This window comes from Coptis chinensis, chromosome 3 (genome assembly GCF_015680905.1).
Source record: "Coptis chinensis isolate HL-2020 chromosome 3, ASM1568090v1, whole genome shotgun sequence".
Lineage (NCBI taxonomy): Eukaryota > Viridiplantae > Streptophyta > Magnoliopsida > Ranunculales > Ranunculaceae > Coptis > Coptis chinensis.
In genome coordinates this window covers 96,551,767-96,622,296 of record NC_141458.1, presented here as the reverse complement: position 1 = coordinate 96,622,296, position 70,530 = coordinate 96,551,767, and the positions used below count along the sequence as shown (strand labels likewise).

The window sequence follows — 70,530 nt, the reverse complement described above, 5'->3', positions numbered from 1 at the left end:
AACAAATGCATATTATACATATCTATATCCTAACAGATGCCTTAATTACACGTATTTCTATGCCCCCAAACAAGAAGCATGCTTTGTCCTCAAAGCATTTAAATAAAGAGGGTAGAAAAATACCATGGAAATGCGTAAAATTCTGGAACATCTGCAAAACAAGGTTAGAACATACTAATATAGGAAATAAAAAAAAAGACGCGAATCAGATAAGAGTTCCACCCATTATGGGGTTAATGTAATTAAATTGCTTGGGACATAAGCGCATACACTAACTGAAACTAAAAACTTACCTCCACTCCAAATTTTAATCGCCATCCTCCTATTCTATAAAGAAGTGAGGTTCCTTTGCATCTTGCCATGCCATTATAATTTGCCAAGCTTGCGCCATTTATCATCTACGGATCCTAACCTTGTTAAAGCCACTTGGTCGGATGGGGTGTAAGGTGCAACCTCGATGAGGTTGTATCCTCCACCCTTGCCAAGTCATTGCACGGAAAAGATCGAATAATAGAATTGGTGGGTCTCACAATGTCGACCCAACCCAAATCCGTGAAACGCACAAAAAACAGGAAATAAATATAGTATAATACGGCAAACTAATATAGGCATAAGAAGATACTTATGCCTCATGCTATGGGCTTGTGCTAAACTAGACATTAAGGTCTTAGGAAGGTCATATAGCAGCGTTCCTCGCCTAAAGCAAGGAAAACATCGCAAAGTGGCATCATTCGCAGAAGAAAAATGCCACTCCCCTAATATGTTTAGCATGATAAAGAACATTACCGTATCACATTAAGGGACAAGCTACCAAGGGCTACGTTATATGTCCCTTGGTCCTCTACACGGAAAATGCCGACCCATAAGCCTCATGCAAAAAGTCATAAGTGTAGACATGCATATTATCTACCCAATAGCATCATGGGTCTTGTATTTCAAAGGCATGGCAAGTCCAAGAACAAATGCTAGCAAGAACCATAAGCGGTTCCCGCCCTCACGTGTGTGATCACCTCGCAAACCAAGCACCATAAGTAGTGCTTTGAAACAAATCTTTGAAAGACTGTTCGGTATTATTGTAGGAGATGTCATCTCAAAACTATGCTCTGAACAATTTGGAAATCACCCGAACAACCCGCGAAAACCGGAAATTTCCGGTCTATGGAAGTCGGTGGCGCCGAAAGCGCTTTGTACAAAAAATTCTGAAAAATGTGTAGGGCGCTGAAAAAATTCCAGAGGCGCGCGGCCCGAGGAGGTGCTGATTTGTGAAAATGGTGAAGAACAACGGGAAACGTGGGAGTGAAAGGTGAGAGATGGAAGTTAGGTGTAGTGTGGGTTGTGAGTGTAGAATGAATGAAGTTTTTATAGGTTTTGAATTGTTAAAACGAATCGGTAGGTTGCCAAAAAAGCTTTAAGGCAATTTCGAAACAATAAAATTTCGAACCCAAAACGGAAACAACTCATATTCTTGATTCTATAACAACCCTAATATCTTTTATACTGGATTTAGACTAGTAACTTCTAAACTCTCTTAGATTTCATCATACCACCACATCTAATCATAGGTATGCCAATTACGACAATATTCTCAACCTTCACTCCAAAACAAACTCTAAAATGGAGGATCTTCTACAAATCATGATAGAATAAATAATACCACCCCCAAACAATTCGGAAGGTGGGATTAACAATAAAATCCATGCACAATTTGAAAAGAACAAAGATTATATTAAAATTGAAATTCAAACAACATTTAACTACCAAATTCAAAGTTAACTACGAATTTAACAACGTAACATCCTATCTACTAAAAAAATAATAAAAGACAACATCAAAACAACAAATAAAGAGAAATTTAGCTACTCTTAAAGGGAGCGAGGTGGGGATAAGAATAGGAAGTTTAGTGATCAAGCATGGAAAAACCAAACACCCCACCCCAAACAAATTTTTGAAAACAGGTTTGTAAAAATTTGTTTTAAAACGGGGTCTTTTAAAGTCGATTCCCTAGACTTAAAGTGATATATATGTATTTACATGCAGTTTCCATATATCAATAATCTAAAAGTTGTGGGTCTTTCCACAAATAATTAACATGGAATGCACCATCAAAAACAGAATTAAGCACCAAGATTTCCTATGACGCAGCTTAGTGGAATGAGAGTAAAGCCTTATAGATCTAAAACCTAATCGAAAGCATACGGTTTCTTCTTTGTCCTCCCCCACGGCGGGGATGCCAAGTAAATGAACGCGGAGAAAATTGATGGTTGTGGAAGATAATGGGATGTGGATAATTTTGAGAAGGAAAAATGGAAAAAATGAAAAAGTGTCGGTGGCTTTGTCCTTGGGTGTTACTTCTTCACTAGTTGGTTTTAGATAGTTATGAAGCATAGGAGAAACGCCAAGGTCAAGTACAAACTCAATGGTTCTTTGAAAAGGTAGAGGGCAGGGGACATGTGTGATGGAAGGTGAATGAGTGACATGAGGATGTGAGGTGGGTGAATGGTGTTCAACTAGTGTTCTTAGGTCTATATCATCGAGGCCTTGAGATATGCAAGATATTCCTCAATAGGTGGGTAAGAAGAATCACCGGGATAGAGGGCTTAAAAATTCTTCTTCCGTCATGGCGTCAAGAGATGAATGGATGTCAATAGGAGAGAACTCGCGAGGCAAAGAAGGGTTGCAAAAGAGTCGAAGAAATCCTCCTTGATGTTATCTACGCCTAGGGAGTAGAAATTGTGATCCTTGTCTTCTTCCATAAGAGGGGTATCTACTAGTGTGGGGACTAAAGTGTCACCGCGACTAATATGAGGTACAAAACTCTCAATGGACTTCACTTACCCTTCTACAGGGCAAACCTAGTTGTCCCCCGTGTTTTGTTTAAACATGTTAACTTCTACGAAAGATTTCCAAAAGTAAAGAGTCATTGAGCCATCCCGATAATTAATTTGGGCATTGGCGGTTGCCAAGAAAGGGCCCCTAAGATGATAGAAATGGAATCATGAGCAACTTCGTGTCAAGAATAACAAAGTTGGTCGGATAGTAAAAATCCTCAACTTTAACGAGAATATTTTCAACTACACCCTTGGGATACTTAATAGAACGATCGGGCTAACCGCAAAGTCATTTTGGTTGGTTGAAGTTTTGTTAGACCTAGTTGTTTATATAAATAAAAAGGGAGTAAGTTAACACTTCCCCCCGTGTCTAATAAAGCAGGTTGTTATGAAGGTATCACCTAAGGTGCATTGTACTGATGGGATCGACCGTGGTCCTTGTACTTAACAATTCCGTTATGTTCGGATAAAGAGGATATTGTTCGCCAAGAATGCTTAAAGTGGGGTATGTTGGTTTTCCTCTTCTTGGTGCACAACTCTTTTAGAAACTTAAGCGTGTCCGTAGACTTTTTATAGCTTCTAGAAAAGGTAGGTTTATAGTCAAATTTTTAAACACTTCCCTAATCTCATCAAAATTCTCGTCCTTTTTAAACACAACTATTCTTTGGGGATATGGTGCTTTATCACTATTTTTAGCAGAAGGGATAAAAGTTTTATTAGTCTTTGCTTTATCTCTAGCCGTTTTCCAACTAGGTGTCCATCTTGGAACCTCTACAGGTGTAGGGTCTTCACTTTCTATTATTGGGTCTTGTAATGCTTTCCCTTTTGGTTGTGGTTTAACTGGTACTTCTACAGTTGTAGGGTCTTCAGTTTCTATTATAGTATTTGGTATGACATTATTTTTAGTTTGCGGGTAATCTTTAGGCATAGTCACTTGGTTATCAACTACTGCCCTGAACGGGTAGTGATCACCATAGGTCCCCTCTGGTTTATATTACCATTACAAGAAATATCTTGCTTTATTTCAAAGCGGTGTTTGTTGACTTAGGATTAGGCATCGCTTGACTTGGAAACACGCCAGGTTTGGTTATTATTTTGGTTAGAAGACATGTCAATAACCTTTTGGCACAAAGACCGCATCATTTGCATCGTTTGTTTTATCATATTAGAGTTTTGATCATGCCGATCTTTCATCAAGTTGAGTTTTGTTGCATAATTTGATTTTGTTTCTCCAACAAGGTCACTACTACTTTGTCCGTAGATGGTTGTATTGGAATTAAAAGCTTGTTGGCGTTCATGTCTTGATGTTGATAGTTCGGGTTATGGGTACTAAACCTCTATTCCGGTCACCTAAGTTCCCTTGTCCTTGATGTTGAAGTTAACCGGTTGAAGTGTGATGGTTGTGGTGGTGTTTGTGCATAGACAAGAGGACAGGATAATAAAGTCGGAATGCTCAAGACTACAAATGCATATTACAACGAGTAGAGTTAATGTTCATGACTAGAGTGGGTTGTTGTTGAACGTAGATGGCATCTACCTTTTAGTGAGGGCATCGATAAGAGTTTTAAGCTTCGGGATCATGTTTAACCTCAAGAGAAGAAGGAGAGGAGCGGGAGGAATCGTTTCCTCCCCAATTGTTGTTTTTCTTAGATTGATCTTCTAAGAATTTATAAGCCTCCAAGGCTCCTTTACTAAGAAAGCTACCCCCAGTCATGATATCTAGAACCTCCTTATGATAATGTGAAAGCCCCTTGAAGAAAGAACGAACAAGCGTGTCTTTCGCAAGATTATGATGCGGGCATTCAATGAGAAGATCAGTGAAACAATTCCAGGCCTCTGAAAAGGATTCATGAGGATTCTGGTTGAAGAAATGAATCTTGTGAAGCATTTCATATGTCTTTAGTGGTGGGTAAAATTGTTCCATGAACAATTGAACAAGTTGAGCCCATGAGTCCACGAGTTTGGCGTTTGGGGCGAACCAAGACGCCGCCTTTGTCGGCTAGTGGGTGAAAGGAAACACCCTAACTTTAACTTGATCCGAACTTACGCTAGGATGATGGAATGTAGTGAGAACTTGGTCTATCCTACGATGTGTTGGTAAGGCTTCTCGTGGTCTAAACCATGAAAACCGTAACAAGTTAAATATATTAGGGGGGATTCAAAATCCCCACTAGGTCTACAAAAGAACGATGCACCCACTTAGGGCCATCGTTTAGGGCTTTATAAAAATGAGAGAGAGGAGTCTCTTGTTCTTTAGCCATTGATGCAAGTGTAGTGTGTGAAATTCTAGATAGGCGTGTTGTATTTATTTCTATGAAAAACAAGCCCGATTATACTAGAATTAAAACTCCTCCGGCGTAAGAGGCGAGGAGTGGAAGAAGGAGTACCAAATGCCTCCTTGCTACGTGTTTGAATAGCGTCTTGTATACGCGATCTCAGTGTATTTAACAAGTTAGAAACACTGAGTAACTTGAAGACATAAAAATTTGCATTTACCTATGAAAATTGGGCTGTTCACACTGAATTTTCCCTTGAGGGCGCGAGTGCCCTCTGTTTGGGCGCGGTCGCGCTCGGTTTGGGCGCGGGTCGCACTCCAGAGTTTTCAAGTTTTAGGCCTTTTATCGTACTCCAAAAAATCTGAAATTTTTACAGTAATTTTCTAAGACGTCTATCAAGTAGCCTGTAAAATTTCAGATCAATCGGAGATGTGAAAGTCCCTCTACAGCCCTTCAAATTTTGCGAAACGGTTTTCGGACACAATACAAACAACCGAATGGTTAACCCATCAAAACAAATCCAAAAATTGCCAAATTTTTACTGGAGACTCCTGACAGATTCTAATTGTTCTTGTAAAAAATTTAGAGCAATTGGAGTTATACAACCTCTCCTTATTGGCTGGTGTTCCAGATATTAAGTGTTTGCAACACTGCAGAAACACACTGGAAACACTCTACTATTTAGGAGGTCAAAACAAATAAAAAACTCATCAAATTTTTACTACAAACTACTAACTTAGGATAGATACTCCTGTAAAAATTATAGAATTTTTAGAACTCCCTAAGTAACCTTACTCGTCTGTTTTTCAAGAACATACGGTGTAAAAACTGAAATGCAGCACCGTAAAGATCGTATTTTTTTCACAAGGTAAACCAACTTTGAAAAATCTGAAAATATTCCAGTAAATCAACAACACATTAAATATTATGTATGAAAATTTTTAGAATTTTCGAAAATTTAGAAATATCTTCACCGCAGTGTTTTTCTCTGTGAATCCAGAGCCCCTATGCCCTAAAACAAAGGAACAGTTCCGAAAATTCAAGAAACAAGAATGAAAAAAAAATAAAAGGGTGGGTGGGTAGAGAATGGGGATTGCCCCTGGATTCAAGCAATTGAATTCTTGTCATGAACGAGATTAAGATGGCTGCGGCACCATTTGATAACCGTAAAAACAATAAAACACTAATATTAATGTTAACAACACTAATACGTAATCCTACCGTTCTTACGTTTAAATCAATTCTTCTTACTCTCAAGTCATAATCATGTAATATAATGAGTAAGGATTCGTTCCACTCTTAAACCCTCAAGACTTAAATTGAATTCAACTAATCAAACCCAAAAAGGAACAATGGTGAGAGTAATGATTTGATATGAATTTTCTATTCTACCATTCCCAACAATTGAATCTAAACAAGACATAATATAAAGATTTGAACTTTATTTGCTTAAACTCAATTTGAAACTACTCATGCAATAATTGAATTAAACTAATAATGACAAATAAGTAAATCTAAGGATTTAAGCTAATAAATAAATGAAAATGAAACTAGATTATGGAGAACTAATTAACTTTATTTATCTAATAGAACAATAAGAACAAGATATGATTGAATGAATAACAACTATTTTATTTATCTAATGAATGATATTCAATGATTTAAATAACTAAGCTAAAACAAAGAATGAAACTAATTAATGGAATGAAAACTAAGTAATTAACTAATCTAGATCTAACTTTTTCTAACCCTAAACTCCATTAACATTAGCTTCCTAACCTAACTGTCATTAACAAAGAGTCAAGCTTTTGTTTTTATACTTCCAGATCCAAAAATCATGCATGGGCTTGGAGCCATGTTTTGGGCCGGAAAATCGGGCCCAAAACCCAATTTCTTTAGTCTAAAATGGGCTCTTCAGCTGCAGTTGACTTCAACAGATGTTTCGTCCATTTCTGCTCCTCTGATTGGGCCAAGGCTTGAACCATTGGAAAGCTCTTTTCGAGCCGGTCGTTTTGACATAAGCTACTCCCAATTCCGAGATCTGAGTCCAACGATACGGCCTTCGGAAGTTCTGCTGACTTGTGCACTATTTCTGCCCGTGTTGACTTTTCAGCTTTTGACCGGGCTTTACAAAGGCTTTGTCTCCTTGAATCTTGGCTTTTATTCACAGAAGTCCTTAGCAACCGACCTTTGCTCCTTTATCTCGCTAAAGTGGCACATTTCTGCACATAATAGACTTTGAAGCCCGAAATGCATAAAACACGTGTCGCGATTAACTCTTAATTATTACTCACATAATTGGTCTAAAAGTATGATTGTTAAGGGGTTAAAACTACAGTTTTGGGCTCTTATCATCTTACGCCTAGTAGTGCACAACTCCTTAAGAAACTTTCGTGGTTCGGTAGCTTTTTATAGCTTCGAGAAAAGGAAGGTTTATCGTTAGATTTTGAAAACGCGTTCTAATCTCCTCAAAGTTAGTATCCCCGGTTAGCATGGCTAATTTCCTCGAGGAACGGTGGTTTCGCTTTATATTTAGCGTATGGCTCGACTTGATGTGTAACCTTGGCTTTTCGTTTCTTAGGTTGTGGTTTAACCGGTACCTCTACAAATGTAGGTTCTTCATTTCTATTTCGCATCTAGTTCGATATCCAGGTGTAGGAGTATTGATGGGGTAACTATAGGCATAGTTACTTTGTTATCAACCACTCTTCCGTAAGCGGAGTGGTGATGACATTTAGCTTCACCTACGGTTGTAGTTTACGTACTAGTATTATCGCTTACCTCAAAAGGCCGTGTTTTGCCGCTCTAGGGTTGGGTATCGCTTGGCCCGGAAACATGCCTTTTGGTTGGTGGAGCTTTCTCTTGGGCTAATTGTTGGTTTAAATTATTAACGGATTGTAGAATGTGTTGGTTAGATTGAGCCATGGTTTGAAAAAGTTGTTGGCTCACTTGTATGAAGGTGTCAAGACGATCCGGTTGTGTGGGTGTAGTAGTCACGGTGGTGTGACTGAACTATCTCGCGTTGATTATTTATGGGCGGATTGTGATAGTTATTATTTACCTGAACGATACCTCTATTAGCATTATAATTATTATAACTACATTGACCTTGTGCTTAACTTTGTCGAGGTTGCACTTGGTTGTTATAATTATTATAATTACCGATCCCGCCCTTGTTGTGGTGGAGCTTGGTTATAACCGTCGTTGGCTAACATATTGATTATTGTACCACAATAGGTGTGACTTGTTGGTTATTTCTCCAACCGAAGTTGGGATTTTGTCTCCAAAGGGGCTTAGGTTCACTATTAATGGAACAAGAATGTTCATAGGCTATAGGGACGGTAGAGTCGGGATGCTTCGGGACTCCAACAGAACTACATGGATTTGAATTTACATTCATGACGGGGATAGGCTTTTGTTGTACGAAAATGGCCTCTACCTTTTTGTGAGGGATTCAATTAGAGTTTTAAGCTCGGGATCTGATTTAACCTCAAACATACCGGTAGCCTTTAACTGTTGAAGAAGAACTAGCGAGAGGGAGAGTAATCGCCACTACCCCCAATTATTATTACGCTTTACCGATCTTCCAAAATTTATATGCCTCGAGGCTCCTTTACTTAGGAAACTACCCCATTCATTATGTCTAGGACTTCTTTATGGTGGTGTAGAAGTCCTTTGAAAAAGGCAATCAACTAACGTGTCTTTTGCTAGGTGATGGTGTGGACATTCTATAAGGAGATCGGTGAAACGATTCCAAGCCTCCGAAAATGATTCATGAGGGATTACGTCGAAAAGAAGTGAATCTTGGAAAGCATTTCATCCGTCTTTAGGGGTAGGTAAAAATGTTCCATAAACAAATGAACAAGTTTGGCCCACGAGTCCCACAAATTAGGGCGCTTGGCGGTTAACCAAGACGCGCCTTTATCGGTGGCGGTGAAAGGGAATACCCTCAATTTAATTTGTTCCGCACCAACCGTCCGGATGGTGGAATGTTATGAAGGACTTGTTCAATCCTACGCGATAATGTCGATAAGGTTTTTCATGGTCTAAACCATGAAAAAGGGTAACAAATTAAATATATTTGGGGGGGATGCGGAAATCCCCCAATCGGTCCGCTAGAACGATGCAAGATTTAGGGCTATCGCCGAGGCTTTATAAAAGTCGAGAGAGAGGAGTCTCTTTCTTCATCCATAATATCGGGTGGTGTATGTGAAATAGTAGCTAGAGGTGTAGTGGGTGGGAAACTAGATAGACTTGTTTGTTGGCGTTGCCGTGTAATTACGTTAGTTGTTTTTCTTCGACCAGACCTTAATCTCATGCAAGACTAAGTCGAACTTAACTAAACATGCAACACTCCAAACAATTCGATATACTAGTAGAAACCTCTAACCGGAGATCGCGAGGTGTGGAAGAAAGGAATACCTGATTAGTCCTTGCTTAAACTTTATGAAAAGCGTCTTGTTTACTCGTGTTCGGTGTAAATAACAAGTTAGAACAACTCAAAAAACTTAAAAATCGAAGTTTGAAACAAACCTGTTGAAATCCGGGATTTTTGGCTTAGGGCGCAGGTGCGCTCACATAGGGCGCGGTCGCGCTCCTTGTTCCAATGATTTAGCGCGGGTCGCGCTCGGTATGAGGGCGGGTCACGCCAGAAATGTTCCGCACTATAGGCAGTGCGCCTCCTTATAAGCGAGTCGCGACTCGGTGTAATTTTGTCGCGGAATTTTTCGACGCTGAAACGGATAACCACAGTATGAATCAAACAAGGGTGGGTGGGTTTAATGGGACTTAAAAATGACTAATTCTACTATGAAAACAATGCTAAAGTGCAACTAAGATGGCAGCGGCGCCATTTGATAAAATGTAAAATGAATAGTTTTCCCTACGAAATGAACGATGAACTCAAAACGTAAGTAAACTAAAACTTTCTACGTGTCTATTTTTTATCAAAGTTTCTACTCTCGAATCTATCGAAATAGAGTGGAGTAACAAATTCGTTCTACTCCTAGTGCTCTAGTATGGAATGTTTTCTAATCTAATTAGTCAGTTTTAAGCCTAATGAGAGCTTTACGAAGGGTGTTATACTACGATACAATATGAAATTGATTATTTGAATTTAAACTACGAATGCTATGGAAATATGATTGTTTTTGAATCTAGATAAAGGATTAGAGGGGAATTGAATCCACCTCGAATCCAACTTGATAACCTAGCATAGATTCTTGTATCTCGATTCTTACGTTCTTACGGCAAGAATTTCGAGTTCTAATCCCTAGTGTTCATGGCATTTCTACCAAATACTAACTAGCATGTGAGGTCGCCCACCCATTCTCATGGCGAATCACGACCTTTTAGAGTGGAATAGATTCTAGAACGCTTCTACACTAAACCACTAAGTTTTCATCAAAGCTTCATCAACCCCTTTAATGGAGGTTTTAGCCTTGAGTCATCAACCTATCATTTCCCATTGAATTATAACTACACATCATATTAAAATTCTAACTTAACTAATTTAACTAACCATGCTTCAATCTACTTAAACTACGAAATGATAATCAACAAGAATTAAAACTAGATCTAATAGATTGAAATAACAAAAATCGAAATGACAAGAATAATAACTATTTTATTTATCTAATGAATGATATTCAATGATTCAAGAAATTAATCTAAAATAAGAAATGAAATTCTAAAACTAAGTTCTAAAACTCATTAATGGAGGCTAACTAATCTAATTCTAATCTAGGTCTAACTATCTACCATTAACAAAGAGTGAAGCTTTGGTTTTTATACATTCAGATCCAAAAATCGTGCATGGGCTTGGAGCCATGTTTTGGGCCAGAGAATCAGGCCCAAAACCCAATTCTTTCAGTCCAAAAAGGCCTCTTCAGCTACAGTTGGCTTCAACAGACTTTTCGTCCACTTTTGCTCATCTGATTGGATCAAGGCTTAGACCATTGGAAAGCTCTTTCCGAGCCGGTCGTTTTGACATAAGGTAGGCCCCATTCCGAGGTATGAGTCCAAAGATACGGCCTTCGGAAGTTCTGCTGACTTGTGTGCTGTTTCTGCCCGCGTTGACTTTTCAGCTTTTGACCGGGCTTTAGAAGGGCTTTATCTTCTTGAATCTTGGCCTTTAATCATGGAACTCCTTAGTAACCGACCCTTGCTCCTTTATCTCACTAAAGTGGCACATTTCTGCACATAATGGACTTTGAAGCCTGAAATGCATAAAAATACGTAATCAGTGTTAACCCTTAATTATTATTCACATAATTGGTCTAAAAGTATGATTATTAAGGGGTTAAAACTATAGTTTTGGGCTCTTATCAGCTGTCAAGTATTTGGCTGTCAGAGTTTTAGCTTCAAGAGATACCCTGTCAGAGTTTGAGTTTTTGGGGTTTCAGAGTTTGTTAGGCATAGATGCATAAAGTATCACCGAAACTTCAAGAGACTGTCAGAGTTTGAGTTTTTTGGGACTGTTGAAGTTTGTTAGGCATAGATACATAGAGTATCACCGAAACTTCAAGAGACTGTCAAAGTTTGAGTTTTTTGGGACTGTCAGAGTTTGTGCTTCAAAATTGGTTCTGTCAAAGTTTTTTTCACAGCCTAAATACATCTCCAAATTGCCCTGTCAGAGTTTGTGCTTCAAAATTGGTTCTGTCAGAGTTTTTTTCACAGCCCAAACACATCTCCAAATAAAAATTTCTTATACAACCCAACCATATCCAGTATCATCACAAGAAAGCAGGTGGAATGAGATACAACCCAACCATATCCAATATCATCACAAGAAGGCATTGCATACATGAGGATTACGCTGGCTCAAGACAAGATAATCAATAGAGAAGGCATGTCATACTCTTGGAAGTAATACTCCACAAAACACTAGAAACTTCCTTTGGAACTATTCAAGCTTCAGTGGAACGAACCAAAGTGTAATGATTATCATCAAAATTTATTAAAATCATTAAGCAATCTGTCAAGGAACCAACACCAAGAGTCTTTGTTCTCACTCTCCACTTGTGCCCATGCAATATGGAACATCTGGTTGTTCCCATCCTTTCCTACTGCAGTTAGAAGCTCACCCTTGACAAATCCCTTCAAAAAACAACCATCTAGACCTAATACAGGTCTACATCCTTCCAACTAACCATTCTTCAAACTATGAAAACAAACATACATCCTCTGAAAATGACCTATTGGTAGTGGTGCATCCACTTCCATCTGTACTGGGTTAGGTCTATCAACCTCTATTTTCATTGTACTACCTGGATTAGACCTTAAGATTTCATGTGCATAGTCAGACACCTTGGCATAATGAAGCTTTAAACCCTTGTCAACACCACCTAAAACTTTCCTCTTGGCTCTCAAACATTGTGTTGTAGTTACTTCTAATGCAAATTCATTCAAGATTTTAGCCTTAAAGTCTGCAAGCTTCCAGGTTGGATTAGCAAGTATCTTATTGTAATACCTCTTAAGTAAAACTTAGAATTCCCCATTTTAACACTGTAGTTTCTACCACACCTGTGTACCTTTCTCAATGTCTTGATCTGAAAAGTTGATGAATCTTGCATATAGCTTGCATACAACCTCCATGGACACTTTGGAGCACAAAGAGCTAGAAGTTGTGTTAACCTATTCTTCTTATACCAAATGGATAAACCATTTGCAACTGAAAGTAGTTACTCAAACACTCCTTCAACTGTTGAGGAGAGGTAAACTTCAATGACTTCGTGCACAAATGTAAACATGTCCTGTTGATGATTGTAAATAGGGTAATTAGTTCTTGGTTCTCCTTATTGACAACATGAGTGTCACACTCATAATCTGATTCCCTGACTCGAGGAGTGTCATAATCATCACTATCAAAGATATACTCATATCATAACCATCATTAACATCATAAATAGGTACATCCACAGCTTCATTATGTGGGCTAGTCATTAGTTCAAGAGGTGGTTTGGTCATTGGTTCGGTAGTGGATCAAGAGGTGGTTCGTAAGGTGGTTCTCAGAGTCGTTTGTTTACCTTTTTTTGAAGCCAACTTCTCACCTTCCTCTATGCATTTGATACCCTAACCTCTATCAATTCTTCATCATCGCTGGGCAAATTCTAAACTTCTAACTTCACCGATGTCATCAACACCCCCTTTCCTCTTCAAACTCATCTACAACCTCAAACTCTTCATGGATAACATACACTTCAATGCTTCCATACACAAAGACTTTGGTTTAACATTTCAAAATAGATATTTCATTGCCGATTATTTTAAGACCATCTACTAGAGACAACCCAGGATAATGATAACATAGCTTCCAATAATTGTAGTTGAGTATATAACCCAATTGAGCAAGCTTAGCATGAAGATCATCCAAGTTCATAGCAGCAGGATCAAGACCATAGTACACTTGCTTATACCCAGCTTCATAATGCAATATTGGCTCCCAAAAGAACAAACCACCATGGTGTAATACTAAGTTGAACTTGTCCACTATATATATAAAAAAAAAATAGTCAATAAATTATTACATTATAATAAAAGTATATGAGAATCAATATACAATTTCAATCCAAATTTCAACCTGAATATACAATTACAATTTCAATTTCAATTTCAATATACAATACAAATCCCAAAATTTTCGACCTAAATAAACATACACAAAAGAGAAGGGAATAACTTTGATTAAAAAAATCACTTACTAAGACAAAAGAGGGATGAAGCTTTACTATCTGTTTTTTGTTCAACACTTTACTCTCTTTACTCTCTGTGTTTTTCGATTTTTTTGGGTAATTTTTTTTTTTCGGTCTGTTCGTAAGTAATTGGGTTATTAAGGCACTAATTAGAGAAACTTAAGTCACATGATTAGAGAAACCCAGGTCTCCGTTAGAGAAATTTGACAGATTTGGATGGAAAATGGACAGGAGGTACTAAATTACACAAAATTAAAAGTTCATGATACTAATAGGCGAGAAACAAAGTTCAGGTACCATATAGAAAAAAAAAAGTGAAAGTTCGTGGTACTAAATAGTAATAAACTATTGATCGTAAAGATGTTATGTGTTGTATTGTAAATAAATCAATTATATATAAGTTAGAGGTTGGTGGATGAATAATGATATAGTTTCAAATAAACCTACCAAGTTTGCAATATATATATATACTAGCTTGTAGGCCCGTGCATACACACCTACTCTTTTGAAAACATTTATATTTTTTTTAGAAAATTGGGACTACCCTCGCTAACCTGTTTTAATTTTCTAACAAATTGTTTTAAATTAAGTTTTAAAAACCCGTTTTTTCAATTGGGAGAGAGATTCTGTTTTAATAGGAGAATAATTCTCGTTTTAATTAGATACGCTAGATTTTCGCTTAATTTTCAATAGGATTCTCATTTTAATAAGAGAATGATTCCCGCTTTAATTAAAAGTGTTAGAATTTATTTTAATAGAAGAAGAATTCTCGTTATAATAGGAGAGAAATTCCTGTTTTAATAGGATATGACGTGGAATTTTAATATAGCTCGAAAAATACCCTTGTGGGAGCTTATAATATATATATATATATATAAACAAAATAAGAAAGACATACACAAACCTGATTTTTAGTAGAATCGCCCTAGTAATAAACTATATAAACTACAATGTTAATATTGCAATTTGCTTCAATTCTAAGACAAATTATACAAACAATACGATGTTTAAGATCATTGTATTGTTTATCGAAATCATAATTATCCTCGTCTTCTTTACTTTTCTTCTTCTCAATCACTCTATCAATTAGTTTCAACCACATATCTCTCTCTCCTTATACAAGTTTTGAGACCCACGTGATTTTGTTAGATAGGTGGGTGGTTAGAGAAAAATAATAATAAAAAAAAAAAGAAAAAGAAAAAAAAAAAAAAAAAAAGAAAAAAACAACAACAACAACAACATGGAGAAGGATTTTGTATAGTTGGCTGGGTGGGGGTCAAAGAAAAACAAAAGAAAAATGTGCGAAGAATATATATATTATATTCTAGTCTCTACATGTTAATTTCAATTCCATAAGGCAAACATGTTTTTTAGTGACAAAGCTTTTATCAACGTTTTTTTAGGTTAATAAATCTACCTCTCACTACAACAAAAGGGTTCTTTTGCAACGCACTCTTTTGCCACGCCCAAAAATCGTTGGTAAAAGTTATCTATTGCCACGCTAATGCACGTCCCTAATAGTTTGCTGTTCTTTTTGTCCCCATCTAACTTCCAGTTACTTATTGCAATGCCTCTTACACGGCAATTACATGTAATTAAATATTTGGTAAGATAATAAATAATTTTTTTGAGGAAATTCATTTTTAGGTCGCCATTAACGCTGCTACTGTAGAGACTAATCAGTTGCAACACCTCTATCGTTGTAAGAAGTTTTTATGTGAATTTAGATTTTATTTGCTCCACCTCTCGCTGCCATCCTTACACTACGGTTCTTTCAAGTACTTTTATGGGAGCGGGATATTCTTTTTTAACAAATTTATTTCGACGGGCCCCCGTATTTCATTATCCACTCAAACTAAAAAATGGAAAACCCTAAATATTGGAAAACCCATTTTACTACCATCGAATCTTCTTCCTCTGTTTCCTCCAAATAAAAAAAATAAAAGGTATGCTTCTCTCTAGCTTTTCTCTCTTTTGATTGAAATTTGCTTCCGACTTTTGGTTTATTATCGAGAAAAAAAAAAAAACTTTGGTTTGTTCCCACTTCACTTAATTTTTAGATTAGAATTCGGGTATCCTCCACCATGTCAAAACCTTGACTTTTGCATAATTCGCCACCACCGCCAAAAGCCGATGTAAGCTTCAACTTTTGTATAATCCACCATCATCCCCATTAATCCTTTTTCTCATTTCAAAGTTTAATTGATCTTCTCATTCCAAAGCTAACTAATTCTCTCTGTGTTTACAGTGATGGCAACGACGGTTAGTGGCTCAATCAACGTTGAAACAAAGAGTCTTCTCTTAAATCTTGGGTACAAAGTTTTAAATATAAAATGGGTTTTGTTAAAATTTTTTTTTTTATGATAACAGTGGATATTTATGTTAATACTATACTTAGATTTTTGGTTTTTGTGTTGGTGGGATTTGAATTGCATTTTGAGACTCTTGAGCTTACTTTATGAGGTTTTTCAAATTAATTATTGGATCAAAATTTATATCGCTTTGAATTTTGTGAAATGGTTGTAATAGTTGGTTTGATGTACATCATATTGTCTATCAAATTTTGAGTGGTGAATAGATATCATTGGGATTTTTCATGCTAGGGGTGGTAATGTAGATTGTCCTGACTATATTTGTATTTTTACAATCATCGCTTTTTTCCGTGGTGGTTCAATCTATCACTTTTGTTTTGCTTTTATGTTTGGGCATGTGGTACATGAATGCAATCACTTGGATTTAATGAAATTTTAAGTGGCGATTACCATGTTATAAAATTTATGCTATTATAATCATGTTGTCACATAGCATGGGTAATATAAGGCATAATGAATGACCAACCCAAATTCAATTAAGTTTGTATCTTTAATAACTTTATATTAAGCTTTACTTAGCTGCATTTTCTTCTTAGGTCTGGTCTAAACATATTTGGTTCTCATCATGCACTTCTCAGTGAAACCATTTACAACGACGTCAAAGCCAAGGTTTGGTTTTGAACAAGATTTGGTATTAAGTTTTATTTATTTATTGAGTTCTAAATGATGATTTAATGGGCTCTGATTTATTTTTGGAATTTTATTTTGAAGCTTTGAAGAATTTATCAACAGAGGGCTTCTACTTCATCAACTTCAATTCACTTGCATCTCCAGAAGTCAAAATTGTGAGCTTTCGATCTCACTAAATTCTTCAATTTAATGTTCCCATGGTAAGGTATTCGAATTTTTGTTTTTCTAAATTTGTAGCTACGATACCGTAATACTAGCTCAAATACACAAGTGTAGCGAAAATCGTATGCATGGAAGCAAAGGACCTGATGTCATTTTATGGTCTTTCTTGTTTAATTTTTTAGGGACCCAAGTGATGCAGATAAGTATTTGTTAGCAACACAGACTAGAGGAGAGCTATTAATAGCACTAGAGCCATTTATAGTGTACTATTCTAATTATACGCTTGATGTGCTGAATTCTTGCACCATCAAAGTGATACTAGTGTTAGTGATGAAGCTGTTTTTCATACTAAGATGCTTGATTTGCTTAGGCAAACTAGAAGGTACTATTTTCTTGATTTTGTTTTGGCATTTTAGTCTTTATTATGTATACATATAGTATGAAAGAAATGGTTGTGTGGCGATGTTGTGAATGAGTTGTCTCGTCAAGTAGGAAAGTTGTGGTTTAGGTTGAGATGTGGCAGCAATATGGAGTAAGTATTGGTTAGTAATTATGGGCCTCCCCTCCTTGTGGGGTTTTTTTGTTTAGTAATTATCGATGTGCTGAATAAGCATTGATTAGATTGGTTTATTGCATATCACGATACATTGTTGTGGACTAGGGGTAAAGGAACTATTTATGAAATCTTGAACTAAGAAAGAGAAAAGCTATCAGTGAAGGGGAAAAAAAATAGTAATCTCTGTAAAAAAATAGTGAATTTTTTTTATGAGTGCATATTTAAGTAATGCTTGTGTTCCCATGTAGGGCCACATGTTCTCTGGATGTTCTCTTTGATTTCTTTCATAGGCTGGCATTGATTTCATCTTTTAATATATTCTATTCTAAAGTTTGTGATGTTTGGTTTGCTATCCAACCCAAATTTCTATCTTTGTGTAGTACTAATGTGACTTGTTTATTTGATATTCGTTACGTTTTTGGTTATGTGATCTCTGTCTATGTTTTTTGTAGACTCTAACCTACAAATACTTTCTTTTGAGAAATTGATTAGTTCATTTGCCATCCAAAAATGAGTTTGAGTGATTGTTGCGGGGTTAATTTTGCTATTTCTGAAGCTGTTTCACCCAAAACACTAGTGGGAATTGTATGCAGTTGAGTATGAGGAAATGGCTAGTGCACCACATCGCGATCTCAACCTCTCATTCAAGGTGCGTTGTATCAAATTTTAAATTGCTCATATATTTGTTTTGACAATCTTTAAAATTTAGTAGAAGGAGGGCCCAATTCTAAAAAACAAGTATGGTTTCTTTGTAGAGGGTAAGAACCATAAGTAACATTTTTTTTTTACTGTTTTTGTTGAAATTACAAGTTTATAATTGTAACCAAATAGAAGTTATGCTTTAGGTATGATATTGACACTCAACATTCATTCTTTTGATACTAGGAGACCCATGTATTGTTGTAATTGTATTATGGAACTTCACCAATTGTGGCAAGCTGTAGTGCTATTTTTACATGCTAGGTCATTTGGTTTAACTTGGTAAAAATATTTTCACATGCATTACTTATCACTAGAGTGCATTTTAACTTTGTTAATATTTCGGAAAAGTGTACTTATTTCTTTTTTCTATTCATTGTATTAGCAAATTAGCCGATGGGTTGTCGATAGATTAATGAAGAAAACTTGGATGGACGATGCTCAAATGACAGCTATGGAAATTCTAGTTTTGAAAAACGTGTTTTGAAAAATATGTGATGCGATGTATTGGTAGAGAGAATGAAATTGTGTAGATTTTTCATATATATATTTATTTTGTAATGGATGATTTTAGTTAATAAAGTATATTTTGTTACGATTCATGGTGTAATGAAATGGGGTTTGTATTGTTATCTACATAAATTGAGTTGTGAAGAATTTTGAATATTCAAAAGAATCAAAATATTGCGTCAAATAGATTTGTTGACGTAGGATATTTCAATACGCCCCTTTTGCAACGCTTTATATGTAGCAATAGAGTTGAAGATTTTGCAATGAAGTAGAGCGGTTAGCAACACCGAAAGTGCTGATAAAAATAAACTATTTGTGACGCCGAATAGTGTTGTTAAAAATTTGTTTTTGCGACGCTACCCATTGCAAATAGTTTCAAATAATTTTAAATCCAATTTAATTTCCGAAAATGAAGTAGCAACGCATATAAACTATTAACAATGAAGTAAGGCGTTGCAAAAGATTGGACGCTTTTATATTGTTTGCAATGCAATTGATCTTTTAGTGACCCACTTTTTGCGGCCCATAAGCGACGCGTTTGTTTTTAGATCAATTAACGCTTTTTAGTACATTTAGCTTTTTTGGCGCTACAAATGAACCTTTCTGTCGTAGTGTCTTTGACATCTAATCTGAGTATTATTTTATCATAAGTTGTTAACTCACTCCCCTATTTCCAACATCTATCACCAACACTTTGCGGTATGATAGATTATTTTTTGTCATGAATGAATGAATTCTATCTTATGCAAACAAAAAAAACACATCTTACTTTTTCCAACATACATCGCATGCATAACCATAGTCGAACAAAGTACAACAATAACAATATTAAAGATTCCCATTGACTTTAACATAGCTAAATAACCATCCACCATTAGTTGTGGTGCATGAATAACTAAATAGCCTTCATTGACGTAATCAATATCAATATAAACAAAAAAACACGTAAATAGTTCGTTAAAAATATAATGTATGAAAAATTGAAAGATATACTCTTAAGGCAAAAAAAAAAAATCAGTATTGCCTTGTCATTAAATGAAATTGGCATGATCAACAACTATGTGGAAGCACTTGAGTGAATATTCAACAAAATCGTTATTAGACAATTTGTGAGATGCAAGAGTATTTGATGCAGAGAAATTCCAGAGATACTGATCGAATCACTTCTGCCTTCCATTTAATTTGTCATTTAACGTTAGTTTTTAATTCGAGGTGTTCAAAATTAACTAACTCAAACGTTTTGTATTTAATATTATTTTTGTGGGAATATGGAATCGTGTATATACTACAGTCATACAAATTAGATACCTGATAACATGCATCTCTAAATCGTGATGGAAGACTTGTTACCGTAGGAGATCACTCTAGTTGAAAGAGCTAATGTCTTTGGTCATGATTGCTATTTTTATTTTTTAAATATATTATAATAAAATACAACACCAAAATTACCTGATTTATTTTGCAGATTAAAGAAATCAACCTTCCACTACATTATTTGATTTTGCAATAGGGAGATATATCAATCTCATGTAACAAATCTAAGGAAGGCTTCGATGTCTAACACCAATGAACCAATGACTATTTTTGTATTTGGCTCGCCAAGTTTTAACATTCATTATTTATTTAAGACAATGATACAAAATTTCAATAGGAAGTGTGATCCATCATCTTGGTTTCAATGACAAGTTAGGGCGTACATCATAAATTGATATATTTATAATACGACATGTCTGTTATATATTATAGGCTTGGTTCGTTCATATGATTTATCATAAGTTGGTCCTGTTCAATACACACAAAGTGTACTAGTGTAATCCTATAGTCAAGATAGACTAATACCAGATTATACTACAACCTTACCAATGGTTTGTCCAAATCCATTTAGGTTGTGAATATTTATTTATACTTTATAAGGTACTGATGATATGATCTTCTGTGTGTCACCACACACCATATCATATACAACATAAAGTATTAGACGCATGTATATAACTAATAACATATATAATATGCATAACATTTGCCCATATGATTCTCATTCAAAATATAAAGAATTAGAGTTAATACAAAAGTAATGTTTTTAGTATATAACCCTATCAATCTCCCACTTATACTCAAAGTATTACTTTTTAGTATACTACTAACAAATCTCCCACTTATACTTAAAGCTATGCTGCCAAGCATCTGATTCCCATCCCCTCAACATGCCTGTCAAAAGACTTAGCCGGTAAACTCTTTGTAAAGAGGTTAGCCAGGTTGTCTTCTGATGCTATCTTGGTAACATTAACATCTCCTCTTTTTACGATTGATCGTATCAGGTGGTACTTGCGCTTAATGTGTTTACTTGCTTTATGGGCTCATGGTTCCTTCGAGTTAGCTACCGCACCAGTGTTATCACAATAAAGTGTGATACTCATAGGTAAACCAAGTACCACTGTCAAGTCCAACAAGAAGTTCCAGAGCCAAACTGCCTCTTTGGCTACCTTAATGGCTGCCGCATATGCAGCTTACATGGTGGAGTCAGACACGCATTTCTGCTTGATACTCCTCCATACTATGGCTCCACCTCCCAAGGTAAACACACAATCTGAGGTAGACTTACTCTTGTCCCTATTTGACTAAAAATCAGAATCTATATACCCTAAGGGAACCAAACTATCTGCATGGTATACTAACATATAATCCTTAGTCCTTTTCAGGTACTTTAGAATATGTTTTACCGTAGTCCAGTGCCCTTGTCCTGGGTTCTTCTGATATCTGCTAACCATGCCAACAGCAAAGCAGATGTCTGGCCTCGTGCATAGCATGGTGTACATTAAGCTTCCTACAGTCGAAGCATAAAGAACCGCTTTCATGTCCTCTATCTCTTTTGGTTTCTTGGGACACATACCCTTTGATAGAGGAACTTTATGGGACAAGAAATACCACTACGTTTCCATCAAAAATTTCTTGTACACACAAGATTCGTCTGGACTTTGATTGAATCCATAAGATTGGATTACCTCATCAAAACGAATGTTCCAATATCTAGAATCTTGTTTAAGTCCATAAATGGATTATTTAAGCTTACAAGTAAGATGCTCTTGACCTTTTTCAATAAATCCTTCTGGTTGCTTCATATAGATGGTTTCCTCAAGATTTCCATTAAGGAAAGTTGTCTTGACATCCATTTTATAGACCCACTTGCATCCAATGGGTTTTACACCATTGGGTGGCTCTACAAGCTCCCAGACCTGATTAGAATCCATAGATTCCATCTAAAAAATCATTGCCTTTTGCCAAGATTCTACATCTCTATCTTGGAGTGCTTCATTGTAGGTCCAGGGATCAAGATCTTGGTTATCAGTGGTTATGTCTGAAGACATTTCCAAACCAATCTACCTATCAGGTTGTCTAACAACCCTCCCATTACGACGAAGCACCTCTTGTTCTTGTACGTCATTAGTGACATGTTGTGGTTCCTGTTCTTGTACTATTGGTACTGAAGTAGTTTAATGTCTCTCCTCTCAATACTTCTAGAATAATACTACTCGGGGTAATAATTTAATGCACTGTGGGTGGAATAAGATTAATGATGTATAAATTGCCTTCTAATGCACCAGAACAGATAAAAGTTTATTTTTCTTAATGACGATCTTGTCATTTAAAAGAAACATGATACCCATCCTTCATTAACATAGAAACTGAAAACAATTTCTTTCTAAAATTAGGCACATAAAAGACAATTCTTTAACACCATAGTCTTATTTCTACCAAAAGATAAACAAACATCTCCCACTGCAACAGCTACTACTTTCATAGCATCCCCCAAAGATATGGTAATCTCTCCAGCACTAAGTTTTCTGGTTTCCTAGAACCTCTGCAATGAAATGCAAACATGGTTGGTGGCTCCCATATCTACATACCAGGTACTGGTAGATAACACCGCTAAACATGTTAAACGACTAGTGCATGAGACATACCTCCATTATTCTCTTGGTTGAGAAGAGGACAATCTAGCTTCCAGTGTCCTGACTGCTTGCACTTGAAGCACTTGCCCTTAGGCTTTTTCACAGCTCCTTGAGGTTCCATGCCCTTCTTTGCCATATTCCTATGTTTCTAAACATTATTATTCTTCTTACCACCATTAGGCGTAGAAGTAGAAACCATCTCAGTAGCATAAACCTGAACATAACTCTGCTTAAAGAGACTCTCAGCTGACTGAAGTTCTGTCATAAGTTCCGCCAAAGAATACAACCTTTTGTTCATGTTGTAACTAAGGCGGAACGGTTTAAATCTCTCAGGCAGCGTCATGAGAATGATATCGACCTGGGTTTCCGCATCGATGTCAGCTCTAAGGATCTCCAACTCATTCAAATAAGTTATCATCCTGAGTATATGATCCCTTACAGGAGTCCCTTCAGTCATAGTTGTGGTCATCAAGTTTTTCATGGCAGTTTACCTAGCAGTCCTATTATGGTGTTCGAAGAGTTCCGTGAGATTGATCATCATATCATAAGCCATGGTCATGGCCTGATGTTGATGTTACAGCACACCTGACATAGATGTCAGAATGTAACACCGTGACATCTCATCTGCCTTGATCCACTTCTTATATGTTTCTTTCTCCTCTTCTCCAGCATCATTTTTAGGCTTAGGTGGGCATTCCTCATTGAGTACAAATTTGTACTCTTCAGCAGTCAACACGATATCCAAGTTGCGTTTCCAGTCTATGTAGTTAGGGCCAAGGAGTTTGTTTTCCTTAAGAATAGTTGCTAGTGGGTTGAAAGTAACCATTTTGAAAACCTAAGAATCACATAAAATTAACTATTATATAGGGCAAAAACTTTTTGAGTTAATAACAAAAATTAATTAATTAATCAACCCGTCAGCACCCTACACACCGAGAAGTAGTAAGCCACGATAGTGTGGACGTTTACCATTCTACATTCGTGGAAATACTTTTGGAGTTAACTTAAAAATTAATTAATTAACCCGTCAACACCTTACATACCGAGAAGTAGTAAGCCACGATAGTGTGGACGTTTACCATATCTACATTCGTGTAGAGATGCTTTTCCTATTAGTTCTACTTCTCGTCAACTTAACAACACACCACTTGTTAGAGTGGACACATGCCATCTAGACAAGTAAGACTAATATGCTGACCTTTCTTTGGTCCTACAAATAACAGCAGTGACTCTGATGGGGAGGATACCATTACTTGCATCTAAGTGTATACCATTACTCAACACTAAGTCCATTATTTTGTAATGAATCCCTTCAGATGTAGAAGTGAATCCATTCATTAATAATTTCATATAGTTGTCCTTTAGAAGTTTGTATTGGTGATCCGTAATTAGACTCATCCGATATGGAGGAAGGCACTAAAACCGACGCGCAAGTATGATTACATTACCAACAAACCAGTAATGGAGACAGTGGGATTTATACGAAACAAAATTCCCGCTCCCACTTAGTTATTTAGAACTGAGGATCTTTTTATTTACTGGTCAGGCCTATGTCCATGTTATCTATTATTCATGTGGGCTTAGTTTTTAGCGCAAACATCCACAAATAAAAACATTTTTTTTTTTTAGAAATCGTGGCCTGTTTCCTTCACTGGAAACCTCACGAAATCACTTCATAGACCCCCGAACAGCAAACAGTTTTCACCTTGTAGAGAAAAAAACATTTCTCTCTTTCTGGTGTTAAGGGTGCGACCCACGCTCCTTTTTACGCCTATACAAGGCGCGTGGTGCGCTCATGCCTTTGGCGACTTCGGCGCTTAAGCGCGACCCGCGCTCCACCAAAAAGAACACAGCATCGGATCTCGACCAATCCAACTTTTGATCTTTTGATCTTTTGATCTTACAGTAGATTACATCATGGATAAAAAAACAAACAACATGATACATACCATGATTTAAATTACATTCACCAATAAACAAATACTGTAAAATCACTTTTCATACATTCTAACCATAACAGTTGGTCTAGATGCCTGCAAAACCAAGTTAGAGCAGTTCTACATCTACCAACAAATCTACATGCTCCGATACCAACAAATATAGGATCCATTATGACAATCCTTATGAGCTTCTCAAGGGGACATCATCAACCCGACTTCTTGTGGGTCACGGATTCCTTTATAATCAATAGCAGGGGACATAAAATGTCATTACTCAATCCATCGAGTTTGTTGATTCACAAATGAATCTCACTTATTGATGATTTAAAGCAATGTACAATGCACATAAGTTCCCATTATTATATCTGAATTAAGAGGATAAACATCCATAATAACAGAGGTGTTTGTTCTCTTATATAGTTAGTATAAAGAGAAACAACCTCATTTGGTCTTGTTCAATACACACAAAGTAGTGTAATCATGTAGTCAAGATAGACTAATAATACAGATTATACTACAACCTTACCAATGGTTTGTCTAAATCCATCTAGGTTGTGAACGTTTACTTATACTTTATAAGGTACTGATGATATGATCTTCTGTGTGTCACCACACACCATATCATCTACAATATAAAGTATTAGACGCATGCATATAACTAATAACATATATAATATGCATAACATTTGTCCATATGATTCTTATTCAAAATATAAAGAATTAGAGTTAATACAAAAGTAATGTTTTTAGTATATAACCCTATCAATCTCCCACTTATACTCAAAGCATCATTGCTTTTTAGTATACTACTAACAAATAGAGCTAACTCTTATTTATTATAAACATAATTGACCTAAATGTAATACTATTAAGGGGTTAAAACTACAATTTTGGGCTATTATCAAACCACCCCCAAACAATATTTTGCTTGTCCTCAAGCAAATATGATAAATTAAAATAAGTGGCTGAAAATGGAGTTCTAACTAGTCTCGTTTCGCTAAGTGCGACTGCATTGACCATATGCAATAAGGCATTAAACCACTAGGTGCTATTTTATCCTCACTATTATATCCTTAGCAGAAAGAGGTTTAAGCACAGGGGTGGGAGGAATGGGTAGAAAGGATTCTGGAGGGTATTCGTCCTGAGTAGCTGTAAAGAATTGTTTAGGTATTAGGTCTTCAAAATCGGAAGATGGATCTATAGAAGGATCAAAGATAGGAGTAGACTCTAAAAGGGCATTGACTTCCTCTACGTAGAAGTCATCGTCGAAGTTGGAATTTCCAAAAGAAAGGAATTGGTGCATCTGATTCTCAGGAAACATGTTATTGAAATAATCTTGAGCTAAGCTCTCGATCATGCTAACTTATCCATCGATAGTCATATCGGGTAATTGTTGCATCATTTTGAAAACATTTACCTCAACAGAAAGGTGTCCAAAGGAAATGGACATCGAACCATCACGATAATTAATGAGCGCGTTGGTGGTTGCCAAGAAGGGACGCCCTAAGATGATAGGAAAAAGTCATTAACGACTTCTGTATCGAGGATAACGAAGTCGGCTGGGTAGTAAAAATCTTGAACTTTAACAAGTATGTTTTCAATGACACCCTTGGGATACTTAATAGAACGGTCAGCTAACTGCAAAGTCATTTTAGTTGGTTGCATTTCTTGTAGATCAATTTGTTTGTATAGGTAATAGGGGAGTAAGTTAACACTTGCCCCCAGATCTAATAGAGCAGTTGTCGTGTGGGTATCACCCAAGGTGCATTATACAGTAGGACGATTATGGTCCTTATATTTAACGATTTCATTATGTTCAGATAAAGAGGGAAACTGTTCAGTTAAAATGGCTTCTTTTGGTATATTGGTTTTTCTCCTAGTAGTTCACAATTCTTTTAGAAACTTAGTGTGTTGTGGTAACTTTTTAATAACTTCAAGAAAAGGTAGGTTTATAGTTAAGTTTTTAAAAACTTCCCTAATCTCATAAAAATTTGTATCCTTTTTCAACATGGCTAGTCTCTGGGGAAACGGTGGTTTATCTTTATATTTAGCATATGGGTCAATAGGATTATTAACCTTATGGTTATCTTTGGCCGTTTTCCTATTTGGTTATGGTTTAACTGGTACCAGTACAGGTCTAGGATCTTTAGTTTCTATTACGATATCTAGTAAAGTTTCATTGTCAATTACCACTTGTGGTGGGTCAATGGGCATAGTGATGGCGTTATCAACCACTTGACCTAAACGGAGGGTGGTGATGACATTTAACTCTCCTACATTTAAATTTTCGTTACTAGGATTATCGGTTACTTCAAAGGCTGTGTTTGACATTTTAGGATTAGGTATAGTTTAACCTGGAAACACACATTTTGGTTGGGTTTTATCTTGGGCTAACTGTTGTATGGATTGTTGAATAGATTGTAATATCTGTTGTTGAGCTTGCATGTAGGCATCGAAGTGATCCGATTGTGAAGGTTTAGTGGCCACAGGTGGTGTAACAGGAACTATCTCACGTTGATTATTAATGGGTGGGTTGTGATAGTTATTATTAACCGGGATAATACCTCAATTATTATTATTATTATAATTATTACCTGGCCCTTGTACTTGTCTTGGTGGAAATTGGTACTAGTTATTTGGTGGCCTAACAGTTTGATTACTAAAACCTGGAGGATTGACTTGTTGTTGATTATTATGCCAACTGAAGTTGGGATGTTGTCTCCAAGGTGCGTTAGGAATATTATTAAATTAGCTCATACATTTTCTGGCTGTGTGGGTGGTTGTTCATAGACAAGAGGATAATAGGAGTCGGTCTGCTCAAGCTTAAAACAAAAATTATATGGAATAGAGTTGATGTCCATGACAGGAGTAGGCTTTTGGTGAACAGAAAGGGCTTTTACCTTTTTGGTGAGGGATTCGATTAGGGTTCTAATACCTCAAACATACTGGCAGCTTTTGCTGTTGAAGAAGAAGGAACAGAGCAGGGGATCATCATTCGCTGAATTATTATTACGCTTGGATTGATCTTCTAAGAATTTAAAAGCCCTTGTGGCTCCTTTACTAAGAAAACTACTCACATTCATTATATCAAGAACCTCTTTATGGTGATGTGAAAGCCCCTTGAAAAAGGCACGAATAGGCATGTCTTTCACAAGGTTATGATGTGGGCATTCTATAAGAAGATCAGTGTACTTGTTCCAGGCCTCTGAAAAGGATTCATGAGAGTTATGGCAGAAGAAATGAATCTTTTGAATTATTTTAACTGTCTTCAGTGGTGGGTAAAACTATTCCATGAACAATTGAACAAGTTTAGCCTATGAGTCCACGAAATTTGGCGTTTGGACAGTTAACCAAGACGCCGCCTTGTCGGCTAGGGTGAAAGGAAACACCCTAACTTTAATTTGTTCCGAACCTATGCTAGGATGATGGAATGTAGTAAGAACTTATTCTATCCTATGCATATGCTGAAATTTTGGGGAATTCAAAATCCCCCACTGGGTCTGCAAGAATGATGCATGACTTAGGGCCATCATTTAAGGCTTTGTAAAAATCAGAGAGAGGAATCTCTGCGTCTTCAGCCATTGATGCAGGTGTAGTGTGTGTAATTCTAGATAGGCGTGTGCGTTGACGTTTACAATATATAACTTTAGATGGTTTCTTCTTACCAAACTTTAATCTCATGCAAGGCTAAGTCCAATATAAAAGAAACAATTTCAGTAGTCAAACAAGCATTATTATACTAGAATTAAACTCCTCTGACAGAAGAAATAAGGAGTGAAAGAAGGAGAACCTAAATGCCTCCTTGATACGCTTATAAATAGCGCCTTCAACACGAATTTCAGTGTCCTATAACAGCCTGGAACACCGAACTAGCAAGTATTTGGATCCAAGATGTGACCTGTAACTAACCTGTAATTGGGCAGAGCGATCAGACCATCTTCAAAGGGCGTGCACGCTTGAATATACACTAACTAGGGGAAGATATTCACAAATCTGTGGGGGATGATGTTCCCATTAGTGGTGTTAATTACATTTGTAGAGGTTTCTTGACTACCATTTGCAATGATGTTGGAGTTTTGAAAATGTGGGATACTATTAAGGCAGAAAGTGATAAAAAGTTTTATTTGTTTGTCACCACACTTACTTGAAGCTTTAATATTGTAGTGAGTATACTTCAAAAGAGTTTAGAAGTTGAGGTTTGTTTCGACCAAATATGATCAAAACACTAAGTGATGATGAAAGAGATGAAGAATGGAGAAAAGTAGTGAAAAAGCGATGGTGATCGAGTGAATGATGAGACTGTACCTTTCGGTTGTCTACGTACCCAAATTATCGATGGGATCAAGTCTCAAGAATGTAGTCCTGTATGAAAAATAGTTTGGTATTTATATAGGTTGAGTAGAGATTTCTTGTAGCTTACGTAATTGTAATTGAATATAATTATCAACTGATAATTATCTCTTTGATAAGAAACGAATCTGGACATAAATTAATGTACGTTAGTTGCAAGCCATGTGACTAAGGTTCAGCCTTAGACACATGAGTTAATGGGCCTGTACATTGATCAATGGTATTGCAAATTGGGCTTTAGCCCTGTCCATTAAACAAATAAGGTGGGGGCCGAAACACCGCCCCCTCTTTGGCATGTGAAAGAAGTTTGTATGACAAAGAAGAGAAAGAAAAAAAATGAGTTAAGAAAAACGATAGCATGTAAAAATGAAAATTTATGCGCTTGACACATAATTTCTGTAAATGCGCTTGAACGAATGTGAACAAAACGAAAATATTAATGGAAACCAATATAAAATAAATGTAATATAATTTTTTGTAATTAATTTAATTTGAGTGGGATGCATAATTTAAGTTGGTGGCCTTGGGCAATTGGAGAAAAAGAATCGGCTAATAAAGATATTCTTAACCAACAAGGGCTTGGAATATGATAGGAAGTGCACAAATTTCGGCAAAAACATGTGGGGCCTAATAATGATTGGAATTGATGTGGCTATCAAATTAAATCGGATTTGGAAAAGAGATAAATCTAGTGTCGTACAAGTTGGACTTGAATAGTAAGTCCACATGACTCAAATATTAGACTAGCCACGTGATTCTACTAAGATTTGAAGAGAGAGAAATTAGAAGGAGAAAGAAATTACCGACGAATACGGACTGGCTCGGTTTGGATAATAGAATTAGATAACAGATAAAGCAACGAGTCACCCACCTTATCTTAAATTGTTTGGGATAATTGGATAAGAATTGTTACGTCAAATATGAATTGGACATTTTTCATAACTGGGTAAGAACTGGACAAATATGAACTGGATGTTTTCAATTATATTTAAGTATAAAAAAAGCTCAAGCTCAAGGAACATGCTTTGGAAGTCTAATGAAGTTGTACCAATGTTTGCATGGCATCATATGGGCAAGAGGATTCAACGAAGAAGATCAAGCAAGTGCTGCCAGATACTGGACGAGCTAGGCTTAAAAAACCAATGGACCAGCTACGGATCTCAAACAGCAACGAAAACAATATCAAAAAAGCTAGTCAGTGAGGCAGCATTGAAGCCAATTAATCCTCAAGGCCATCTAAAAGTAAGTATCGAAAAAGCTATATATGTCCAAGTGTAACACACATTGAAAGACATGATGTTATATTTTCTTCTCTTATTGTTTTGTACACGATACTGAGCTAATGAAATTTATAGGTGGGGTTGATATATTTAATGCTGGGGCTAGACGAGGAGAACTATAGATCACCGGCAAAGTCAAGCACATTGCAAACGAACATGTGTCAAATTAGAGAACAAATTGTCGAGATGACGGAAAAAAATTGAAAAAAGAAACGAGTGTAGAAAAAAGGTCCTTGTGCGCGAGCGAGAAAAATAAAAGAACCGGATTGTAAAGGAAAAAATGGTAGAGAATGTCGGGGCTACTATTCGAAAAGTAATAGTTAAAAAAATAAAAAAAAATAAAAATTATCGTCCACCGTGGATGAGCTCGAAAAATACTTTAAACGGTGTCAATGATTTTCGACAGCATGAAACAGGTATGTTAGTATTTGTGATCAGTTATCTTAAAATTTTGGTTAAGTCTGAAAGACTGATGAAAATATTTGTATTTTTGTCGCAGGTTGAAACGGAGGAATTACGAGCAAAAGATATTGACGAAAAATGTCGAGTGGAAAGATCGCAATGCCTTAGAAAAAAATAAAGAAGCTGAAGAAAGGTTTTGCTCAGGATGATCGCACCGCAATGCCGTAGAAGAAATAAAGAAGCTGGAGAAAATTTGCGCTCATAAAAACCGACGAAAAGTGTTTCTCAGAAATATTGGCTCAATGCCTTAGAAAAAAAATGAAGAAGCTGGAGAAAGTTTTCGCACGGAGAAACGGCAGTATTCCGAACAAAATATATTCACAAAGAGTTGAAGGAGAAAGGCTTCGCACAGAAAGGTGTTAATGAAGAATTAAAGATGCTGACAGAAGTTTCGTTGAGAAAGATCGGCTCAATGCCTCAGAAAAAATAATAAAGTTGTCGGAAAGTTTCATTCGGAAAGTTTCGCTCGAAAAATTTCTCGTAGAAAGATCGGCACAATGCCTTAGAAAAAAGAATGAAGCTAACGAAAATTTTCGCTCGGAAAATTTCTAGTAGAAAGATAGGCACAATGCCTTAGAAAAAAGAAATAAGCTGGAGAAAATTTTTGCTCAGAAAAGCCGTCGAAAAAGTGTCGCCAAAAAATGTTGGCCAATAGTGAAGCTGTCGGAAAATTTCTGTCGAAAATTTTCACTCAAAAAGATCGGCACAATGCCTTAGAACAAATAGTGAAGCTATCAAAAAATTTATGTCGGAAAGATCGGCACAATGCCTTAGAAAAAATAATTACGTTGTGGTGTGACATATACGACACCATTTTCAAGAACTCATGGATGACGTACATTGCGAATAATATGAATCTCATTCTCACCATGTAAACGATCCCACATGCTATGATGTTATTGGCATGTGTTACATTGTGGTGTGCCAGATACAACATTATCTTCGAGATGAATGGTTCATTTCAGACGACGTTTGTAATAGTTGTTATGTTTGTCGTACACTCGTGCACTTTTGAAGAAGTGTTTCTCGAGACATATGACTGACATTATCTACAACAGATGACAAAGAATAGTCAAAGGCAATAACGTCGTGCTGAATAATTTGGCGCATCGGTGGAACGGTAGCCGGGTCGCATGTAATTGGATGTTGAAAAGGAATAGAAGAGAGTAGTTCAATACCACCAGGTTGACCTTGAACCTCACATTCGCGATGATCGTCAGTAAGTGCATCGAGAACTTAGGCTCGTCTAGTATTCATCATAACTTGTATATAACGTGATTGTCGGTTTTGAATAAGAACCGTATACGGCGCCAATTATGTTTCGACCAAATATGATCAAAACACTAAGTGGTGATGAAAGAAATGAAGAACGTAGAAAAGTAGTAAAAAAGCGATGGTGATCGAGTGAATGATGAGATTGTACCTTTCGGTTGCCTACGTATCCAAATTATCGATGGGATCAAGTCTCAAGAACGTAGTTCTATATGAAAAATAGTTTGGTATTTATATAGGTTGAATAGAGACTTCTTGTAGCTTAAGTAATTGTAATTGAATATAACTCTCAACTGATAATTATCTCTTTGATAAGAAACCAATCTAGACATAAATTAATGTACGTTAGTGGCAAGCCATGTGGCTAAGGTTCAACCTTAGACACATGAGTTAATGGGCCTGTATATTGATCAATGGTATTACAAATTGGGCTTTAGCCCTGTCGATTAAACAAATAAAGTGGAGACCCCTACTAATGGATGTTTGCCATGTAGGTAGGGGTTGAAACAAGGTTCATCCTAAATTTTTTGGAGTTGAGTGAGGGAGATAAGAAGAAGAAAGGTAAACTCTTGAATATTAGAATGGTTCTAAGCTAATGAACTTGAAAGCTTGATTGTTTGAATAAAATGACTTGAAAACATGAAAGGAAGATTGATTAAAACATAGAAATGAAAGCAACAAACAAGATTTGAAGATTTAAAACAATAACAAATAACAAGTTGATTGAAAAGAAAAGGAAATAACAAGTTGATTAAAATAAATTAAAACAAACTAGAAATTAAAAACATGAATTAAAAACAAGATAAGAAAATAAACAAACCAAATGGTTTGGATCCTAAGACATGAATGAGTTCTTTCTCCCTTGCTTTTTGTTTATATACCCTTACTTTTACCAATTACAGATTTACCCTCATCCATTTTAAATAAGACATCTCACCACTTTCACTTTTTTGCTTTTTGGTGCCTTCTTGGCCAAGATAGGGTTAGGGATAAGTCTTCATAATTTGAAATAAGGGCCTCCATCTTTGGTATTCTGATTTGAGTCATTTGACTATTGACTTTGACTGGTTGACTTTAACTTTTTCACACTTTTCCATAGCAGCTACTGGTCTTCATAATAAGTGTAACTAAGGTTCCTTTTGGTGCTAAGACGCAGCTTTTATGATAAGTGGTCTGAAATACTCTTAAACCTAAAAAAGGCAGTAAAAACTATGAGTTGTCTTTTCATTAAGTGTCAGAGGGAATGTAATGCAGCGAAATACGGGTAATAAAATGCACATTTTGGAGCTGATCAGTGAACCTCACTAAATACTTTGAACTTACCACTAAGCTACAGCTTCAAATGGCACCGCCGTCATGGATTAAAGGGACATGGATGCTTGGTTGAGCACCTAAGGAGGGAAGCATCACTCTATCCCTTTCATTTTTTTTTTTTTTTTTTTTAATTTTCGTTGATATATTTCGTTATTTTTCAATACTGATATTATTTATTTCAAATTCAGGTTCGACATTCAACTGCTGGAGAGGAGCTAAAGCTGCTGCCGGAAGACGAACAAACTTGGCTGGAACCAACCGGGCGACCGACCGCACAACCGCACGCCGCCTTGGCACCTCAGGACAGTCAACGTTCGTTTTTTCATAGTTTGTTCATTTTTTATGCATGGTTGTAACTAAAGATCTAGATTTTCTAATAGAGTAGTACAAATTAGTGGACTTTGTTGTAATAGATAGAGATAAAATGAAAAAAAAAAAGAAAAACTAAAAAAAGAGAAAAAAATGAGTTTTTTTTATTGGTTATGTGGATTAACATGAGTGGAGAACTTGGTTGAAGTTGTGAAACTTACCAAGATTTAGAGTTTTCATTGTGTTGGGAAGTTCAAGTGTGCGAGGTGAGTCATGAATCATATGCTCGCACACTTTGAATCAACTTGGTAATCAACACTCTAATTATGATTAACTCTAGTTAATCTATTAGTCTTAGTAATAGTGTTAGTTTACTTTTATGTTTTGGTCCCTGAAGCTTTAGTAGTAGTGGAAGTATACTTCAAAAGAGTTTAGATTAGAAGTTGAGGTTCATCATAAATTGTTTAGAGTTTTAGTGAGAGAGATATGAAGAAGAAATGTAGACTTTTGTAGGATTAGAATAGTTCTAAGCTAATGAACTTGAAAGCTTTGATTGTTTGATTGAAATTACTTGAAAACATGAAGAAAGATTGATTAAAACATTGAAATGAAAGCAATAAACAAGATTGGAGATTTAAACAAAGAACAAGTAACAAGTTTGATTGAAATAAAAAAAAAGAAATAACAAGTTGATTGAAATAAAATAAAACAACAAGAAATTAAAAACATGAATTGAAAAACAAGACAAGAAAATAAACAAACCAAATGGTTTAGATCCTAAGACAATAGATGAGTTCTCTCTCCCTTGCTTTTTTGTTTATATACCTCTACTTTTGCCATTTAGAAATTTACCCTTCTCCATTACAAACTAGACACCTTTCCCTTTCACTTTTGCTTTTGCTTTTACTTTTTGGTTTATTCATGACCAAGGTAGGTTTAGGGATAAAGTCTCCATAATTTGAGATAAGGGCCTCTATCATTGGTCTTATGATTTAAAGACTTTGACTGTTGACTTTGACTTTCATCGGTTGATTCTGACTTTTTTAGCACTTTTCCATAGCAGCTACTGGTCTTCCTAATAAGCGTGATTAAGGCTCCTTTTGGTTTTAAGACGTAGCTTTTATGATCAGTGGTTTGAAATACTCCTTAACCTGAAAAAGGCAGTAAAAGCTATGAGTTGTCTTTTGTTAAAGCGTAATAGGGACTGTAATGCAGCAATATACGGGTAATAAAATGTATATTTGGGAGCACATCAAGCCCTTGAAGGAAAAGTTGTTTAAATTATTAAAAACCCAAATTGTGGGCTTTTTAAGTGGACCTTTTCTATAACCTAAAACAGGGAACGCTCGAACGGTTGTGCCTGATTCTCAGATAATCACACGCTAACCAACGTCGCCTTCTCCTCAAGCAGCGTGTAAGCACGACTTGAGAGGTAAATTTTAAACCTCCTCAAAGCTCATGTAAGAGGATACCTTGTGTGTTCAAGCATGCTTACTTGTTTGTTTGAATTTTAATTTCTGCACTGCAATTTAAATTCACTCATAAGGCTGAACCTGAGCCACATAACAACCATTGGGAAGTCATTCTCCAATGTAGGTAAATTGGACATCGCTTGATTCTTGAAGCACTGGAACAAACAAACAAATTAAAATCAAACAACTAGAACCTAAAGTAGTCACGCTCTTCCAGAAAAGGACAAAAATATAGCCACGAGAATTTAGAGTAATCAGTTACCAGATTTCGGTGGACCAACTACCTTCCTCACTCCCCTCCCTGATAAGAGCCCAAAACTATAGTTTTAACCCCTTAATAATATTACATTTAGACAAATTATGCTTATAATAAATAAGAGTTAGTACTGTTTACATGCTTTTGTGTATTTCAGGTATTGTACTCAAATATGTGAAGAAATATGTCACTTTTGCAAGAGAAAGGAGCAAAGATTGGTAGCTAAGAAGTTCTATGATTAAAGCCCAAGTTTCAAGGAGAAAAAGCCTTTTTAAAGCCCATTCAAAGTTGAAAAGTCAAAGTCAACACGGCTAGGAATAGAGCATAAAAGTCAACAAAATTTCCGCAGGCTGTATCTTCGGACTCAGACCTCAGAATTGGTCCTACTATATGTCACAATGACCGGTTCGAAAAAAGCTTTCTAATGGTCTAGGCTTTGATCCAATAAGAGGAGTAAAAGTAGATGAAAAGGCTATTACAATAATTTCCAAGAGAGAAACCCTTTTTGGACTTAAGTAATTAGGTTTTGGGCTTGATTTAATATCCTAAAACATAGCTCCAAAGCCCATGCATACAATTATAAACCTAGCCCTCTCCTATATAAAGAGGACTAAGGCAAAACTCTAAGGATCTAACCTTTTAGTTAATTAAGCTTTCTATCATTAGTTTTCTTTAGTTTTAAACCATAGTTATTATTTTATTAGCCTAGCCACCATTAATTCAATTCAAGTTATCTTTAATAAAGTAGGTCTTCATTATGTCTTATTCTTATTCTTTTAATTATGATAGTCTAATGAATCATAACTAAACATCCATTAGAGGGGTTTGATTGAAACTTTGATGAAGACTTGATGTGTTAGTGTAGAATAAGTTGTAGTAAAATATTCCACTCTAGAAGGTAGGGGTGCCAAAATGGCCCTCAAACCCTTAGCCCGCCCGCCCCGACCCGGCCCATGGGCCGAAAAAGCCCTCAAAATGAGACCCTCACACATTCATGGGCTGGGCCGACCCGGCCCTCAAGCCTTTGAGGGGAGGGTAAGGGCCTAGACTTGAAACTTAAGCCCTCCCTTAAGCCCTACCCTCATTAGGCCCCTCAACATTTATTACATATATTTTAATAAAAAATTTACAATATATTTCATTTTAACATTAATATGCTAAAATCACTTAAAAATCGTTTATCTATTAAGTTTGCCAACCTTATAATTTAATTATAATATTTTATGAAATGAATTTAATTGATCTTAATTGACTAATACAACTTTAACAAGTTTTTTAGTAGTTTGAAGGTTTAATTGTGAAGTGCATTCCATTTTATCATTTTTAACTAATGTTTCTAAATTCATTTTGTAAATCAAATGTATAACATTGTATCCGCCCTCACGTTTGGCCCTCAAGCCCGCCCTTCAAGCCCCTCCGAGAGGGGTTGAGGGCGGGTAAAAACTTCAAATTTAAGCATTGGCCCGACCGACCCGCCCTCTCGAAGTAAATGAGGGTAGGGCTGGCCCGGCCCTCAAAGCATGAGGGCTTCATTGTTTGAGGGCCGGGCCAGCCCGGCCCAGCCCATTTGACACCACTACTAGAAGGTAGTTAATTCACCATGAGAATGGGTTTAAATTGCCTCACATGCTAATTACTAGTTGGCAGAGATGCCATGAATAATTAGGGATTGAAAAGACCCAATCTTTATGTGAAAACATAAAGATTAGGATTACAACCAATCTATGATAACATATTAAAATTAATCAAGGTGGAATCAAATCCCCATAATCTCTTCTTCTCATTCACATCTTCTCATTAAATTGCCATAGTATAACTTAGCATATCTTAATTAGTTATTTTCACCATATTAGTATAATTAAACCATTGCTCTCATTGATATTGTAGAATTGTTAAGTTAGGAAAATTGTTACGTTTAAGCGACTAGGAGTGGAACGAATTTTGACTCCCGTTATTGCATGATAATTGAGAATAGAAACTTTGATCGAAACGTAGAATAACTAGCTTTCTTATTCCTAGCATAAATAATTATTCATAGGGTAAGACAATTTTATTTTTACTTTTATCAAATGGCACTGTTGCCATCTTAGTTGTGTTTAGATTAGTTTCCCTTCGTGTTTTCAATTCTACCAATATCCCATTTCACCCACCCACCCTATTGTTTGGTTCTAACTATGGTTGTTGTTTTTTTCAGAATTTTTTTTTCTCGAAACAGTATCTTGAGCGTGCCCGCGCCCTCCTAACTCTATCATCTGAGTGCGCGCGCCCTCTTGTTATTGGAATTTTTTTTCGAAAAAAATACCTTGAGCGCGCCCGCGCCTTTGTTTACTCTATACTAGAGCATGCCCGCGCCCTTCTGAAGAAAAGCCCAATTTTCACAGGTTAGTCACAGGCTCTCGTTTTGTTCAAGTTATTTTTACTATTCAGTGTTCCGAACTTCTTAAATACACTGAGATCGCATATAAAAAACGATATTCATACGCGTAGCAAGGATGCATTCAGGTACTCCTTCTTTTACTCCTCGTCTCTACTGTCAGAGGAGTTTTAATTCTAGTATATCAGGTTGTTGTTTGACTGTTGCTAGGGTTTTTTTTTTCATATTGGCCTTAATCTTGCATGAGATTAAGGTCTGGTAAGAGTAAACCATATAACGTATCTATCGTAAACGTCAACGCACACACCTATCTAGAATATCATACACTACACCTGCATCAATGGCTGACAAAATAGAGACTCCTCTATTTTATTTTTATAAAGCCCGAAACGATAGCCCTAAGTCATCCATCGTTCTTGCAGACCCAGTGGAGGATTTTCGAATTCCCCCGAATATATTTAATTTGTTACTGGTTTTTCATGGGTTAGACCACGAGAAGCCTTATCAGAATATGCGTAGTAAAGAACAAGCTCTTACCACATTTCATCATCCTATCGTAGGTTTGGAACAAATTAAACTAAGGGTGTTTCCTTTCACCCTAGCCGATAAGGAGACATCTTGGTTAACTGCCCAAACGCCTAAGTCTGTGGACTCATGGGCCAAACTTGTTCAATTGTTCATGGAACAGTTTTACCCACCACTGAAGACAGATGAAATGCTTCAAAAGATTCAATTCTTCCGCCATAATCCTCATGAATCCTTTTCAGAGGGTTGGAATCGTTTCACTGATCTTCTCATCGAGTGTCCACATCATAACCTTGTGAAAGACACGATTGTTCATGCCTTTTTCAAAGGGTTTTTGCATCATCATAAAGAGGTTCTTGATATAATGACTGGGGGTAGTTTCCTTAGTAAATGAGCCTCAGAGGCTTATAGGTTTTTAGAAGATCAATTTAAGCATAATAATAACTAGGGGGGGTAATGACATCCCCCGCTCCGCTAATTCTTCTTCCACAGCCAAGGCTGCCAGTATGTTTGAGGTTAAATCTGATTTCGAGCTTAGGACTCTAATCGAATCTCTCATAAAAAAGGTAGAAGCCATTTTTATTCAATATAAGCCTACTTCTGTCATGAACATCAACTCTCTTCCATGTAATTTCTGTTATAGCCTTGAGCAGACCGACTCCTATTGTCCTCTTGTCTATATGAACAACTATCACAACCACCATCATAGCGAATAATGTTTGCTCCAATAATAGCCAACCGAACGCACCTTGGAGACAAAACCCCAACTTCGGTTGGCGAAAATAATTAACAAGTTACACCTCCAGGGTTTAATAATCAAAATGTTAGGCCAGCAAACAATTACAACCAAGCTCCACCAAGACAAGGACAAGGACAAGGGAATTATAATAATTACAATAATTATAATAATAACAATAAAGGTATCGTACCGGTTAATAATAACTATCACAACCCACCCGTTAGTAATCAACATGAGATAGTTCCAGTCACACCACCTATGGCCACTACACCTTCATAACCGGATCGTTTCGAAGCCTACATGCAAGCTAACTAACAGATTTTATAATCCATTAATCATTCCATACAACAGTTAACCCAAGAGAAAGCCTAACCAAACTGTATGTTTCTAGTTCAAGCTATACCAAATCCTAAAATGTCAAACACAGCCTTTGAAGTAACCAGTAATACTAGTAATGAAAATGTAAATGTAGGTGAGTTAAATACCATCACCACTCTCTATTTTGGTAGAGTGGTTGATAACGCCATAACTACGCCCATTAATACACCACCAGTGGTCATTGAAAATGAAAAATTACTAGATACCGATATAGAAACTGAAGATCCTACTTTTGTAGAGGTACCAGTTAAACGACAATCCAAGAGGAAAGCGGCCAAGGTTAAAACTCCTATTGACCCATATGCTAAATATAGAGAGAAACCACCGCTTTCCCGCAGACAAGACATGTTAAACAAGGATACAAATTTTGACGAGATTAGAGAAGTTTTTAAAATCTAACGATAAACCTACATTTTTCTTGAAGCTATTAAAAAAATTACCACAACATGCTAAGTTTCTAAAAAAGTTGTGCACTACTAGGCGGAAAACAAACATTCCAAAAGATGCCTTTTAACATAAATGTTTTTCCACTCTATCCAACATAATGGAATAGTTAAGTACAAGGACCCTGGTTGTCCTACTGTACAATGCACATTAGGGGATACCCACACAACAACTTCTCTATTAGACTTGGGGGCGAGTGTTAACTTACTCCTTTCTGTTGAGGTAAATGTTTTCAAAATGATGCAATAGTTACCCGATACATTTACTATTGATACGATGGAGAAGTTAGCATGATCAAGAGCTTAACTCAAGATTATTTAAACAACACGTTTCTAGAGAATCAAATGCACCAATTCCTTTCCTTTGGAAGTTTCGACTTCGACGATGACTCTTACATAGTGGAAGTCAACCACCGCTCGAAAGTATACTCCTATCTTAGATCCTTCTATAGCTCTATCTTCTGAGTTTGAAGACCTCTTTACCTAAACAAGTCTTCACTACTATCAATCACGGGACCCTCCGAAGCATTTGTACCCATTCCTCCCACCGCGTGCTTTAAACCTCTTCCTCGCCGAAGTTGAAAATATCCAAAGATGATTCGGATGGTAGTCATCCAATGATCATATCTTCTTAGTTATTTGCTGATGAAGAGGCACGCTTTTAATTAGGGTGATTAGGGAATATCATTCTGCGATCGGTTGGTCCCTAGATCGACATTAAGGGATTGACCCTAGTGTATGCATGCATCGCATACATTTGGAGGATAATCTAAGTCTTCACGAACCTTAAGCGTCGCTTGAACCCCGCCATGAAAAAGGTGGTCGGGAAGAAGTCTTATGGTTACTTCGATGTGGGTATCATATATCCCATCTCCGATAGCGAATGGTAACCCCATTCACGTGAGTTCCTAAAAAATTGGGGGTTACCATTGTGCGTAATGCCACGGGTGAATATATTTCCATACGAAGTTCCTATGAAATGGAGGATCCAGATTGATTACGATGCTTAAATGATATGACACCGAAAAGGATCATTTTCTTTTACCCTTTATATATCAGATGCTCGAACGTCTAGCTGGTCATGCTTATTATTGTTTTTTAGATGGCTACTCTGGCTATTTTCAGTTCATTATTGATCCTGACGACCAAGACAAGACTACCTTCACATGTCCTTTTGGAACATATACCTATAAACAGAACAACTCTGAATATTAAGGAAGATAAGGCGCCAAGAGCAGCCTTTGTAATGCTCCTGGTACCTTCCAGCGGTGTATGCTTCATATCTTTAGTGACATGGTGGAGCGCTTTATAGAAATTTTCATGGATGATTTTTCTATCTATGGAGACTCTTTCAATGAATGCCTATCTAACCTTTCCAAGGTGTTGGCACGGTGTGAGGAAAAGAATCTGGTTTTAAATTGAGAAAAATGTCATTTTATGGTAAAAAGAGGAATAGTGCTAGGTCATATTGTATCTAGCGACGACATAGAATTAGATAAGGCCAAATTAGATAAAATAGCATCTTTATCTATACCACGGACTATCCGTGACATTAGAGCCTTTTTAGGCCATGCAGGTTTTTATAGACGTTTTATCAAGGATTTTTCAAAATTAGCTAGGCCTTTAACTAATCCGCTTTTAAAAGATGTCATCTTTGATTTCAATTATTATTGCAAACAGGCTTTTGAAACTTTAACAACCGCTTTAACATCTGCACCTATTATACAGCCTCCCGATTGATCTAAACCTTTCGAACTTATATGTGACGCTAGCGATTATGCTGTTGGTGCCATATTAGGCCAGAAACTAGATGATAAGTCCATTGTTATTTATTATGCTAGTAAGACTTTAAATGATGCTCAATAAAATTACACTGCTACGGAAAAGAAATTTTTAGCTGTGGTTTATGCTTTAGATAAGTTCCGTCCTTATTTGGTTGGTTCAAAGACCTTAGTCTACACTGACCATGTAGCTCTTAGGTACCTTCTCACCAAGAAGGATGCTAAACAGAGATTGATTCGATGGATTCTTCTCAAGAAAAAGTTTACCCTAGAAATTAAGGATAAATAAGGGTTGAAAATGTAGTTGCCGATCACTTATCTAAACTAACTAATTATAAACATACTTGATTATTTGTGCGGTTTTCAATTGTTTAAAAAGTAGGCAGCAAAATCAAAATATTGTAAGTAAACATAATGTAATGTTATTGAGATAACATTATAATTATAATTATATACCTTATTCACCAAATCAATATCTGCATTGTTTGAGACTGCAGTTTTTTGTTGATCTCTCTCAGTTGTTATAAAACCACTTCTTCACATTTGCTTCTGTAACCTCACCATGTTCTTTCAACTGATATGTAATATATTGGATTTGTAATTTAGTATGCAACTGATTGCTATGATTGAAGGTTTGCTCCAATATCTAAACTTGCATTGTTGTAGGACTCCACCGCTTTTTGGCCGTCATCTAGCTATTAAACAGAGGCAATGTAAAAACAAAAATAATTTCAAAACTTGTTGGTTGTATATGAATACTTTGGTTAGAAGTTGTATTAAATAATACTTATCTAAACTAGAAACAGGTACATATTTAAGAGTTATGTTATTATTATTCAAAAGGTGTAGATAATCAACGACAAAGATCGATGCCCTTCTTGTTCCAATGGTTTCTAAACCTCCAGTGAACATTGCCTGATTGAAATGCATGAACTGCGGCTTGAGAGTCAGGAGAATCCACCGGATGTTCTTTCGGTTAATTTGGAAACTTCTAACTTAGATAAAAATTGTTGTCATATTTAAAAGGAAATCTAATAGTCAAGAAAATAGTGTTTTTTGCAAATCATATTTTTTTTTAGGTTAGAGATTCCAAATGAGTTGAATTTTTGTAGATATGATATTTATGGTAAGTAGATGATATCCACAAAAAGAAATTAGGTTTTAATTTATTTTATAGGTGAAGTTTTACTTACGTACTTAAAATAAGTAAAATAAGTATTTACTTAAATATATATATACGAGGAGATTCCGTTTACCACATTTTTTATACCATGGTTTATACCACACTCTCCTACAAGATGAGTTAAGTGCTAATAATTTGTAGATATAATCTACTAACCATTGATAACATCTCCACAAAAATTCAACTTATTTGGAAATTTCTAACCTAGTTAAAAATCGTTGTCAAAATTTTTTTTAAACAGTTCATCAAAATTTTCGATTTTTGCAATCATTTTTGACATAGTTAAACATTATCAAATTAGTTGAAATTTTATATAAGTGATCTTCATGGTTAGTTGAGCACATCTACAAAAACTAAGTTATAAACTATGATATAAAAGTGTGGTTTAACCCTTTCGATATATATACTAATCTAGTATCTAGTAAAAAGTACTTGAAAACCACTACAAGATATCGTGTTTATTTGGGGCAAATAATCGTTGTTTTTAACTAGATTTGCAAATGTACGTATCATTGTATTGGCTACTTTCAATTTGGTAGCCTCCACAATCTACATGCCCTAATCCTGCATTTATTTTCAAAAGAAATAAAATATAATTTCATTTTCTCTGCCTTATTTTTAGTGACATTAATTGTTCCTTCAAATCTTCAATTACCCCATGTGTGCCTTTTTTATCCAATTAGACTGCACAATATTAAACCAATCAAGAATGAGCCTACATGCATCCAGTTGAAAATCTGCATAGATTGGCAGCCATTTTAAATCTAGCATGGCTCTGGCTTTTATTATAAATTGAATGGGTAGGGAAAACGATTCTTTACCCAACGGCCTAACATTTGAAAAAAAGATTTGTCAACATTAATGTTGATGTTTAGCCTACAAAGGTCTTATATGCCTAACTAACTTAAATGAAACGAAGACAAATTATTATTATTTTCCAATGAAAACACGAAATGTCATTGTTTATCAATTAATTAATGAAAACATTCATTCTATTGGTCGAAAATTAGAAGGTTCTCACGTCCAGATATTACCTTTCGTTAGCACATAAAATCATAGACAGTTGAAGTTTCAATGGCAACAGTTATGGAACCAATTAAAAATTAGAGAGAGACCCAGGACAACAGAATGTGATTGGCCCAGCTAAGCAAATTAGTCCATGTCAAATTAGTGTGGCCCTATTTTGATTGAAAACCGAAATTAAAAAATAAATACAAGGAAAATAAAAAACAAAATCTGAAAAGAGTCAAAAGACCAAAAGACCTTACTCTTCGCCAACACCCAACCCATCTTCTTCTTCATCTTGGACTCACAACACGAATTCAGGTATGAAATTGATCAGGTAGAACAGGCAAAAAAAGATAACCTTTGTCCTTGCTCATCTTTGTTTTGATCCCCATCATTATTTAATTTAAGTGAACAAATCTGATTATGTGAATAAGGTGTAGAACGCCGGAGATCGTGCTTCACACTAGAAAAGATGGAGAAGAAGGTCATTTGGTCATTTGGTCATTTCCTATTTCTTTTTTCATTAATTCCTTTTTCTTTTTTCTTTTTGGGTTTTCAATAAAAATGGGGCCACTAATCTAACGCTGGGCCAATCACATTCTGTTGTCCTAGGGCACATGCTTTATGTATGTCCACAAATTCCTTCTCATTAGACATTATATACAGTAGGTAAGACCTTTGAAATGGCTTCATTTTCTAGTGGGAAATAGAAACATGCAAAATATTTGTCACCAAAATTCATCAACAAATTAAATGCACAAAAGATATCCTTAAGGCTAAGTTGGTACACCAAACCACAATAGCACAGCGAATACAGTTAGTGAGATAGCGAAATCAAATCCAATGGTTTATTTTTCTAGCCGCCAGTGACAATGGCATGCAGCACAAAATATTAAATATCGGTTATTTGTTTCCAACAATAATATTGACTTTTGTTATCCGCCATCAACAGTGGCAGACAAGAAATAAAAAAAAAAAAAAAACCAATTTTTTTATACGCCACTCCCACAGGCGTGTAGTTATTTATCTCCCAATATTACCCTTTCAAACAAAAAACACCCATAACACCAAAAAAAAAAAATCACTCTCATTGTTCAACACCACCACGCGAGAAAAATAGAATCAAGAAATTGGCGCCAAATTTTGGATTTTTCATTGCCACTTCCCACAAAAATGGCTAGAAAGAAAGAGGGAAGCAAAAAAACTGCAACAGGTAATTCTACAAGCTTGTTTATAGTACTCTTGTACTTTACACTGTTGTAAATGTGAATCAAGAAATCCCTTTGTTTTGATTTATAGTTGTTTTTGTGATTGCACACCAATTATTTGTTCAATTTCCTTCAAAGCATGTTTTTATGGTACATATAAATGCGTGAAACTTTTTTTTTTTTTTGAAAGATGGTACAAATACAACCAAGAGTAGTGCGACATTCACACTATATTTGTTACATGGCTGTGGAAATGTATAAATCACTTTCCATCAAATGGAAATTGCGTCAAACAGAACTGGTGTGAAGTAGTGTGCATTTTTCACATATAGGGTGGTTACCTTAACCTGTTCCATAGGTCAAACAATTCCAAAATTTGTTCTCAGTAAAACTTAGTAGGGGGTAAATGAATTATATCTCAAAGACACGCATTTAAAAAGAGGTAATAACACTTTATCTAGATATGGACTTCAGATTGCCAAGGGCATTCATGACAGATCATCTCCTTTGTAGCATTTTTTTTCGCTCTCAACAAGGGTGTTTAAACTCTATTCGTACAGCATTTTTGCAGATTTAGTTCTCGACACTTTTTTTTCACTCTTTGTAATTTTCTCTTTTGACTTCTCATTTTTGGATATAGCCTTCTTGATGGCTTTCATCTTTCTAACATTCTTTGATCTCTTCATGGGCACTCCCTTCTTGATATTTTTGTTGAGAACACCGTGAACAGAATCTTTAGCTGTAACTTCTATTGTGTCCATTGCTTGGCGAGTATCTAATACTGTGGGCATCGAGATATCCATCGAAGCTGCACCATTTTTCTTATCTTTCTTTTTGTTTATGCTCTTCACCATTTCTTATTCTAATAAGTTTCTGGCAGGTTTCAATTAATAAGTATCTGATACCGTGGGCATCGAGATTTTCGTTAATTTATAATGATGTGTTATAAAACCATGGTAGGTTTCAATTGATGTGCTACAAGTTTTTGTGGGACAATTTAGTCACTAATAACTTCCCCGCAAGCAAGTTCTTCAAGCACTTTGACTTGGATTCTCAATACATCAATTGAAACCATTGTCTAAGTCCAAAGAAATCGTCCACTTGATTTGGTAAATGATGTGTACGTTAGTATCCTTTTGAAGGATAACTGGAGTTTTTATAGGTTAAGGAGACTACGATTGTGTGTTGATATACGTAGAATACTATAGTGTGGTCTAGTTTTGTGTCATACCATCAGTAGAAAGAAAATGCGACACTTAATTTTATTTGTCGTAATGCCATATCATCTAGTTTTGTGTTATATCATAACTTGCACTTAATTTTATTTGTCGTAATGCAAGACCAATTTATTTAGTTTCATATTATAAATTATGTTTGATTTTGGTGTTAATTTATTTCTCACCAGTTACAATGTCCGACATTTTACACAAATTCAGAGGTAAGGGTACAAAGTCGAAAAAGTCAGGGACACCAAATGCCCCAAATCCAGAAGATGTACGTGTAGGGACTTCTTATTCGAGTTTGATTCTAGTTCTTATCACGTGTTGTTGTAGAGGAAAGTACACACATATCCTTTACTCTTCGTGAAGGTGGTGGAACGAAGGGAAAAGTCGGTAAGAAAGGGACTTTATTTTGTTATGGAATGGTTGAGCCAAGTGAACTTTGGAGAATTTCAATTGATGCTTGAGAATGTTGGTTTTGACGTCTTTGCTCAAATTGATATTGAAAAGTCCGATAGACGTTAGTTGAAGCAATTGTAGAGATGGTGGGACTCTACCCACACATTTCATTTTCCATGTGGCGAGATAGGCTTTTTCGCCTTTGATTTCTCAATGCTTAGGGGTTGCGTGTTGGGAGAAGGAAAGATTGTAGCTTTTGATTCAAAATGTGAGTTATTTGATGAGGTGTCAAATATTTATCTTTTTAATCCGGAGGATGAGATTCATAGTGGCAGCATCAAACTGAGTCATTTAGAGATGTATACAACTTATGTAGTGCAAGATGGTGTTAATGAAAGAGAAATAGGGTTTCGTGCTTTCATGTTGTATGTTATTGGAAATGTATTGTTAGCAAATTCTCACAGCAAGGTTCGTTTGGGATACCTAGCTAGTCTTATTCAGATAGATGAGATCGGTAGTTATGCTGGGGAGGAGCTGCATATACACATCTAATTATGTCTTTGGACTTGGTATGTCGTTTTGGCATTGACAATGGTAGTAAAGCTATGGTGGGGATTAGGGGTGGGCAATGGGCCGGGTCGGGCTAGCCCGGCCCTAAACATTTAAAGCCCTTCAGATATTAGGGCCGGTCGGCCCGACCCTAAAGTCAGCGTATATAGGTCGGGCGGTCACAAGTCTAAACCTCAAGCCCGACCACGACCCTAGCCCTCTTTAAGGGCTTTAGGGGTCCGGGCTTTAGGCCGGGCCTATATATTTTTTTTTTACTACATCAATTTTAAAACTCATTTATATTACAAAATGTACAATAATCTACAAACTCAAAGTCAACCAATCTAGTAATAATCCTGTATAAGTCCAAAAATTTAAAATGCACATCCACAATCTAATGAACTGAAGTACATCGAGAGTTCGAAATTTGTTCTTCCTTGTACTCAAACCTCACTAAAATTACATTTAACATTGAAATACATAGACAAATAATTATATTATCATTTTAAAGGAAGAAGTAATAGATATAAAGAAGAAACATAATAGTTTTGGTTAAGGGTCATGGAAGTTGTTAAACTATTTGTAATATCATAAATTATTTCTATAATAGATTCAAACAAATATAATATTACATTTCTTCTAATTTAAAAGTGATTCAAGCTTTGTATATGAAAATGAAAATATTGGCTTTTGAACAAGTGATGGAGAAAGGTTTGAGATTACAAATGTCATTTTTCTGACAAAGGGTGTTTTTTGGTTTCTATGTTACAAATGTCTGCTCTGTATTTTGCTTTAATGGTGTGGAAAGAAACCTTTAGTTTTAGACTTGGCTTGGATGTGAATAAAAATATAATTTATAAGAAATAAGTGAGAAAAGAAATTGAGAATAATAAGTTATGGACTTTGACTTGATGATCAAAGGAATAAAGTCTTATTTTTTATTAGGCTAGTGCTCATTGTTCTTCATGGCTACTAAGTTGACAAGTTTTTGTTATATAAAACAAGTTATTGGAAGTACCCTTGGGTGTAAGTGATAAATTACAAAGGGCAATGTTATTTTAATTGAAAATATTTAACAAAGAGTTGGACAATTATGGTATGTGTATTTATAGTGAAAGTATGAAACAGGGCCGGTTAGGGCTTGGTTAGGGCTTGGTTAGGGCCGGGCCTATGTTTTAGAATCTTAGCCCTAGCCCTGCCCTAGAAGGCATTAGGGCCGGGCCGGCCCGGCCCTAAACTCTGTGAGGGCTTTAGTTGTGAGGGCTTTATAGGGCTTAGGGTCGGGTCGGTCAGGGCCGGGTTAGGGTCGTTAGGGCCAAATTCCCACCCCTAGTGGGGATGTGGCAAGTCATTGAGGTAGTTAAAGTTATTTATTTTTTAAATGGATTTGATTAGTTAGTTATGTGCTAATATATTTGTTTTTGTTCAGTACTGGTATTATTCATATTTTCGAAATGGCATGCACGTTCGGATACTTGAAGATCCCGACCAATTTCCTGCTATAAATAATTGGGGTCCAACTTACCGTCATAAGGTTGCGGGTGAAGCCCATTGTAATATAAGTCTAGCGCGACAGCAGGTAGAGTCTCGTACTCGGAGTTCTATTGTATGGCTACCATGGGCAGATTCCACATGCATACGCATAAATCATCCATATGTTAGGAAAGCATTAGAGTTGACTAGTCGGCGATGCATCTTGTTTGGACCGTTAGTAAATGTTTGGTATTTAGGAGAGCGTTGTCGTCGCCAAGTCACTAGCGTTCCTTTAGTTCCTTGTGATCCCCCTTCGCATATGAATCTTAACGGATGCCAGACTGATATATTGCTCCAATGGTACAACAATGGCGACATTTTTGTTGATGCCTTGATTAGACAGGTTAGTGAGTAGTAATATTAATCGAGTATTGGGCTCGTGTCTCAGTGAGGATGCTTCTACCCCCAACTTATAGAGGTGTGAATGTGGACTTTGTTGGTGCATCTGGTCTTAATGAGGATGTAGGTATCTCACAGCCGATGGGGGCAACCCTTAATCACTCATCATATCCCCCATTATCACAAGTTGAAAGGTTGTTACTCCCCGAAGCCAATTGGGTTATCCCTATTATTTGTCGTAATGGTGAAATCTTTAATTTACGTGTTCCATCAATTGACAAAGATTTGGTGCCACATCTCCCTATTGATGCCAACTTGACACCAGTAAGTAAATTAAATAGTTTATTTTATTTTATTTTTTGTATCCATTTTTAATTTATTTAATTATGGTATCAATTTAGGCACAGTTGAAGACGATGTTAGAGGACTATATGCATGCCACGACTTCTATGGCTAGTTTTATTTGCAAAATGAATAGTGGGTTGCATGCTAATAAGGATGATATATTGGAATACGCTCGTCAAGAATTGAATAGTCATGACATTTCATATTCGAATATCCCAAGTAGTCAGCCTCGGATGACCCCCACAAGTTCAAACTTCGGCCATCTATCTCAAGGGAGGATGTATATGTCCCTCATTTTGAGGGTGAATTAACTGATCCATCCATGCGTTACTCGAGCTCACATGGAGAAGGAAGTAGCAGCTATGGTTTCTATTAGTATTCCAGTCAAGCTTGTAAGGCATCCTATCTACTTGGTATTTATTGTCTTCAGTGTCTGATACAACAACTAAAGAAAATTTTCCCATCCTTTTATATAAGTTGGTTTGCTAAGAAACATTACTGTTAGTTCTATAATGGTGTCAGAAAAATTTGATCACTGAGAGTCTGAGATAGAACCTTTGATCACTTTGATATAATAGAATGAATTTGATCACTGAAAAATTTGATCACTGAGAGTCAAAGATATTTGCTTATGGGATAAGTATCTAAGTGGGGATCCCTGGGGGTTTAGGTCCCACATGTGAAGACCCTTTGCACAAACACCACTATCACCATCATTGCCATACTTCGTCTTGTTACTCATGAAATGGCCCAACTCATTTGGCTATCTGAAGTGTTTCGGTAGAATTCATAAAAGTTTTAAATTTGCATAGCCTTTGATTTTTGTAGTTTAAACACCAGTATATTGTTGTAGTTTAAACACCAGTATATTGTTCGTATTGTGAAGATGGTTAGTTTAATGACTTTGGTATGCTTGCAGACGACAAAGACACTTTCAGCATGGATGACAAAATGGGGGATGTAGAGTTCGACATTAAGCCTTTTCGAGGCCGTCAAAATGCATCTGGTAGACCTTCTAAGCGGTACAATTGTCAGCTTATGTGGGTTGATGTAGAATGTGGTGAAGTAGAGCTTCAGCTTATGTGGGTTGATGTTCTAGGTTCCAGGGGCATTTAGAGTTCATCTATGTATGTATATATGTGCTTGCTGTTCGGCATGTTGTTTTGACTACTTTCATGCTTTAATTATCTCACGACAAATGGATGAGATTCAGATTGTTAGTTCTGTTTTGAGACGTGTAACAACATAAACGTAGCAATATTATTTGCTTCCATGTATAAACTTTCATTAATATATTTACATATTTAGGTACATAAAGGATTGGATGCCATCAAATATATTTTGGCCAGATTTCACATTTTATTACAGATCTGAAGAACTTCCCCCTTGACTATGACTTTAAATGATACATTTTGTTATCTTTGATAGAAAATGAGTGACAAAGTAATCGAATATGCAAAAGAAGTTGCTCGAAGAAAAAGTCAAGTTCCACATCTGAATGAGAGAATAATTGTCATCTTTGTCAAGGAGATCTCAGAGTCGCACATCCTTGGCAACTGAGGCTTGATCATTATCCACCACAAAGCTGGCCTATTTAGAGGGAAATTTGGACACAATTTTGCCTACTGTTATGTGTTACGAGATTCTAATGGTCTCTACTTGGCTGCACGAACATAAAGCAATGAAGCATGTAGTGCAGAAGAAGCCGAATTCAAGTGCCTACTCCAAGCAATTGAATGGAGCAGGCACTTGAAATGCACGACATAAAAAGACTACCATTCCCATAAATGCACGAGTAAACGTACACTGGAAACATATAAGAAATGCACGACATAAAAACATCTTAATTCTGATCACGCCATTCCCATAAATGGTTAATCGACGCTGCTCTAATTCCACATGCTCGTGCCTATTATGCACATATGCCACAAGGTAAGACTCTGCCGAATTCAACTGAATTGGGGTTTCGGGGAACAATTTCTACTATATTAGGATTTTCAAAGTAATCATGGTTAATAATAGGTTCAGAGTCTCCATAAACGTAAGCGTTCAAATAGTTATGTCGTTCTTCCTCAACAATCATGTTATGCAAAATAATGCATGCCGACATAATATCATGGAGCACATCTTTGTCCCACAAGCGAACTTTGCCTCTAACAATTGCAAAACGAGATTGAAGAACCCCAAATGCTCGTTCAACGTCTTTTCTATAAGATTCTTGCATCAGCGTAAACAATTTATCTCTTCTTGATTTAGGATTCCTTTTCGCCTTCACTAGTGTAGACAACTGAGGATGTATACCGTCAGCCAAGTAATAACCGACAGTATAGTCCTTACCCATGAGAGAATAGTTTTCCGGAGGGGTTAAACCTAATGCTAGTCTGTGAAAAAGATTAGAGCGCCACAAAACATTAACATCATTATTAGTACCTGGTAAACCGAAGTAAGCATGCCATATCCACATGTCGAAAGAAGCAACTGCCTCGAGTACAAGAGTTGTTGATCCATGTCGTCTAGTATACTGTCCTGCCCATTCCATTGGACATGCTTGCCACGTCCAATGCATACAGTCTAGACTGCCAAGCATGCCAGGAAAACCTCTTAACTCAGCAATACGGAGTAATCTGACAATGTCTTCTTCATTTGGGGATCTAGATATTGTGCACCAAATCTCTCCACCACATGTTTGCAAAACATTTTAACAAAAGAGAGTGTTGTTGATTTGCTAATCTAAAAATACCGATCCATTGAATCACCGGGCTTCCGTTTGCTAGCATTTGGAACGCACACATTATTTTGCCGCGTGACGACAAACCGGTTTATTGGCTGCATCATATTTCTTCATCCAAAATCACTATGTTCCTTAAAACCAATCCTAATCCTCGAGAATAGGTATTTGCTCGCCATTCTCATTCGAAAATAAAACTTCATCATATGTGGGATTGACACCGAAATAATTGGCCTTTAAGAGAGCATTTCCCGTTGCCCTATTACGGTTCCTATAAGCGCGTCCTGGGACAGACCCAATATGGAGAGTTGGTTGATTAGAGTTTTCAATGATATGAGCTGTTGTAACAAGATTCATTTGAATTGCGAGTGCAGCTGCTGTCAACACTTCTTGTTCATGCATGAAGTGTCTTTCAATACGTCGTCTTCTCTGGGAATCAGAATCATAATCATTATCACTATCAGAATTCATTTTTCTAGTAAATAAATTATGGAATAAAAATTGCAAATATTAAAAGTTGTGTGTGATAGCAAATTGGTTTAATTTCTTACGGAGAGTTATGTTATATATTGGTGGTGGGGGCGAGAGTACACATGCAACATCGCATTACTCTAGATAGATTCTATGCATTTCTTAACACAATTCTTTATCTTGCACACACTGATAAATAGATTCCATGCATGCATGATTCATTTCAATCTTGCACACACCCCAATAATTTCTTACATAATTCATTACAATCTTGCCCACAACCCAATGACCCTAATCAATAGTGTACACACCACAAGAAAATAAAATTCAATAATTCAATCTGATCCTATAAAAAGACTGTCTTTTCCTCTCTAAAATGCACATTCCCGCAAACATCAGTAATATTTTATTTTTGTCTTATCAATAATACTGTCTTCATCTCTCTCTCTCTTTCAGTAACAATGTCAAGCAGGGGATCATCATTTAGCGTTGATGAAGACACAATATTATGCCAAGCATGGTTGGATAATTCAATTGATCCAATTACCGAACAAATCAATCAGGCAACATATTGTGGGATAAAATTAAAGAACAATTTGAGAATCAGAGGATGATACGGGGTTTTACAGAGGCACGAACTATGAGAAGTGTTACAAGTAGCTGGCAACTTATAAATAAAGCAGTTACTTTATTTCGTGGATGTTTGAATCAAGCCGAAGATATGAACAGATCAGGAACTAACGAAATGGACATTGTAAGATATATATATATATATATATATATATATATATATATAGCTAGAATATAATTGATTAAACTCAAACTAATATTTTTTTTTTTTTTCTTTTTACGATGGAGCAAGCAAGGAAGTTATATGTCACCGAGGTCTTGGATAATAAACCCTTCAAATTTGATCATCGTGGTTTATTTTGAAAGACTACAAAAATGGTAGCCATTCAATTCCAACTACACTTGGTTTCTCTCAAACTAATTTTCATAATGGGTCTCCAGCTCCATTAAACAAACAAGATGGCATGGGGGGAACACCTGATTCTGAAATGCAAAGACCTGGTTCATCAAAAAGACCGGATTGTGGAAGAGACAAATCAAAACAAAAAAAAAAAAGTTGACAGTGAAAACGAAACTTTTCTCAAAGAATTAATGCGACAATCTCAACGGGCAATGGAGGCCATTGAAGCAGCAACTGACCGTGGGAAAAAATTCTATGAAAGTGAAGCGTCTAATCCTTCAAGGATTAAACTTGCAGAAAAAAAAGAATTCCGTGAGACATTGGCATGGGAAAAGGAGATCATGAGCACAAATACATCGATTATGATACCTCAAGGAAAAAATGGTACAAAAACGCAAAGAAACAAATTTTGAAAAATCAAATTCTTCGCAATGCACGGACTCCTTCAAGAAATTTGCACTTTGAAAAATACGAAGAAAGCGATTGATTAATTTGATTAAGAATTTTAAATGTTTCGTACATTCATTTTTAATGCATTTCCTTTTAATTTGTTGTTTTTTTTATTTTCAATAAATATTTTATTTAAATAATTAATTAAGTTGCTGCAAATCGGAATAAATTTAATCTTAAAATTGAAATTATAACAAAGAAATAGAACTAAATCAAAAAAATTTAAAAGGGTAGGATAGAATGGTAATTGCATAAATTAAGTTATTAAAAAAACAAAAAAATAGAGAATTCAATGCTAACCGCCAGTGGGAGTGGCGGGTGGAAATATTGATTGAATTCTAACCGCCAGTGGGAGTGGCATGTAGAGTTATTTCAAAATGAAAATAAATTTCTAACCGCCAGTGGCTATGCGTGTAGAGTTATTTGGTTTTTTTTTGGCTGGCCGCCACTGGCTATGGCGTACAGAGCATACGCTATCGCGTTAAAAGTGACTGCATAAATAGAGAAATTTATAAAGATAGCGTTGGGGGTATAACGTTTAACGTACTATTAGATCACATTTTACGTGAAATTTGGTGTTTTGCCGCACCATTAGACTTACCCTAAGATATATGAATTGATATTTCTTGTCACTATGACTTACGAATGAAATTTGACAAGTTGATTGTTTTTTCAGATGGATAAGGACTAAGTTTTGGACGTTGAGCCATCGCATTGGTCGCATTAAAATATCTTTAATCCGATGTTGACTTGTAACTAGCTTTGGTTTCTAGCAAAGATATAAGGGAAATAAGTGACATTTTAAGTAGTTAGTTAGCTTCTTACAAGGGCGATAATATGCTATGGAAGCCTTTCACATCTTGACTTTGAAATTAGTTAATTAAACTTAAGTATATATTCTACTATAAATCAGTAAACTAAGGGGTTGTTTGTTTTTTTTGAATTCAGCATTGAGAGCCTCTTAAACTTAAGTTTTAAGCATTCAGAGGTTCAAAACTTGTTTGTTTTTTTTAAGTAGTTTAAAGATTAAGTGGTTTTTTAAGATTCAAAGATTCAAAGACCAAAATTTCTTCTCGAATCTTTGAATTCTAATACTTAAACAAAAAAAAGTCTCTTCTTCGCCTTTCTAAGAACCCAATCTTAAGAACCCATCTACTTTCCTACCTTAACTTTTATAACTTCAAAAATAGGTTCTTTCAAAATTTGATGTTGGCGTTGGCCGGGGTTTTTTTTTTTTTTTGTGAATAATATCGACTTTGTTAAAAATAGAATTACATATATATATATATATATATATATATATATATATATATATATATCGAAAATAAACAAAATATGAAAATAAACCGTTAAAATATATTTGTGAAAGCATATTTTAAATAAATTTATTTATCATTTTTTTTTGATAATCCATCTCTTCTCCTCAAATATAATATATATTTTGTTTAACAAGAAATCAAGTTAGTGTTTAAAATAGATAGCATGAGTAAAATTGTCGAATGATTTATATTCAAACCTTGAGCCGGGGTTATTCTAACGTAAAACAAACATGTTTTTTAGAATTCAAAGAATCAGCATTTTAGCATTTGAGGAGGAGCCAGCAAAGATTCAAAGATTCAAAGATTCATAGGCTCAGAAAAACAAACGACCCCTAAGTAGTAAACATGTGTTGTTAATTAGCTGGATGCTTATTCAGTTGTGGCTATATCTTGGCGTTTATGTAAGGATGTTCTTTAACTTAATCTTTGATGTGTTCATATACGACTTAAGTGGGACGTGGTCGTCCATCGATCATCTGGTGGAAAACTTAGCTTGTAAAATATGGATTTTTGCATGGCACACCGCACACGTACCGTATTACTATTTACTAGACTAATCGAAACAGTCAAGTCTAATGAGAATATTTAACTCGATGTCGTTGGCTTAATTAGTTAGAGTGTTAGACTAATTTGCCCAAACAATTAGTTGACTACTACAACAACACTGTTATTTTCTTCATTGAATCATAGTCTTATGTACAGTGTTTATTTCTAGCTAGGCTTCAATTCATTAGAGTATATATGTGCAGTTCTACAGTAAATGATTTATTTAAATCAACGTGACCAAGCCAAGTCGCCAAGTGAGTATATTCCACGTATTCTCAAGAGAAGAGCATGGAGCCAAGCTCCTAGTAGTCTGTCTGCTGCCTTGTTGTAAACAATCTTTTTATGCTGCAATTTATATATATGGAGTGGTGTTTATCGAAAAAAATATATATCCCACATATTCAATACTTGGGGTTTATAGATTGTCATTCATACAGATATCTATATCTAATCAAGCTAACTATTAAACTGCTAAACCATATGCAAAGTTCTTAGTTCAACACGCTATATTCTTCTTCATACACACATGACAAAGGAATATTCATTTGCAAGTAAAGCCACCAATAACCAATATGTAGACATTAAAGCGAACATAAGTAGGCCGGCTTTGAAGGGTCCCTTAATTAGAGCTTCTTCATTTAGAGCAAGTCTAATCCTAACCCGGCCGAAATCATAATGGTAGGCAACACATATAACCAAAACAAGATGGCCGGAAGAATACAAAATTAACTACACCATGTTAATGCTTGATAATTATAGGCCAGGTTACCAAACTTGACGAGAGTTCATGCCACAGAAATATTTAAATGCGTGAAATGAAGGTCTCACTAACTATAAAGAAGTCTACAACACTACTGTACATTGTTACATCTCATTTATATAATTCTTATTATTCTATGTAGAATTTTATATGTTGAAAGTTAAAACATTGCATAATTATGTCTTTTAGAGAAAAATGCGCACTAGACTTGGACGACATAGTATGTAGTTGATTTAACACAGAACTGGTTTTGCTATTACTAAGAATGCTTCTATTAGTTACTACTAATGTTCTTCTCCCAATTAACTTCAATAATCTTAGTCAGAGATGGTAACCGTACCTTTGAAAGAGTCCCTATAATTTAAAATAGACAATATATTTATCACAAATCAATTACATAGGCACACTATGTTCAGAGGGGGTTTAACACCTGGTTAGGCAATAAATTGAATCTTGTAGCCAGGATATTAGAAAACATTAGCGCAGCATAGTAAATTTAATTCGAAGAGAAGGACGTTGATCATCATTAAAATATCAGCCAACAGAGTTTATTTGAATTCATTAATATGAAAAAAGAGATTTTTATCCAAAAAGAAAGAAGGAAAACGATTACTACCAGTAGTTCTTCTTTAATCTTTCTTCTAGCGGTACTAATTATTATCCGAAAAACAACAGAATAATTACCAGTAAATTTTGGAGTATGTATCAAATAGGGTCTAGAAATGCAATTTCAGTTTCAATCATAATCTATGTACTTAGAGCATCATCAACGCGTTGAGATATCCATTTATAATGTGACAGATGGAAATGATTTTGGCAATTTTTACGCCCAACGTGCGCTGTCAAAACACGATTTATATTCTAACAATTGTCAAATTCCAAACCAAATTTGTGAGAAAAATATAAATGAGCCGCATGGACAAGTTGCCCCGTCCCAAAATTTTGCGGTCCATAACTTTTTATGAACGGATATATTTAGGTCCGTTGACCTTGTGGCATGGGATAAGTTTTGTTGTTCAGAAAACGAAATCAAATTTAACAATTTTTGCAATGTACTTAACTTTGATTTGGCAATTTGTATCACTGAAAAATGCTGACGTGTCACAAGCAATTATAACAACGCATTGATGATGCTCTTACAAAGTTACAATTATACCTATTATCGTTTATATAAATATATATATATTACTACTGTACGTAATACTGTATGCATCATTCCTGCAGCAAAAAAATGTTTATACTTATATCTTATTGCAAACATGTTACCTAAATCAGGGGATCAATTAAAATAATTGTGGATTTGGCATCCAAATTATTTGGAATATCTCGAGTTACATGTGGGCAACAAGGTGCACTCCAGGTAATTTACATAAATAATTTGAAGCCAATTGCGACACGGTATGCAGCTATACACTGGATTTACCCAATTACTCAGGGAGTCAGGGAGTAATGATATGTTTATAGTTGAAGTCGTGAAAAGATTTTCACGAGACTGAAGAAGACCGTTAGAGTGAAGGTTCAAAGAAAACCAGAGCAAGTATATTGAAAGTTTCAAACATGCAGATGTAAGAAAAAAAATACGTAGAATGTATAATAATAGGAGAATCTTTTATGGTTATGAGTCTGACAGGGATGTTTTCCTCAGCTTTGAATTGGCCACCACATGCAAATTCTGTGACTGACCAGCCAGAAACAAGTAAACTTGCTGATCTCACACACTTCGCCACATTCATGATCGAACATTTCACCCTATTGGAAACTTGGCCATATCATAAGACCTCATTGACGACAAGTCGACAAGTCCATAATACGATTAATAATACTCAAATTGAAGCCTGTAAAATCTGAACACTATTATATTTCTTTTTACTGATTTTTTTACACAGTTCTAAACTTCTAATTACGTAGTTATAAACCAAGATATACTAAAACATACACCTTTATGAAATAATGCCACTTTTCATTCCTTTCTGCTTAATGTCTAACTTTTAGTTTGTAATGCTTTGGTACAATCCTTGTGGCTTAGTATCAGAACTATTAGCTAAGAAATTCTCAAAAATAGGATAATTAGCAAGGCTTGGAGCAGCTGCACCACTGGTTCTTTCTTGAAAACAAAAGCCATTGAAAAGATCATAGGAAGAACCAAATCCAAACTCCATAAAAATCTGTCATCTTCATCGCTTCCATTACCGGACCACCACGAGCTATAATTGTTGTCCAAAGGAACTGCTAATGGAATTGGAAGGCTAGGAACATCTGATGATGATGATGATGAAACATTGGGATTGTTAGCTGAAGCTACGCTGAATTCGGGTGAATCAACTAGTCCAGGAAAAGTTAATTTAACTGAGTTAGGAAGTAGTCTAGAAGAGCCCACATTAACATTCATGGACATTGGCACTGTAGTGGAATTCTGAATGAGGTAACTGGAGAAGCATTTGTTATCATTTTGAGATGCATTGTGCATGGCTAGAGATGATGAAGAACTAGGCTGCAAATGGTTGTTACTAGTAAGCATTTTTTCGCCATTGAGGGTGATTTTTCCAGCCAAGATCTTTTTCTTTAGTTTGGTGTTCCAATAGTTCTTTACATCATTATCTGTTCTTCCTTGCAACTGAGATGCTATGACTGACCATCTGATCAAAATAAACAACAATACAGAATAAAATCAGCAAAATTATACATTTTCAATGCCAAGAGTAAAGATCGATAGTACTAAAAAAAAAAAAAACAGGAAAATTGAAATGAACTTGCCTGCTCCCTATGTTTTTGTAAAGACTACAAATAACATTATCTTCTTCCTCAGTAAAACCTCCATGTTTGATGTCTGGTCTAAGGTAATTAAGCCATCTTAAACGACAGCTCTTACCGCACCGCTTCAGGCCTGATAAATGGAGAACTTTGATTAGCTAAATTTGTATTATAGGAAACAACATATATGTACTTGAGAGAATTTTGAACCGAAAGATATAAGCACCATAATTAACTTGAAGAAGATCAAGTTGCTAATATAATTGGATGAAAAATACGAAAGTCCCAATTCACTGTTAACTGAATGACAAACGTGAAACCAAGACATTGGGCATTGAAGAAAATATAAATAAACATAGTGAAAGAAAAATCAGCTTTTCTCTGTGTGCATTGTTACAGCTACCAAATAGGGAAAACAAGAAACAGTTGTTGACTGAAAAACTGAACTAGTCCTCCTCCTAAAAATCTAGAATTTAAAACCGCACAACGCTTGTGTGCAGAGAAAAGGAGTGTACAACAAAGAGTTCGGGGGTATAGATTATAGAGTATAAACCAATCGTATGGAAAATGGATAGAGCAGAAATGGACTAATAAAAATTTCTTGGTCATGAAGTTTCATTTTAGAAATCACCTTCCATAACAATTTCTTGCTCATGAAGTTTCATATACCAGAAATCTACTTCCATACTTTCTAGCTCAAGAAGTTTCATACACATTTGTTCGGGCTTTGGACAAATTCCTTGCCTGATTAACAGAAACTCTACTTCCATTTTTCTTCAAGTAAAAACCACAGAAGAGAAGAAAAACTAGCATTTTATTGTTCAAAAAGTGAGAAATGAAGAGAGTACTGAAATGGGTTTCCACCAAATAATTAACTGTCTAAGAAACTTGGAAAACTCACCTGCTTTTTGTGGTAAGGAAATCCAATTTCCACCAGTTCCATGTCTTTCAACATAGTTCTTGAGTGCAAAATCTTCTTCAGGAGACCATGGTCCTCTTTTGACATTAGCTTTGTCACAACAAGGTGCTCTTCCCATCTCAAACACACACAAAAAAGTAAAAAACACACCTCAAAACTCCAAAAACCAAAAGAAAATAAATTCAGCTTTTTAGACTTTAGAGCTAAAGTGAACTGAAGTACTTTAGAACTAAATGGGCCTTTTTTGTAGTTTTAAAGACGAGAGCAACTCTGACTAGTCTTACATGTACGTATAACCTTTATTTTTCCCTATTGGTGAAGCCAGACTACTCAGTCAACGTTTTCTATGAAATTAAGTTATTAACAGAAAAAAAGAGTTTGTCCCTGTAGTTCTTCGAAAATAATCTAACCTAGTATAAGGGCTGCTACTAGCCTTGGCGGCATTAAAAAACTCATGGGGATGTCACCTTAATTGAATTTTGTTCAGTTTTTTTAACCATTAAGTTAACGATGTGGAGAAGTTTAGTATTTGATATTGTCAAGACAAACAAGAGTCAAATTGATAGGATGGTGAGTTTTATAATATGATTTTTTGCCTATAGATTATTAGAAACACGCTGCTCGTAGCCTCATACATCGCATTCTCTTTTACTGAATGAATTTGTCTCTAAAGATTATAACAGACGCGTAGCTAATACATCGTAGTCTCTTTTAATTAGTGAGTGGGTAATGGCGTCGGCGCATTTTGTACTCAGGTGTATGGTAACAACTTTGATATTCTATATTACTCAATGCAATTTAGATTTTGAGCATACAACAGTAATTACTACATACTTTGGTTCAATTTTTGCTGTAAGAAGTAATCTATTGTCATGTTGAGTAAGCGCGTTGATGCGCTGGTCTGGATATAGCCTGGTAAATTTTCAAGGCTTAGCCAGAGACCCTGACATAAGTCATGGCAATATTTCTCAATGAACTGGTCCATCAGCACCTAATCATGAGGTAATACAGAAAAATGGCATAAGATTTGATATTCAGAACAATAGTGCAGTGTCCAAAAAGAGAAGACACGCATTTGTTGTGGAATTATCTTAACAAGAAGAAAAATGACCATTTCTTGATTTGTGCATGTCATCCTTGTGCGAAGGACCACGCTAGCCGTTACAATTAACTGAGAATTAGTCTAAGACTGGTAAAACAAAAGTTCCACTCAATTTCTAGTGATGCAACTTGGTAAACACCATGTAAAAGAGTATAAATACAGTTAAGTTAGCAAAAATGTAGATATGCACAAATGAAGATAAAATTTGTTATGTGCAACAAGTCAGCAATTCTTTCTACGATGATATTTGTTAGTGATGATACTAGGAGAGTTGTGACATTGTTTTAATAGGAAAAACAGTAAGAAGAAAAATGGAGAAAAGTGGAAGCCGACTAGAATAATAGGGTTAGAAAGTTATCATACTCTACCCAGAGTTTCATATATATACTTAACCATACATTGGGTGTTAAGGTACCCAATACATGATAATAGAAAAGACTAAATACGGTTCAGTTTGGTATGCCAAACTGATAGTCCATACTTATAAAAACGTGGGACTTTACATGTGTCAACAATATATAAGGGGTGTCCGCCCTTATCTAAGGAGCAAATAAGGGGTGCACGCCCTCATACTTCAAATACTTCAACACTCCCTCTCAAGCTGTAATTATGCAAACTATGCATATTACAACTTGGATGCCATAAATAAAGATAAAAATATTGCTCCCCATTTCGCATAGAACTGTCTGTAGTTGAAGAACTTGAACAATTGTTGAGACGTTCTGGAAAGTGAAATTAGATTTAGGCAATGGCCTAACCTGAATACTGAAGTTGTACCACAGTCACAAACGGTAACCATAACACATGTTTAGTGGCGCACTGCTTGATTGTTACTCGATCATTCCATTTGTTGTTATGGCTGTCACAATACAAATTGCAAACAATAACATTGATTTGATGTGTGCTTCTTGGCTGCGACTATCAATATCACTGTTGAAGTCAACAAAATACTGTTCTGGGTACTCCTGAATACTGAAACATGAGTGCAGTTTAAGCGTGACTGCTACTTGAATACTGAATAGTGCAGTTTAAGCTTGACTACTGAATACTAAAAAGTGCAATTTAGGCTTGACTGCTATCTGAATACTAATGAGTACAGTTTAGGCTTGTTTGCTACACCGAAATATGAGTGCAGTGTAGGCATGACTACTACATGGATACTGATGAGTGCTGAATAGTGGGGATGTCATTGCTCATATTGTTGAGATGTAAAAGGGGTGCACACCCTCAGGAAGTGCATGAGTACTCCAAGACATGATGGAATATGAAGACATGAGTACACATACGTCTCCATATTCTCCTTGCCTCATATATTACTCAATGTCCTCATATCTCCATATTCTCCCCCTCAAGTTGGAATATACAAGGCGGAGTTGGAACATACAAAAGCTTGTCTATTCCGACTTGAACTTGAAATAGAGAAAACCAAATACCAACGCAATAAACAGACTGACCATCACTAAAGTGATACAACCAACCAATACCCACTTTATAAAAAATGAGGCAAATATGAATTTATACAACTAAAGATCAACCAATGCAATGCCCACGTCAAAGAACAATATTGTATTCACCAATAGCCATATTCTCATAACTTATAAGAATTAACAAACACCGAAAAACAAAGCAAGAGATACTCAGAGGAAGTGGAAAACTACCATAAATTAAAGCATAGTTGGGAATTTTTAACAAACACTCGAATGTGGAGACATACATGAACAAGTCGTGAAAAACATGAGCTTTTTAGCCAAAGAGCTTTCAAATAGAGTGTATCAGTGAACAATACAGTACATATTAGCAAACCAGCGGTGAACAGTACAGTGAACAGTAACTGTGAATAGTGTTGCAAACAGTGGTAGTGAATAGTGCATGTGAATAGTTATAGTGAACAGTATTGTGAATAGTGCCGCAAACAGTACGGTGAATAGTGTCGTGAACAGTGAACCCAATAGCATAAAAAGAATAGAATCAGATCTGCTCGTCGGAAAAGAAAATCTCCAACTCAAATAAACAATACCACCAAAAATAATAAAAGACAAATAAGCTTGAGCTTTGTTAACCAAAGAGCTTCCAAAAAGAGTTCATCCAAAGAAAGAGAAGAATATATTAGTAAACACCAACAGAAACGTACTATTTAATACAGATGGGCGAGCGCCTATGATTGAGGACAAAAGTATGGGTGCATGCCTATGAATTGAGACAGAAGAACTTCAAACTTTGTTAGTTTCTTTTTATGAGAAAGATTGAAACTTGAATAATTTAAAACTGAAAAAGAATTGATTTTTTGCCTTGTAATTGATTTTGGGGATATCTCTCCTAACATACTATTAAACTTAGATTTGAACATGATGCTCGATACCATATTAGTGGTGATATTAGAAGAGTTGTGACATTGTTGTAATAGGAAAATCAGTAAGAAGAAGAATAGAGACTAGAATAATAGGGTTAGAGAGTTAGCATACTCTACCCAGAGTTTCATATATATACTTAACCTATCTTGAGTGTTAAAGTACTCAATACATGAGAATAGAAATTAAAAGACTAAATACGATTCAGTTTGACATACCAAACTAATAGTCCTCACTTATAGAAATGTGGGATTTGACTTACGTCAACAATATGTAGAGCCCCTCATGTAAAGAGAGCAAATAAAGGGCGCACACCTTCATACTTCAAATACTTCAACAATACTCAATCTCACCTTCAACTCAAGATATTAACAAATAACAACTTACAGGAATTATGAAATGCTTCTTATGAAATATACGACTATGAGTCTGCTGTTGGGGATTATATCAATACCAATCGATTCCCCCACTACACAGATAACTTGTATTTGAACACAATTCAACTCCAGACAAAATCTAAATATCAACTACAACCTATACTAACATGCCCAACTCGCTAAACAACTATTAACAACAGATAATAATGTAAAAGCGGTAAAAGCAAAACCACAACACAAAAGATTTACCGTGGTTCGCCAATGATGCCTACTTCCACAAGAGCCGGTTCTTAATAAAGTGGGAAGGAAGATTACAATCTCTCCTTTTCTCTCTCACCTTACTAGATCACTCTTATCTCTTTACAGGGTTGTATCTCTGTAAAGGTTCTCTCTCTTTGTTTTAGTCTGGATTCCAATCCTTCTGACTTGTTAGGTTAGGTTTTCCAAAACCTTGATTTTGGTTTTATCTCCAAAAACCAAATTTCAAGCGAATCTTGTAGCAAGTCCCACGAAAATTAGACTGGCCTTGGCCAGCGCCCTCTTTGGCCTTGGCCTTCAATGTATCGAGATCGGCTGGCTGGTCGCCTCTATGAAGCGCTGGTCGCCTATTCTATGGAACCACGAAGTCGCGAGTCATCCATCTGGCGCTTTCGACATTTCAACGCCCGAATTAAGCCCGTTTCTCTCCGGCTCTGTTTTCTCTCCTCATGTGAGGGATAACTCAACAATCTCCCCTCCCGAGCGGTGAGGGGATACCTCCATGCAATTGCCAAATCAGCGGGGAGGAGTGTCTTTGCCATTCCGCAATAGCACAACAAACATCAAACTTACCTTTCGGTAAGGGACTTTGGTCATCATATCCGACCCGTTCTTGTCGGTATGGATCTTCTCGATACACAAATGCTTGTCTTGAAAGTACTTCTCTAATCCAATGATAACGCGCGTGTATGTGCTTGGATCTAGAATGAAAACTTCGGATTCTTGCTCAAGTGGATGGCGCCTCGACCGTCACATAGAACTACAAAGCTGTTTTACGCTTTAGCCCTAGTTCGTCGAAGAACCTCTTCATCCATAGCAACTCTTTGCAACACTCAGTGGCTGCAATATACTCGGCTTCTGTAGTGGAGAGGGCAACACACTTTTGCAACTTAGATTGCCAAGAAACTGCTCCCCCTGCAAAAGTAACCAGATAACCGGAGGTGGACTTCATCGAGTCAACATCACCTGCCATGTCTGCATCAGTGTAGCCTTCAAGTAAGGGCTTACTTCCACCAAAGCACAAACATGATTTGGAAGTGCCTTTGAGATATCTCAATATCCACTTAACACCTTCCCAATGTTCTTTACCCGGATTTGACAGAAATCTGCTTACAACCCCAACGGCGAAAGCAATATCCGGTCTAGTACACACCATGGCATACATCAAACTGCCCACTGCGGATGCATAAGGAATCTTTTCCATCTGACTCTGCTCATGCTCACCCTTAGGACACATCTCTTTGGTCATGCGGAATGCGGCCACCGTTTTATTAACCGGACGGTTTCGGCCGGCTTGATCCATGTTGAATCTCTTCAACACCTTCTCAATGTAACTTTCTTGAAAGCCACAACTTCCCACTCTTTCGTCACGAAGTGATCCGCATCCCAAGTATCTGCTTTGCTTGACCCAAATCCTTCATCTCAAAGGACTTACTCAAGTCTTTCTTTAGCTTGGATATCTTGTTGATGTTTGGGCCAACTATCAACATATCATCCACATACAATAGACAATGAAATCCCCATCCGGAAATCTCGAACAAACACACAATGATCGGAAGCGGACTTCTTGTATCCTTTTTCGCCGCCATAAAGGAATCAAACTTTATGTACCCTTTGTCTCGGTGCTTGCTTCAACCCATACAAGCTCTTTTATCGGCTTGCATACTAGGTGCTCCTTGCCTTTGACCTCAAACCCCTGCGGGTGGTCCATGTAGACATCTTCTTCAAGGTCTCCATGAAGAAAAGCTGTCTTAACATCTAGCTGCTCAACCTCTAGGTTCATACTTGCGGTCATACCCAATACCACCCCGGATAGAAGTCATCTTCACTACGAGAGAGAAAATCTCATCAAAGTCAATCCCTTTCCTTTGACCCGAATCCCTTCACAACAAAGGCGAAGCTTTGTGCCTTGGGTGAGGATTGTTCTCCTCATGCTTGACTTTGTATATCCACTTATTCTTGAGAACTTTTCCCCCGTGGGTTTCTCAACTAACTTCATAAGTGTGATTCTTATGCAAAGAATCCATCTCGTCATGCATGGCCTTCAACCACTTTTCTTTGTGCGTACCTTCAAGTGCCTCTTGATAGTACATAGGTTCTCCACCATCCGATAGTAGCACGCACGCATTATGTGGTGGATACCGGTTGAAGCTAGTCTCCCTCTGTCGGACCTCCTTGCCCCATCGGTGCCTCGGGGAGGTTGCACTTCTGCTTGCTCGGTGGTGGTTCATGCATCTCATCCGCATCTTCTATACCAATAGGTTCTATCCCATCATGAGCAATAGGATTCTCATCATGAGCTTCAAACTCATGGTTCTCGGCATTCTCAATGCCTTACGACGCGTTCCACAAGAGGGAACCGGTTCTCGAATCAACAAGATCATTGGTGAAGGCCTGTAGCTTCTCACCCTCCTCAAAGTCTGCTATGGTTTGGTCTTCTAAGAACACAACATCTCGACTTGGATTACCTTCTTGTTAATCGGATCATAGAGTTTGTAACCAAACTTTTCCTCTCCATAACCCAGAAAAATGCACCTTTTGGCTTTGTCATCAAGCTTGGATCTCTCATCCTTCGAATATGTACAAATGCCCCGCACCCAAATACCCTCAAGTATCCATAATCAACATCTACGCCCGACCATACTCTCTGCGGATAATCACTATTCGGAGGCTTTGCCGGCGTTGGGTTGATCACATGCACAACAGCGCATTGCTTCTACCCGGTAGTTTCTAGGTAGCTTAGAGTGAGATAGCATGCATCTCATCCTCTCTACAATGGTGCGGTTCATTCTCTCGCTATTCCATTCATTTGTGGTGTCTTGGGAACGGTGCGCTCATGCCGAATCCCATGACTCACGGCAATACTCTTCAAATGGCCCAATGTACTCACCCCCATTATCCGGCGAATACACTTTAATAACTTCAGATCTCTCTTTCCACCATCTTTGTGGAATTTCTCAAACACGCCAAGTACTTCATCCTTGGTCTTCGGACTATAGGCCCATATCTTTCTTGACGCATCATCAATGAATGTCAAGAAGTACGAAGCTCCCTGGTGGGACTTTACTCTCATAGGACCACATAAGTCTGTGTGCACTAGTTCAAGGACAGTGTCCTTTCTGTGAGACGAGAATCTTTGGAAAGACACCCTGTGTTGCTTTCCTATCAAACAATGAGTACATGTATTTAAATGTGTACCTTTAATGTGCGGCATGGCCTTTTGCTTGGCAAGAACTTCCATCCCTTTTATGCCCGTGTGACCGACGGTCTCTTGTGCCACGGTTCCGGATGAAGCTTCTTCTTACGCGATTTAAATACGCTTTACACAAACTAGCCTGTGTTTTGTAAAGAGAGCAAGTTTTCTTTCCTCCGGCTGCTACAATGGAACCTGCTTTCGGTTCCATACCCCGTTACCAAACGAGTTTACAAAGCCATCGTCATCTAATTTCCGGCCGAAATTAGGTTTAACCGTATGTCGGGGACATGTCTTACATCCTTGAGTGTCAAGGTGTAGCCGACATTGGTTTCTACATGAACATCTCCAATGCCTATAATCTTGAGGCGCCATCGTTACCCATCCTCACTTCACCATATTCACTGCATGCGGTGTAGGTAGTGAAGAATCCCCGTCGCGATTGTGGCGTGATAGGATGCTCTGTATCTATCACCCACTCGTATCGACATGAGGTACTAAGGCAAACACACACCATCGACCGACGATTCCCACTAGGTCTTCGACTAGTGCGGTAGTATCTCTGCCCGTGTTTCCGTTCCTCGCACCATGTCTTCATGTACCGCGGTTATTCTTCTCATCCCTCTTGATTAATTACGCACTCATATCTGAAGTGGCCTTTGGTGGCATAACAATAGTAACATTGCCTCTGCCTTAGGAGTTCTAGCTTCACCCCTAGATTTACTTACGTCATCACCTCTAGAGCGAGATGGTTTTCTGTTTTGACCTCTCCCCGTTTCTCGTGAAAAGGACCTGCGAGTGAGAGGAGCTGCTTCTTGCACTCCTTCTAGTCTCTTCATTCAACAAAGGCGTGGTAGCCATCTCCATGGTAACAATTCCATCCTTGGTCGCTCCATGTAGAAAACCGCTAATGTCTCCCAACTTTCGGGTAGAGAGCCTAATAGAAACAAAGCCTCAACCGTCTCCCAAATTGATCTTCATCAAATGCATCGATTGATGATATTACGTACTTCATTAAGATGCTCGGACATTGAAGAACCTTCTTGATACTTCGCGGTTCCGCGCAAACTTCTTAACAACTAGTACTTTGTTTCCACCCGACTTCCTTTCATAAAGGTCTTGAGTTTCTTCCATAGGTGAAGGTCGTAGTCTCGGGGACACATGGTGAAAGACAACGCCGTCAATCCATCCGTCGAATGTATCGATCGGCTTTTTTACGTCAAGCTTTTTCCACTTTCGGCCTCATGAGGTCTTTTACGGTTTTACTCCCTCCGTTCTCAATGGGAAGTGCCAAGTCCTTGCGATATAGCAAGTCTTCCATCTTGGCTTTCCGGATGGTGTAGTTCTTCCTATTCGGACTCATCATACGAAGTGTTTCGCGGAATGGTCCATCTCTACAAGTTATTTAACCTCAAATCTTTCTCGGGAATTTGGTCAAACACCTCCCGACCAAGATTCGGATAACACCCCAGGCTATTCTAACCAAGGCTCGATACCACTTGTTGGGGATTATATCAATACCAATCGATTCCCCACTACGCGGATAACTTGTATTTGAATACAATTCAACTCGAACAAAATCTAAATATCAACTACAACCTATACTAACATGCCCAACTCGCTAAACAACTATTAACAACAACGGATAATAATGTAAAGCGGTAAAAGCAAACCACAACACAAAGATTTACCGTGGTTCGCCAATGATGCCTACTTCCACAAGAGCCGGTTCTTAATAAAGTGGGAAGGAAGATTACAATCTCTCCTTTTCGGTCTCCACCTTACTAGATCACTCTTTATCTCTTTCTGAGGGTTGTATCTGCGTAAAGGTTCTCTCTCTTTGTTTTAGTTTGGATTCCAATCATCCCGACTTGTTAGGTTAGGTTTTCCAAAAACCTTGATTTTGGTTTTTATCTCCAAAACCAAATTTGGCGAATCTTGTAGCAAGGCCCACAAAAATTAGACTGGCCTTGGCGCCGCCCTCTTTTTGTGGCTTCAATGTATCGAGATGGATTGGCGGGTTAAGCCTCTATGGAGCGGGTCGCCTATTCTATTGGAACCCGAAAGTCAGTCGCCTTTCATCCTCGACATTTTCGGCGAATTAGCCCGTTTCTCTCCAGCTCTGTTTTCTCTCCTCATGTGAGGGATAACTCCAACATCTGCGACCTCTCACGTAATTTTGTTGTCCTACGAGATACAAAATGTCCTTAACACACAATGTATTCTGGTCTAGTGGGGGCAGTCATTATGGAATCCCAAAGACCCATGCAACACAAAGATTTGGGATATTGGGTATTCAGTCCTAAAACATACGGAAAAAATCCCGTCTCAACCCTATAAGGTATCCGACGAGTTTATGCCGAGTCGTTCCAACTTCCAACCAAAGGCATTTTACATGCAAGCTTAAGAGTGGCATAAGAATCAACCGCTGGGACCCCCCCCCAACCTTTTGTTTGTTTTTTTTTTGCACTAAAAAAAACCAATTAAATTAGAAAGGCCTCAATCACTATTTCGCTCAAACTAAAAAAATCGTATTAGAGTATTAGACTACCAAATCTTAAAAAACCTTCACTATTTTTTTTTAGATAAAATCTAGAATTATTTATTTATTTATTATTTATTATTTTTATTGATTGGTTTTGATAGATAAGATCTAGAATTTAGGTTTTTGAGCATTGTTATTGTATACTTAAATGATGAAGCATTAGTTACTCCCATTTAGAATTTGGTGCGTAGCTCCCACGTTTCTTCTGTATAGTAATAGATAACAAATTTTCACGTGTGTAGCACCATTCACAATCTCATTAAAGTAATAGTGTAGCACTTGGAAAAGTCATAGAGTTATAGGAAAATAATCTCGGTCAAAAACTCGTAAAATAGTATTTTGTTTATCATATTTCTGGACTCGAGCTCCCAAGCAATTAATGCTAGATGATTTGAATGTGTTTGACATTGATAATTGGAATCAGGTGCCGACTAGCAA

General features: G+C 36.5%; 2 protein-coding genes across 2 annotated transcripts; both read right to left on the bottom strand.

Annotated features, from left to right (window-relative positions):
- Nucleotides 1-51,267: 51,267 nt before the first annotated feature.
- LOC147511896 (uncharacterized) lies at nucleotides 51,268-51,894 on the bottom strand. The gene has a single exon (XM_086598599.1). It carries the CDS (start codon nucleotides 51,892-51,894, stop codon nucleotides 51,268-51,270), a length of 627 nt encoding a protein of 208 aa, XP_086454725.1.
- A 6,644-nt stretch (nucleotides 51,895-58,538) lies between these two features.
- LOC147511895 (transcription factor MYB36-like) lies at nucleotides 58,539-60,601 on the bottom strand. The gene is made up of 3 exons (XM_086603494.1): nucleotides 60,252-60,601; nucleotides 59,354-59,483; nucleotides 58,539-59,235 (listed from the first exon to the last, which is right to left on the bottom strand). The coding sequence occupies exons 1-3, from the start codon at nucleotides 60,385-60,387 to the stop codon at nucleotides 58,641-58,643; spliced, it is 861 nt and encodes a 286-aa protein (XP_086459620.1). The 5' UTR covers nucleotides 60,388-60,601; the 3' UTR covers nucleotides 58,539-58,640.
- Nucleotides 60,602-70,530: the final 9,929 nt, after the last annotated feature.

What these genes read in the sequence shown, in the direction of transcription:
- LOC147511896 (XM_086598599.1), bottom strand. Translation starts at nt 51,894, where the DNA reads ATGGAATGGGCAGGACAGTATACTAGACGACATGGATCAACAACTCTT.
- LOC147511895 (XM_086603494.1), bottom strand. Translation starts at nt 60,387, where the DNA reads ATGGGAAGAGCACCTTGTTGTGACAAAGCTAATGTCAAAAGAGGACCA. An exon ending in TTCCTTACCACAAAAAGCAG is followed by an intron (nt 59,484 to 60,251) that starts GTGAGTTTTCCA and finishes TCCATTTATCAG; the next exon opens with GCCTGAAGCGGTGCGGTAAG. An exon ending in TACAAAAACATAGGGAGCAG is followed by an intron (nt 59,236 to 59,353) that starts GCAAGTTCATTT and finishes TATTTTGATCAG; the next exon opens with ATGGTCAGTCATAGCATCTC.